The sequence below is a fragment of the Furipterus horrens genome, unplaced genomic scaffold (genome assembly GCF_987537825.1).
Source record: "Furipterus horrens unplaced genomic scaffold, mFurHor1.1.pri manual_scaffold_2, whole genome shotgun sequence".
Lineage (NCBI taxonomy): Eukaryota > Metazoa > Chordata > Mammalia > Chiroptera > Furipteridae > Furipterus > Furipterus horrens.
In genome coordinates this window covers 157,775,668-157,847,756 of record NW_028327172.1, presented here as the reverse complement: position 1 = coordinate 157,847,756, position 72,089 = coordinate 157,775,668, and the positions used below count along the sequence as shown (strand labels likewise).

Below are 72,089 nucleotides of genomic sequence, written 5' to 3'. Positions count from 1 at the left end.
TAGTAAAATGGGATTTCTTTTTCTAGTTTCTACCTCTGATATTTTATTGTTGGTGTACAGAAATGCCTTCAATTTCTGTATATTGACTTTGTACCCTGTGATTTTGCCAAATTCCCTTATTATGTTGAGTGGTTTTTTTAGTGGAGTCTGTAGGGTTTTCTATGTACACTATCATGTCATCTGCAAATAATGACTGCTTTACTTCCTCTTTTCCAATTTGGATGCCTTTTATTTCTTTGTCTTGTCTGATTGCTGTGGCTAGAACTTCCAACACACTGTTGAATAGGAGTGGAGAGAGTGGACATCCTTGTCTTGTTCCTGATCTCATGGGGAATGCTTTCAGTTTTTGTCCATTGAGTATGATGTTGGCTTCAGGTTTCTCATATGTAGCCTTAATTATGTTGAGGTATGCTCCCTCTATTCCCATTTTGCTGAGTGTTTTTATCACAAATAAGTGTTGTACTTCATCAAATGCTTTTTCTGCATCTATAGATATGATCATGTGATTTTTGTCTTTCATTTTGTTTAGGTGATGTATTATATTTGTCGATTTGAGAATATTAAACCATCCTTACATCCCTGGGATGAATTCCACTTGATCGTGGTGTATGATCATTTTAATGTGTTCCTGAATCCTGTTTGCCAATATTTTGTTGAGGATTTTAACATCTACATTCATCAGCGATATTGGCCTGCAGTTTTCTTTCTTTGTTCTGTCTTGACCTGGTTTTGGAATTATGGTAATACTGGCTTCAGAGAAAGAGTTTGGGAGTTTTCCCTCTTCTTGGATTTTTTGAAATAGTTTGAGAAGGTTAGGCGTTAGTTCTTCCCTAAATGTTTTGTAAAATTCACCTGTGGAGCCATCCAGTCCAGGGCTTTTGTGTACTGGAAGTTTTTTGGTTACTGTTTCAATTTCACTCTTTGTTTTTGGTCTGTTCAGGCTTTCTACTTCTCCTTGATTCAGTTTCGAGTGATTATATGTTTCTAGAAATTTGTCCATTTCATCTAGGTTGTCAAATTTCTTGCCATATAGTTGTTTGTAGTATTTTCTTACAATATTTTGTATTTCTGTATATCGGTCATGATTTCTCCTCTTTCGTTTCTGATTTTGTTTATTTGGGTCCTCTCTCTTTTTTTCTTGATGGGCCTGGCTAAAGGCTTGTCGATTTTGTTTATTTTTTCAAAGAACCAGCTCCTACCTTTGTTGATCTTTTGAATTGTGTGTTTAGTCTCTATGTCATTTAATTCTGCTCTGATCTTGATGATTTCCTTCTTTCTACTCACTCTGGGTTTTGTTTGTTGTTGTTGTTCTAGTTCTTGTAGCTGTAGGGTTAGATTTTTTGTTTGAGATTCTTCTATCCTTTCCAGGTAGGCCTGTATTGCTGTGAACTTTCCTCTTAGGACTGCTTTTGCTGTGTCCCATAGGTTTTGGGCAGTCGTGTGTTCATTATCACTTGTCTCCAGAAACTTTTTGATTTCTTCCTTGATGTTATTGTTAATCCATTTATTATTTAATATCATGTTATTCATTCTCCATGAATTTTGATGTCTTTGATTTTTTTCCTTGAGGTTGATTTCTAGTTTCCAGCCATTGTGGTCTGTGAAGAAGCTTGACATAATTTCAATTTTCTTCACTTTGTTGAGGCTTGTTTTGTGTCCTATCATGTGGTCTAGCTTTGGAAATGTCCCATGTGCATTTGAAAAGAATGTATATTTTGCTTCTTTGGGTTGAAAAGTTCTATATATATAAACTAAGTCCATTTGATCTAGTGTGTTGTTCGATGCCTCAGTATCCTTGGTGTTTCTTTGCTTTGAAGATCTGTCTATTGTTGATAATGGGGTGTTAAAGTCTCCTACTATGAGTGCGTTGCTGTTGATATCCTTCTAGTAGTCTTCTAGTATTTTCCTTATATATTTGGGTGATCCTATTTTGGGTGCATATATGTTTACCAGGGTTATATCTTCCTGTTGGATTATTCCCTTAAATATTATGAAATGCCCTTCTTTGTCTCTTTTTATGGCCTTTGCTATGAAATCCATTTTGTTTGATATAAGTATTGCTACCCCAGGTTTTTTTTTTTATGTCCATTTTCTTGGAATACTTTTTCCCATCCCTTCACTTTCAGTCTGTGTAAATCTTTGTTTTGAGGTGTGTCTCTTGTAGACAGCACATATGTAGGTCATATTTTCATATCCACTCCGCTATCCTATGTCTTTTCATTGGAGCATTTAATCTATTTACTTTTAAGGTTATTATTGACAGGTACGTATTCATTTCCCTTTGTACCTGTGTTCCTCTCCCTCTCTTTTTTTCTTCTTTTTCTTAAAGCATTCCCTTTAGCATCTCTTGCAATGCTGGCTTTGTGGAGATGTATTCTTTTAGTCTTCCTTTGTCTGGGAAACTCCTTATTTCAACTTCCATTTTGAAAGAGAGCCTTGCTGGATGGAGTATTCTTGGTTGTAGGCCTTTGTTTTTCATTGCTTGAAATATTTTTTGCCATTTCCCTCTGGCTTGTAGTGTTTCTCTTGAGAAATAAGTTGATAGCCATATCTGAGCTCCCTTGTATGTTATTTGCTGTTTTGCTGCTTTTAGGATTTTTCTCTTGTCTTTGAATGTTGCCATTTTAATTATGATGTGCCTTGGAGTGGGCCTTTTTGGGTTCATCTTCATTGGGACCCTCTGTGCTTCCTGGACTTGCATGACTTTTTCTCTTATCAAGTTAGGAAAATTTTCTGTCATTACTTTTTCAATCAGGTTTTCTGTCCCATGCTCCTCTTCACCTTCTTGTATTCCTATGATTCAAATATCTTTTCATTTCATGTTGTCCAGCAGTTCTCTTACACCTTCTTCATTCTTTTTCAGTCTTTTCATTTTGTTGTATTGTCTGGGAATTTTTTTCTACATTGTCCTCTAACTCACTGATCTGATCCTCTGCTTCATGTAGCTTGCTTTCAATTTAGTCTACTGTGTTCTTCAGTTCAGAAATTGTATTCTTCATTTCTTCCTGGTTCTTATTGATAGTTCCTATGTCTTTTTTTATGCTGGTGTAGTTCTTCGTAAGTTCCTTATAGCTTCCCTGGAGTTCTTTATAGTTTCCCTGGTGTTCTTTGTAATTCCCCTGGAGTTTATTATAGTTTTGTTTGAGTTTGTCAAGTTCATTGAACTTTCTTACAACCGTTCTTTTGAATTCCATGTCTGATAGTTGGTTTATGTCTGTTTCATCTATCTTTCTTTCTGGGGATTCTTCTTTTCCTTTCATTGGGAGGTTGTTTCTGTGTCTCCCCATGTTGGATGCTTCTTGTTTGTTTTTGTTTCTTAGATTTGTCTGCTTTGATTTCCCGCCTTCATGGTATGAGATTCTGTATAGGAGACCTGGGAGATTCAGTGGTGCCCGTCTCTTTGATCTCCTGAGCCTGATGCTCTTGGAATGCCATTTATGCTGTTTGTTTAAGCTGTTTGGTTGTATTTCAGTTACTCTTTGGTGGATTCTTTCCTCTGGCTAGTTGACTGACAGTCACTCTGCCCACCTTGTCTTGAGTTCTTTTGTGGAGATGCTGTTAAAACTGAAACACACAACCCAGGCAAGAAACCCACACCCTACAAAATATCCCCCACCCACAATCCCACTATCAGCAGCAAATGAGCCAGTATTAATATAAATGTAAAGAGGTTAAGACTATTATATTATAGGAGAAAGAGATAAGAGTTGTTTTAAATGAAAGAAAGATGATTTAGTAGCAAGTAGGGTCAAGGCTATGCGAGACAGTAAGTAATATTTACATTGTTTGTTGAAAAAGAGAGGGAAGAAGGCAGAATGAAGTGAGAAAGTAGAAGTTATAGTATTAAGTTTATATGGTAGTTATATGCTGTATGTTTAGTGTGAGAGGGAGGATAAACAAAACAGACAAAAAAGAAGGAGAAGAAGAAGAAGGAGGAAGAAGAAGAAGAAGAAGAAGAAGAAGAAGAAGAAGAAGAAGAAGAAGAAGAAGAAGAAGAAGAAGAAGAAGAAGGAAGAAGAAGAAGAAGAAGAAGAAGAAGAAGAAGAAGAAGAAGAAGAAGAAGAAGAAGAAGAAGAAGAAGAAGAAGAAGAAGAAGAAGAAGAAGAAGAAGAAGAAGAAGAAGAAGAAGAAGAAGAAGAAGAAGAAGAAGAAGAAGAAGAAGAAGAAGAAGAAGAAGAAGAAGAAGAAGAAGAGCTGCACTTAGTTGAGCCCTCTCCCCCCTGGTCCTGCGGCGCCCTCAGCCCTCCTCAGGCTTGTCTACTCAGGCTTGTCTAGCAATGCTATTCTGCTGGTGGACCAGTGTACATATGCCAGTAGTCCCTGCCCAGCCTCAGTTCCTGTCTCTGTTCCTCAAAAAAGTCTGTGTGTTGCCTCCAAGCTGCAGCACTGGCCTGTGTCCCTGCCTGTACGCCTGCATGTGCCACTTTCCTGCCTAGGGTCCCTACCAAGTCCGCAGTTCCACCACCGCTTTCCCGTATGGGCCCCTCTCCCGGCTCAGTTCTGCTTTTTTGTTTGGTGGAGCCTTGGTGCCAGGACCCAGTGCGCAGAGTTGTCAGCCCAGGGTTGCCAGCCAAGGGAGTCCCCACCTAGACTCAGTTCATACAGTTTCTCACAGTCTAGGCTGTTCACTGTCTCCCCACACCTCCAGCTGTTTCAACCAAACCTTCTTGCTGACTCCCTCTGGGACTTTGCTGGTTGGTGGACCTATGGCAGGGGAAGCTTCCAAGCAGATCCCAGCTAATGAGCCGGTCAGCAGCTGCCCCTTTCGGGTGCGGTGTGGCAGAGGTGCCAGGCTGGGGGGCCCAGCAACTTTGCTTGGAGAGCACAGGCCAAGCTTTCTGCCCTCTTTCATGCTGCTCCCACACTTCCTTCCCTGTTCGAGCTATCTGAAATCCACAGTCACTCACTCCACTCTGTGTTTGTACTCCAAGTCCTTCTGTGATGGGAGCAAGCAGACAACACTGCTACCTACTCTGCTGCCATCTTTTCTCCTCTGTTTGTAGTATTTTATTATAATATTTTGTGTTTCTGTGGTGTCAGTTGCCACTTCTCTTTCATTTATGATTTTATTTGGGTCTTTTCTCTTTTTCTTGAGTCTGATTAAAGGTTTATCTATCTAGTTTATCTTTTCAAAGATATTGTTGTTGTTGTTGTTTTTTAAGATCTATTTTGTTTATTTCCTCTCTGATCTTTATTATAATTTCCTTCCTTCTACCCACTTTGGGCTCCATTTGTTGTCCCTTTTCTAGTTCCTTTAGGAGAAAATTTAGATTTTTTATTTGAGATTGTCTTGTTTGTTAAGGTAAATCTTTTTGCTTTGAATTTTCCTCTTAGGACTGCTTTTACTGTGTCCTTTAGATTTAGGGTTGTTGTGTTTTTATTTTCATTAGCCTGCACTTTCCATCAGTCACAAAACCCTACTAATATTATCTTTTAAATAGTCCTCTAGCCCTATCCCTTCTCTCTAATGCTGATACTTACCACTGTCTTAGACAACCCAGATTCCCCAAAAATCAGAGCCTGAGGCAAAATTTGTGTGCTTTTCTTTTTTACCAGAAAATATAAAGCTAGGGAAGCAGGAGTGAGAAGAGGGGGAGTGGGGCAGGAAATGAAGCAGAACCAATACCCGGGTATTTGCTGAGCTGGCCATCACTTGGTATCAAACATAACTTAGTGCTTAATTTTATAGGAAAGTTCTCAGAAAGGAGTGTGAATGACTGCATCTCAGTACAGTATGTCCGGGCGAGAAAGGAGGAGAAGTTCAACCACTGGTTCCTATAGGCTGAAACTCACCCCATTAGGCATTAACTTACCTGCAATTCCAGTTGTTTGCATGCGTACTAAGCATGACATCTCATGCTTCAACATTAAAGGGTAAGTCTCAGCAATATACTCAGTAGGCATGGGACATGGACACAAGGGGAGTCACCATCAAGTGGCAAATGCATGAAGTCAAGGTATATTTATGAGCTGATATTACAACAGCAGCTGGTTCCAAACAAGAGGCTAAACCATGGAGACAGGTAAGGCTGAAAGATCTCAAGTGGCACATAAGAGATCTATGATACAACAAACATCCAGCAATCTCTGCCACACTACTCTAAATTTGAACTAACTTTTCACTGACAAAGCCAGTGAACCCCTGGGTACTCTGTCCAATACTGAGATGCTTACATAACTGAATTAGTAGCAACAACAACTATAGAATGTAGCAACCACCTGCTCTAGGCCAGGCAATTTGCTAAGAGCTTGGTAGGTACTATTTCATTGAATCTTCACAACAGACTCAGATGAAAGACACTGTTTTTGTTTGGTTGTTTATTTTTGTTTTTAATTTTATATATAAGGAAACAAAGAGTGATGTTAACATAGCTGGTGATCAGTAAGGCCAGGATTTATACTCAGGAAATCACTCAAAGCTTGCATGCTGCTCTGCTACAGAGCACTAATAATGAGAAAATTGCAGAATATGTTATATAATATTAACTTTTCCAGGTACTTTGCATTTTCATTTGAATTTTAGAATCAATTTATAAATTACTACAAATAAAAAGAATGCTAAGATTTTGATTTGGATATCATTGGATCTATAGGTCAATTTTGAAAGAACTAGCATTTTAATAATGCCAAGTTTTCTCATTCATGAACACAGCAAAATTAAGTCTTCTCTAGTTTTTCTCAGCAATGTTTTGTAGTTTTCATGTTTAGATCAAACATGTTGGCTCAAATTTATCACTAAATATTTTGTATTTTTGATGCTGTTGTAAATGGTATTGCTTTTTTAAATTTCAAGTCGACATTGTACTTCAATAGTATGTAAAAATATAATTGCTCTTGTATCCTGTAACATTAATAAACTTCAATTATTAGTTTTAGTAGCTTTTTTTGTAGCTTTTTCCCATAGGATTTTCTATAGGTGATGATATTGCCTGCAAATAAAGGCAGCTTTACTTTTTTTAAAATATGTATGCCTTTTATTTCTTTTTCTTGCTTTATTTCACAGCCTAAGACCTCCAATACAATCTTAAATAGAAGTAGATACCCTTGATTCATTCCTAATTTTAAGGGGAAAGCATTCAGTCTTTACCATTAAGTATCATGTTAGCTGTAGTTTTTCATAGTTCTCTTTATAAAATTTCATAAGAGTGAGTTTCTTTTTATTCATATTTTGAGTGGATTTTTAATTCTTTAACATTTTAAATTTTAGTTGATGTTTGAGCAATGATTTTAATGTGATTTAAAGTATTTCATCAAAAAAAATAAAATATTTCATCAAATACATACAAGAGTAAGTCATGTTTTAATTTTACTTGTAGACTTTTCATAGGTTTACAGTATGTAAAATTACTAAAAATGAATAATTTTCTCATTAATATTAAAAAACAGATATTTGACTTTTCATGGAAACTTCAATATTAAATATAACCTTAAATGACTTAAGGTTGAAGAATATTTCCTCTTCACAACCAACAACTTAAAAGTTTAGTTTTGATATCATGTGACAACTAGAAAATTATTGCAATATGCTAATAAATACAGATATTGGACTTCAAAGACATGTGTGTGACCCTTGAGTTACACGTTATAGAGGATGTTTAAGTAACGGTGCTGTCTCTACTTTGCTCTCCGTCTAGAATGAGTGAAGTCCAGGCTGCCATATTGGCAATGTGACTCTCCTTATTTATTGTAATGGGGCATGACAAAGTACATATTTTAAGGAAATTCAGCTAAATTAAAGTCATCCTTGAAGTAGACTAACAAAGTCAAAAAAGAACCATTGAAAATAAAATTCCCTAAACACCAAGAATTAAAAAGCTGATACCAAAGACCTATTGTTTCTTATTATAGGTGCATAATGTACTGTTTTATGAAAGTATACAAAGATATTATCACAACTTCTAGACAGATTGTCAGGAAATCCTCTTTTTAAAAAAAGAAAAAAAGAACCACACCTAATTTACTATTTGGAAAAATCCATTGGTTTGTGTGATAAACACTAAAATAGACTGATTATGTAACTGGCTAGGTGCCAAGCCATTTTTCTGTGGACTCTTAAGATAATGGACCTTCATTGTTCTATTTGTTATCATTGCCAATTCCTGTCAGATTGGTCCTCAGCAGTTTCGTGGGCTACTGCCATTTATCAAAAGTGTAATGCTTAGAAGTCTCTGCTTGTCTAAAATAACAATTCATTTCTTTAATAAACATACATTTGATAAATTTGCAAGGTTTACATGAGATTAGTATACTTTCACTACTTGTAAATAGAGGAAAATTGTAAAACCATATTGCCTTAGGAACTATTATAAAATCAGCTACATTTACCTTTGGTAAGACACATTTTCTCTATTCTTTGATTTGACAATAAATATTTTAAACTTCACCAATATAAGAAATTTATGTGTTTTAAAAGAAATTGTATTTTGTAAAAAAGATAACAAGTTCCAGCACATGGAATTAGTAGTAGTGTTACAAAACGATATAGTCTTAAAACAAAAAGGGGCCTGATTTCATTTAGGAACAAATTCTCATAGAATTCCTATGCTATTTTTCATCTTCTATAAATAAAGATTTTATGGTGTCCCCTAGTCTTTTTACCATTTTATTTCTATACTGCCAGAGTTGTGCAATTCTTTTGCTGAAATTCATTTTTACATTTTAATCACAAAACCCTCTAGTTCTGCCCTTTTAAGCAATAGGAATATTTTATTAATTAGACTCTGAACCTGTATTTTTACAAATCTCTAAATGCTGGTTTATAAAAAAATGATAACATCAGCTCAGAAACTATCATGCATAAACTTATAATTGTGTTTTCTTTTTGTTTGGGTGCATAAGTATATGATAGACTAGACTGCAAAGAACAATGAAAATATGAAGACAAAGACATTAATTTAATAAATGCACTTTGGGAAGATTTTGAAAAGTAAGCTTCAAAACAGAAAGAAAAGAAGAAAAAGACAAAGTGTAAATTATTTACATATTAGTCACAAAATATAATAAGTTTTTGTTAATATCATACTTTGTAGTATTTAGAAGAGATTAAGAAAAGACAATGTATAAAATCTTAACACAAAGGAGAAGTATATATATATATTTAAAGACTTTATTGATTTATTTTTAGAGAGAGGAGAAAGGAGGTAGAAAGAGAGGAACAGGAACATTGATGTGCGAGAGAAACATTGACCGCTTGCCTCTCACACACCCCCAATTGGGGACCTGGCCTGCAATCCAGGCATGTGCTCTGACTAGTGACCTTTTGGTTTGTGGAAACAACACCCAACCCACTGAGCCAAACCAGTCAGGGTGGAATATATAAATATTGTAAAAAACTAAAAAAAGACTTTAAAAGTCCATCAACATCTGGGCCATTTAAGAGTTGTGAAAGCAGCTGTGTGCACCACAACATGCAAGTGTTTTCTGTCAGCAGGACAAGGTAAGCTGGAAGGCAAGTTGAGTTACACAACATTTTATGGCTACCTTGGAGCTCTTAACCACACTAGAAGTTCAAAGTAATATTTGTCAATGAGTTCCATTTCCCATCTTTGGGGTCAAGCCCTGACACACTACTCAAAGGCCATAGCCTCCAAAATCCCTGCTCCCAGGGAAGGGAGGATGGGGCAAGGACAGGGCAGGAACCATGGTTGGGATCAAGTAAAAGGGTTTAATTTCATGGTTATGTTAACAACCTGAGCAGCAGCAGAGGTTGCTTTTGAACTTAGCCACTGTCCCTGGATGGGTACCCACAGATAGGTCACCTCACCTTTCTGTGCTTATGTTATATGTCAATTATATCTCCATAAAGCTGGGGAAAAAAATGAAGGCACTGAAGACGACTTATTTTATGGGCTGGTGCAAGGTAAGATGACAGTATTTCCTTGTAAGAGAAGACAAATGCTTTTCTTTAGGATTTCCAAAATTCCACAAAGACAATCCTTTATTAGTCCTTCTGCCCTGACAATGGGAAATGATGAGGCCTCTTTCACCTCCTGCCCAAGGCCACTGTGCAAGCACAAGCTTTCAGAAAGACTGCAAAGAAAAGGTAAAAATCCCTAGGTAGGAAGGTATTGGTGCACCCTACTGTTCAGAACTCTTCTCCATTCTACTCAGTCACTTTCTGATTCACTGGCTCCACCACCATGGCTTCTGGAGCATTTCCATTATTTATCTCTATTTAGGTGTGGGAAATCAGCTTTGCTCTTAGTTCAGCTGGGACTTGGTTGGAATTTTTAAAAAAACAAAAACAAACAACAAAAAAAGAAAACCTGAAGGAAAAGAAAGCAAATATGAGAGCAGACAAATGGATACATTTACAAAACCCAAGATTTTTTATCCTAATCTCACTGCAGTCCAGCTGTAGTCTGGTTGGATTGGCACAGTCTGTGGAGTTTACCCAGCTCCGGTTCTTTTTCCTGGCCTCCACGCTGTCTGGCCCGATAGGGTGGAGGCTAGACTGAGCTCCTCGGATTTCTGGCCCAATGTTACCTTGAAACAAACCATCGCTGGTGGAATCTCAGAAAGGATTTTTTGTTCCCTTTGGAACTCTCTCTGGGTCTGTTCTCTGGGATCAGCCCTTTGATTGTCAGTTCCAGCTTAGGCCTCCATTGATTTTTCTTTATACAGTCCCTGATATTGATTCAGCTTTGTATCTCTGTTCTTCTAAGTAGAAAAAGCATTTCTCTCCCTGATTTGTAATGATTGTCTTCTGATCTTCAGGCATTCATATTTAGTCCAGTTAGTCTTTATGGCTATGGCCCATGGAAATTCTAATTTTGCTCTAATCCCTTCCTTCTTGCTTTCTTGGTTTGTCTCAAGAAGGTTATTAGGGCTGGGTTCATGTTCATGTCTTCTGTATATATAGAAGATATATGTGTGTGTGTGTGTGTGTGTGTGTGTGTGTGTATCTCTTCGCTAATTTTCTGTCTAGTTGTCCTATCAATTACCATAAGAAGAGTACTGAAGGCTACAGCTATAATTGTTAAATTGTCTATTCCTCCTTTAAGTCTGCCAGTTTTAGCTTCCAGTATTTGGGGACTATTTTTAGGTGTTATCCATTTACAGTTGTTAAATCTTCCTAACGTATAGACCCTCTATTATCATGAAATGTTCCCCTTGGTCTCAAGAGATATATTTTTAAAGTTTATTTGGATTGATAAATCTAGTCTCACTACCACCATTTCTGTTTGCATTATGTTATGTATCTTTCCCTATCCTTTTCTTTCAACCTATTTGAATCTTTGAATTTAAAGTCTATCACAGAGATATCTTCACTTAAACAAAGACAAAGACATTTGTATATATTCTCTTCCTCCTTTTAAGATCTATCTTTGTCTAGGTGTGGTTATCTTTATGATTATCCTACTTAAGATTTTTCAAGGTTTTTTTTTGATTAGTAGATTTGTGTTTTTCATCAAATTTGAGAAGTCTGAGGCCATTATTTCTTTGAATGTGGTTTTCTGCCCTATTCTTTCTCTCCTCCTCTCCTGAGATTTCTATTATACATTTGATGTTGTGTTGTCTCACAGGTGTTTGGGGCTCTGTTTATTTTTCCTCAGTCTTTTCTTTTTCACTGTTTTTAAGATTGAATAATTTCTATTGCTCTATTTTGAGTTCATCAATTGCCTCCTTCTGTCATCTCTAATTTGTTGTTGAGCCTATCTAGTGACATGGTATTTTTCAACTCTAAATCTTTGTGTGTGTATGTAGGTATGTGTGTGTGGTTTCCATTTTTCCATCAATATCCTTGAGTTATTAAATTATCTCACTATTTCTTTTAATTACTTGAACTTATTTATAATAGTTGCTTTGAAGTCTTTTCCTGATAAAAACCAACATCTGAGCTCACTAAAAGTCAGTTTCTACTAATTGCTTATTTCTTCCAAGTATGTGTCACAGTTTTTTTTTTTCATATTTCATAATCTTTAGAAAACTGGACATCATTGCTAATATGTTGTAACAACTACAAATTTTGAGGGTGGTTTTTTGAGGGAAATTGCAGCTCTTCTGCACTTGAACTGCAGGGATTTGCCTTCCCCACAGTTTGAGGCTGCTTATGTGTCTGCTGAGAATTTAATTGTAATTTTTGTTTCTTTCAGCCTAACTTCCTAGGGTTTACTTTTGTATCTGCATAGCTTAGTAGTCAGCCAGTTATTTGGACAGAGATTGTTTTCAAGCACCCCAAACCTGTAAGGCTTCCATACTCTGCTGCTTTATTTGTGCAGTGGCTGGCTAGTACACGTGAAACTCCGCTGATTGTCAAGTGGCTCTTGGCTTTTACTTTCTACTGAGTTCTCTGTGCATATGTGCCAATTTCCAGTCATCCAAAGATGTGTGAAGAGCTGGAGAAATTACCTGTCAAATACAACTGAAAAGAGGACCACCATGAGGCCACTTAATTAATTGTTAGCAGGATGGTTTATGTGTATACCTCTTAAAATGTTAGGGTCATCTTATATTATGACCTGGTGGTCCTATACAAAAAGTTTTATTTTTAAATATGGCATAGAATGCCCCTTATGACTTGTCTCAATATCTTCTTATCAGCCTCACTTTTCACTTCCTACCTATTTTTATATTTTCATGCAGTTCCCACACATTATTTCCTATGCCTCAATAACTTTTCTCAAAGCATTTCTACTTGCCTGATCATTTAAGATGCAGAGAAAATTATAAATTTTGTGATACCATTTCTGATTTCTGAAAGCAATGTACATTCTACTTCTTTATGTGTTACAAATAAGAGGATATTCAATGAATGATGGATCTTTGGCTAGCTCCAATACAGAGTGAGATTCAATTTATGTTTTCATCGCCCTACACACACCAAAATAAATATTTGATAGACTGAAGGTGAAATTTTAAAGAGTGAGATACAGTAAAGAAAATAACAGGGATTTTGGTTAAATATGATAGACTGAACAACAACAAAAAAAGATTTCTTCCTTTTCTCCTTAAAACTCACTAAGTTAAACTAAGTGCCTATAGAGCAGCAGTTCTCAATCTGTGGGTCATGATCCCTTTGGGGGTTGAACGACCCTTTCACAGGGGTCGCCTAAGACCATCAGAAAACACATATATAATTACATATTGTTTTTGTGATTAATCACTATGCCTTAATTATGTTCAATTTGTAACAATGAAAATACATCCTGCATATCAGATGTTTACATTATGATTCATAACAGTAGCAAAATTACGGTTATGAAGTAGCAACAAAAATAATTTTATGGTTGGGAGTCACCACAACATGAGAAACTGTATTAAAGGGTCATGGCGACTTCCGGCCAAGATGGAGGCTTAGACGGACGCGCTAGGTCTCCCTCTACAACTAGAGAGGAATACAACTACTTCAAAACAAAGGATAACTAGAAATTCCAGAAAATAAAACTACACAGAAGCCCAACATATGAAGTTATAAACCAGCGGCGCCCTTTGGGCAGGTAAGAGCGAAAGGGGGCGGCACTGTTTGCGGTCGCACCTGGGACAGCAGCGGGGAGAACAATCCCGGCTGCAGTCGAACCCCCGGCAGCTCGCGACCCCAACGCTGGGGAAAGCAGCCACCACATCACCTTGAACAGAGAGGCCCAGAGGGCGGGAGGACGGATCCCGGTCTCCTAGCGGAATAACTGTGTGAATCCATCTTGGACCCCCGCCCCCAAAGAAAGCGCCACAGGGCTGCGAAATAGGTCGCGGACAGGCGCCGGTCGCTGGATTGTGACGACAAAGCACCACGGCACAGCAAGAAAGGTTGCCGAACGGCGCCGGTCGCTGGGTCATTACAAGTACACAGGCACTGCCCCCTACAGCCGGCCCAAGAAAACAAAACGCATCTGTCAAAATGAGGCAGACAACTATAGAAATCCCGGTGGCACAGCTCACCAGGCAACAGATGGAGAACCTGACAGATGAACAGATAAGAAACCTGTCAGATGCTCAGTTCTGGGCCATTGTTATCAGGTGGCTTACAGAATTCACAAAAGATCTGGAAAAAGATGAGAAAGAAGCGAAAAACACTCATAACGAAAGGAACAAAACCACATACGAGACAGATGGTGAGGAAAAAAAAATCCAGAGTTCATTTCAACAAACTAGAATATGGAGAAGGAACAAGCAGTCAACCAATGCAGCGAGAGGAAAAGGGAAGCAACGATGAGAGGATCAGAAACCTCTGGGACAGCTATAAAAGGCCCAACATAAGAATCATTGGTTTGCCAGAGAGCGAGGAAGATGAACTAGAACTTGAAAAATTGAGTGAAAATATAATAAAGGAGAACTTCCCAGACTTGGGGAAGGAAATAGACTTACAGGTCCAGGAAGCACAGAGAGTTCCAAAAAAACTGGACCCAGGGAGAACCACTCCAAGACACATTATCATCAAAATGTCAAAAATTAAAGATAAAGAGAGAATCTTAAAAGCAGCAAGAGAGAAGAAAAGAATTATGTACAAAGGGGTCCCAATTAGACTATCAGCTGACTTCTCAAGGGAGACCCTGCAGGCAAGAAGGGACTGGCAAGAAATATTCAAAGTAATGAAAATCCAAAACCTACAACCACGAATACTCTATCCAGCGAAATTGTCATTCAGAATAGAAGGACAGAGAAAGTGTTTCCAGGACAAAATAAAACTGAAAGAGTTCATTAGATCCAAACCACTGTTATATGAGATGTTAAAGGGACTGGTTTAGAAAAAGGAGGATCAAGACAATGAAATCTGAAATGAAAACTGCATCACAAGAAACAACAGAAGCTAGGGAATTGAAACAAAGGCAAAACTAAACAGGCAACGAGAGTGGAAAAAGAACTATAGGTACGGGGAACATATTGGGGGGAGGTCAACAGGGAGGGGGAATGGGGAGAGGGAGGGAGATGATATAGGAATTAAGGATCATGGTAGGAGGGAATGGAATAGACAGAGAGAGGTTGAGAAGAACTGTATGCACAACTAATGGACATGATCTAAAAGGGGGGGACAACTGGAGGGAGGGGGGCCACCGGGTGGAGGGGAGCAGAGGGAAGGGAAATTGGCACAAATGTAATATTATAATCAATAAAACACATTAAAAAAAATAAAAAAACAAATAAAGGGTCGTGGCATTAGGAAGGTTGAGAACCACTTGCTGTAAGGAAAAGTAACAAGGAGTGAAATAGTTTCTTCCCTTGAGTGTCAGAAAGATTCAAGCATGTAGTCTTCAGCAACCTTTGAAGGTTGAAAACAGGAGGTTTAGTTGAAAGAAGCAATTAGTACAACCAGATCTGCTCCTCTACCATAGGACTCTTTCCTCACCTCTACAGAAAACTGGAGCATAGTTCACTTTGGAGAAACTGAACCAGCAAAGTTTTGAACTCTGGAACATTAGGCATAGCTGAAAGTGAGAGAGAGCAGGTTAGGGGGAGGGGTGCCAAAGTAAAGTCATAATAACAATTAGTGGGATCTCCCAGAGTTCTGAGAAGCAAACTTATATTTTACTCTTTAGGCTAGAAATTTTAAGATTGTTTTTCTTGTGAAACTGGCCAGTCCCAGACAAAAAACTTTAACAATTCTTTAAGTTATTTGATTTTGAGAGAGAGAGAGAGAAAGAGAGAGAGAGAGAGATTTGTTCTTCCACTTATTTATGCATTCATTGGTTGATTCTTATATGTGTTATGTGCCCTGAACAGAGATCGAACCTGTAACATTGGCGTATGGGGACAACACTCTCTCTAATCAACTGAGCTACCCAACCTGGCTAGGATTTTTAAAATATATACTGATATACAGAAGAGACTGCTCAGAGAAACAGCTACTCAAGTTATTAATTTTGAGGTCCATCTATTGACATGTTTTGCCTTTACATCAAGATTTTAAGGTGTTTGGGGTTTTTTTTTTAGAACTTTTATAAGAGTTTATTTGAGCTGAACTGACAACATATGCTGGGAACAAGATCTCAAATGCTCTGAAGATTTTTCAATTAGCTATTTCTTTTCTTTTTCATTCTTTTTTAAACTGAGTTTCAGAAATTATTCTTCTAAGATTAAGATTCTTCTAAGATTATGTCTTTAAAATTTAAGGCAAAAGATTATTTCTGTTAGTGGTGACTAAAGCCTGGGCAGTCGGGAGTTGCTTGGCCTCTCTCACCCCTTGAAAGAGTTTAGTGAATAAACCCCGTTTACCGAGACTGAGTCGCTGGCAGCCCAGTGTTGGCAGATCCATGCTTCCACCTTCACACAGGCTGCTTCAAATTTTGTTAGAGTCAACTCTTCAGAAGGATCTAATAGAGAGCTTGACTTTTCAGTACATATTATTTTTATCAGAATTATTATTCCAAGCAGCCTTGTTTGTGATCTAAGAGTTTTCAGTATATAATTTACTGTTATTAAATAATCTATTCCCTATGTAGAAATGTAATCATCCCATGCAAGAAAAATTCTCAAATTTGAACAGGCTAACCTTCCTCTTGGAAAAGGGACATGGAGGTCATTATACTCTTCTATTATCCAGGGAAAGAACAAACCATAGACTGTGAAGACTGTGGAGATGTCCGTGCATAACTGACAACAGGCCAACAGGGGACAGGGGCTGTGGCTCCTACTGGGGAGATGGTGATGGAGAAGATGGTGGCTGAGGAAATGACAGCTGGGGAGATGGTAGCAGATATGGTCACAACAGACTCAATGGTTGCTGAGGCAGGAGAGGTAAAGAGAGTTGCAGCCTAGGTGATGGGTTATGATATGTTATCTCCTTGTGGCCAATCCAATGGCAACAACAGCCAAGGTGGCTGCAGCCCAAGGACAGCAGGCTTTATTGGTGATGGGAAAAGCAGCAGCTGTCAGGAGGAGATGACAAAGTTGCTGTGACCACAGGAACTGGAGATAGGAGACAAATTTTTTGCAATAAACAACGAGATTTTTTTCTCTTCTGTCCCAGGTCCCCATAGTTTCAAGTGGAAAACAAGTCAACTCAGTCATAGCTGTTTTCCATGGTTGTGAGTTGTTGCTTAGGCTCTTCACACACTTCAAGATAAATAGCCTAGTCATCTCTAAGGTGTTTATATGTTAATAGCCTCTTCTGTGGCCCAGGAAAACTAGAAAATGAGCAGGAACTAGAAACCAGGTACTGTAAACAAGAACCACATACCTATAGCTCACTTCCACATCAGAACTCCAGCCTTTAGAATCCCTGTTCTGGCCTTTCTGGAAGGCAGTACTCCATTCTGAACTCTCTGGGGTGTAATCGGAATTGCTGTCCAGCTGAGCCTAGGCAAGAAGAAATAACTAGAAATACTGTTGATGGGGGTGAAGACTCTATGAGCAGGAACTACAGGCTCAGAAGAGGTTGGCTTCTTCCATGTATTATAATACTTTAACATACTTTTCTTTGTGTCACTGACCAATTCCTTAGTAAATCAAATGAACCAGGTATAGACAGATACTTTCTTGTTGGTTCATCATCCAAGGCTCCAACTCTTAAAAATATATTCTCTGGCTCCTGCCATACACTGTGTCCATCACTCACACATGTGTGGTGCAACCACCATATTCTGGCTCCAGATGAACTGGTTAACTCCAATCCTGTGTGTGTGTGTGTGTGTGTGTGTGTGTGTGTGTGTGTGTGTGTGTTAACTTTTAGGTGGGTTTTCAAAACAGGCTTACCTAGTTCTGCTCTTGAAAATAAAAATTTTGAAGCTGGCAATACAAAGCAAATTTGTATATTAAAGATGTCTATATACAAATTTATTTAAAATGACCAGTATAGTCAGGAGATAGTGATGAACACTCACATCCAAGTAGCTAAGGGTCAATATGGCTTGTGCCATGTGTTTTCAGCCTAGGATAAAATCAGGAGAGTTAAAAAACTTCTCAGAAAATAACAGAGCCACAGTAAGCCAGTCTGGGGGGCCCTGGGGTGGTGACATTCTGTATCTTGAGCAAGAAAAGAGCCAGTGTTCAGGCATTTGATAATGCTGAGCCATTATTTTAGAGCCAGACAACCCTATAGACAAACCCTGATACTTCTCTCTCTCAGAAACAGATACCACTTTCTTCCCTTCTTCTCTGTTTTCCTCCAGAAACTGTCATTCCTCTCCTACTGCACATTAACAACCTCAGTCCCAGAATTAATGATCAGGGCTTAAGGCTGAGATGTAATAAGCCTCAAATGCCACATGCCATCTTGGAGCGAGGGAGGAAATAGAAAGGACTGAGCATTTACCTCACATCCTCATTGCCACAGTGGTGAGCATGCCCTACATTTGAGAACATTCTGAAATAAGAAATGAAAACTTATGTAAAACAAGTCTCTTTCTAATCACACACAAAAAGCATTTTGCCTAAATAGCCATGAAAATGAAAAGTAGTTCAATTTAGAATGGAATGACTCTCGCTCTTACTATATATGTAAATGTTTAAACTACACACAACAAAACATCACAAAATAATACCATGAACAATTTAAAACAGGGCAGAAACTGGAGCTGTAGGAGTGTGCTGGTTACATTGTGTTTCATACTTTGGGTAATAGGTTGATTATGTGATCAATTCTCATACAGTAAGCTGACTCATGTAGAGTAAAATGTACTCATGGCACCACAGTATTTACTCGTATTTGTTTTCTATTGCTGTATACCAAATTACCCAACAAGTTAGTGGCTTAAAATGACAATAAATATTTATTATCGTTACAGTTTCTATGGGTCAGGAATTCAGGTGGTTCAGGCTCAGAATCTGTCATGAGGTTGCAGTCAAGATGAAATCAGGGGCTGCAGCCATCTGAAGGCTTGATAGGGACTGGAGGACCCACTCCCAAGGCAACTCACCCTCATTGTTAGCAAATGGGTGTTGGCTGTTGTCTGGAAACCTCAGCTCTTCTCATGTGGCCCTCTCCACTGACAGATGTCCTGCCAACAGTCACTCCCACAGAGGGAGAGAGCCAGAGAGCACAGTGGAAGTGGCAATGCCTTCTGTAACATTGCAAGAAGTCATACATTAGCACTTCCATCATATTCTAGTTTAAAAAAGATCAATTCCAACCTATGTTGGAAGAAGGAAACTAGGCTCCACCTTTTGAAAGGAGGAATGTCAAATAAATGGAGGACAGCAAAACAGTACTGATTATAAATACTGTTTCCCCATGCGTATTTTGGATATAAAATCTTTTTTCTCTTTAAGGAGGACAGACCTGCTCTCTAGGCCTCAGTACTCATAACTTCTTAGTTTTCTTAAGGGAAAGCACAACAAGGACTGTAATATGGAATTGTTTTGTTGTTTGTACTGGTCAATCTGAATTTCTGAATTTCGGACAATGTGATATCAAAAGATGACAAAATCGAAACAAGATGGCGGAGGAGTAAGTGGAAGCTACACTAACTTCCTCCCAGAACTAGTCTGGATTTACAACGTAATTTTGGAGAAATCACCTGGAATAACCAACTGAACACCAGCTGGAGAGAAGTCTTATAACCACGGAGAGACAGAAAAGGCTGCTACATCACAACGTGACCGGTAGGGAGTGCGGAGACGCGGAAAGGCTGGCTGGGCTCACACGGGTGGCAGCTGAAAGGACTGAGAAACAGCTCAGCAGCCGGGGATTCCCCCTGAGAAGGGCAGGGTCCATACCCCCAGCTGGGCTCCCCAGCATACAGCAACAGAGTGGAAAGTAAAATAGTATCAGCTGTGAAAAGCGAAAAGCCACAGGGTTTCTTGCTAGCCAGAGAGAAACAGCTGGAGAAAAAGAGCTCTTAAGCGAATCACATACAAAAATATTTTGGCCCCCACTTACCCTGGGCACAAGCAGAGGAAAGACAGAGAGGACTGGAAATGCTTGGGGAGAGTTTGGTGCGGTGGCTTTGAGGGGAGAGCTGGGGAAGCGGCCGGCCGGGTCCCAGTGCTGACTCATCCCCAGTGCTGCAGGCAGACCATTCCCGGCCAAGAGGCATCAGCCTGAGGGGAAACAAAGGCCCTGCCTAAAGGAATTAAGCTGCCACACCCACGGTCCTTAAGCCTGACGGTTAATCACAGATTGAATAGATTAACAACTAAAGGAGTCAGACAAAGGCAGTAGATCCCTGAAAGTCTCCAACAGGCTGCCTAGACCCAGACTGGTACAGGATCTGACGCCACCAGGGGCAGATCCAGGAAGTGCAGATCATTCTAAGAAGCACCAACAAACAATAGGAGTCACAAAAATGGGGAGAGAGAGAAACAACCCCCCATCGAAAGGAAAGGTAGAGTCCCCAGAAAGAATGCTAAATGAAATAGAGGGGAGCCAACTATCAAATATGGAATTGAAAGCATGTATTATGTATTTTTGAGCTCAGCCCTGGCTGGTTTGGCTCAGTGGATTGAGCGTCGGCCTGCGAGCTAAGTGTCGCTGGTTCGATCTTCCAGTCAGGGCACATCAGAGAAGGAAAACTCTGACTCCAAAAAACCTCCGCTGCCCTGCGGCATACCTCTTCAAGGGAAAGGCTAAGGGAGTAAACCCCGACAGAAAATCCGGAGCCGGAGTCCCTAAGGCGGTTTGACGTTGTAGTCAACACCGGCAACTCCTGCGGCGCACCTGAAGCCAAGCTGTATTGACTCTGTCTTTCCCTTGGACCCTTCAGCTGCGAAGAGAGGGGGGGTCTGCTGCATGGGCAACAGCAGACCCTCCATATTACCCTGCCCAGGCTCTGTAGCTTCAGCTCCACTGGAGAGGACACTCCAGCGTCATCGCAAGATGTCGATTCAACACGGGAGGAGACAGATACCGTGTCACTCCCGAGTCGGACTGCACAGCCATTCTCGGTGGTGCAGATAGACTCTTAAGAAGCTACACCATGGTCTCTTGAGACAGACGGCTGCCGATATGATTATGGAGAAGCTCAATGAGCTCAGCGGAAACTACAAAGAACTCCAGAAAAACTACAGTGAACTCCAGAAGAACTATAAGGAACTTACTGAGAATTATACCAGCATCAAAAAGGACATGGAAGCTATCAATAAAAGCCAGGAGGAAATGAAGAATACGACCTCTGAATTGAAGAACACAGTAGAAGGAATTAAAAACAGGCTAGAGGAAGCAGAAAATCAGATCAGCGAGCTGGAGGACAATGTAGACAAACACTCACAGACAGTGCAACAAAATGAAAAAAGGCTGAACAAGACTGAAGAGGCTCTAAGACAGCTGCAGGACAACATGAAACGTAATAATATCCGTATCATAGGAATTCCAGAAGGAGAAGAAGAAGAGCAAGGAATAGAAAACCTCTTTGAAAAACTAATGACAGAAAACTTCCCTAACATGAAGAGAGAAAGAATCATGCAAGTCCAGGAAGCACAGAGGGTCCCAATGAAGATGAACCCCAACAGGCCCACTTCAAGACACATCATAATTAAAATGCCAACATTCAAAGACAAAGAGAGAATCCTAAAAGCAGCAAGAGAGAAACAACTAATAACATACAAGGGAGCTCCAATAAAGCTATCATCAGATTTCTCAGCAGAAACACTACAAGCCAGAAGGGAATGGCAAAATATATTCCAAGTAATGAAAAACAAAGGCCTACAATCAAGAATACTCTACCCAGCAAGGCTCTCATTCAAAATGGAAGGTGAAATAAAGAGTTTCCAAGACAAAGGAAGGTTAAAAGAATACATCTCCACCAAACCAGTATTGCAAAAGATGCTAAAGGTTCTGCTTTAAGAAGATGAAGAAACAGAGAGAGACAGAGAGGAACACGAGTACAAAGGGGGAAAATGACAATGAATAAGTACTGAAAGAAAGAAGGAACTTCTACCATTTGCAACATGATTGGAACTAGAGAGAAGTATGCTTAGCGAAATAAGCCAGGCAACAAAAGAAAATTACCTTATGCTATCACCTGTTAAAGGAAACTAATGAACAACACAAACAAATGAGCAAAATTGAACCAGAGGTATGTAAACGAGGAATAAACTAACAGTAACAAAGGGGGAGATGGGAGGGAGAGAAATGGTAAGAAGGGGAAGGGTCTAGTCAAAGAACATGTATAAATGACCCATGGACATGGACAACTGGGTGGGGACTGAATGTGGGAGAAGGGAGGGACAGGGTGCAGAGAAGTAAGAGGGGGGAAAAAGTGAGACAACTGTAATGGAAAAACAAACAAACAGAAAAATTTTTAGTGGGGGAAAAATAAAAATATAAAGAATAGAAATGCAAGTTCAGTGAATATTAGAAGGACAAGGATTTTCCTTCACACTGTATATATTTTCTCCCTATCTGATCCCTCCAGAATTTGGCATTCTAAAGAAGTAAGTAATGACCTAAGTTTCTTTGCATAAAACTAATAAGACCAGTTGTTAATAACGATTTTTTTTTGACTAAGACTTTGACTGGAATGTCATGCCTAAAGGAGACATGCTTGGGCTTTGGTTGTTACCAAAAAGCCCTGAGCAACTGGGACTGACCTTCAAAGGTAATAAAAGTCCACGAGATAAAAGGCCTGGTACCTTGGATGGATGAGCGGTCCATAGCAATCTTTCCAGGGAAGGAACGAAGGTTGTTTTCCTGAAAGATGGCTAGAAGGGACCTTAAGGCACAATGGAAAACCAGGAGGACCTGGAAAAGACAGGTGTTTACAGGCAAGGCTGAATGCCAGGTATGTGGCTCAGCTTCTGTGCCCTGAAGGGCAGACTGAAGGTCACCCTAAATGTTCCTTGCGTAAGTTCCAGCAAAGCAGAACTAAAGATCATAAGTGACCATTTGCTGCTCTTGTTGTGTTTATGCAAATGAATAGGATAAATTAAAAATGAACTTAATGCAGTTCCTTTAATGACAAGGAGGGTAATCTTAGGGAGAAAAATCAAGATTCAAGGAAGATCACAATGCCCAGTGGTAGACTATAAAATAGTGCAGCTAATCGTCTTTAAAGTTTCTTTTCATTTAAAATTTGTTTTCATTTGAAAGTTAAACTATGTCTGTGGCATTATCAAAGATGTTTAATTTACAGGCAAGAAGAATGTCAAATGTCTTGCAACTGGATGTCTTTCCGATAAGACAGTCCTACAGATTTAGAGACATATATGTGGGTTATGTTACATAAATTAACATGTGTTTTCTGTTTTCAAAGGGCATAAGCCTACGATCTCATTACCTGAGTGATTGTCTGTACGTATAGGCCTCACTTAATCCTGTCTGCATTGCTGCCTCCTGAGACTCAATGGTTTGGCTGAACTAAGTGGCTGGGTTGGTGAAGAACGGGGTGGTCTGTGGGCTTCACTTTAAAACTGGTTTCTCTTTTCTATCCTAATGGCTTGGACAGAAAGAGCCCAGAGGCATGAGTGGGGGTATACCTAAAATATTTCCCTCAGTCCAAACTAAGTATAATGGGCAGAAGGGTTTTGGACAGGTGAGATGTACCTGGCATACCTTCCTCCAAAGAAGCCCTTCTTTTCCCTAATGTGGGACATTGAAAAATTAATACCCGTCTTTTGTCATCTAGAGGTTACGGATTGAATGATGTCCTTTAACCCTGTTGCCCCCAGAATACAACAAGGATGCCAGCCTGTTAAACCAAGCATGTCGTTGTCCAGAGACAGCCAACCAACCTGGAGTCTGCACGATCCTTCCCCTTGTGGGAAGACCACCCTCCCCTCCACACCCCCACTCTTATTAGGGATTTCTTGACCCAAGGGTAGGTAGGACGACGACCACGTCCAGCTTGAAGCAGCTAGAGGAGCTCGAGACCTTCGTCCATTGTCCTTTATAAGATTGTAAAGGGTCTCAAGTCTGAGAGGGAGGGATTGTTATTTTTTATTGTTAAAATATTTAACTAATTAATTAATTATTAAAAAAAAAAAGAAGAATATATGAAAGGGTGAGCCATGGGCATGGACTTGGGGAGGGGATTGTCGGGGAAGGGGGGTGCTGGGCTGAGGGGAGCAAAGGGGAAAAAATTGGAACTATTGTAACAATATAATCAATAAAATATACTTAAAAAAAAAGATGACAAAATCATTACAGCCTATTTTGTAGCAAACCATGAAAAAGGAATAAATATATGAATATATTTATCTTTAAAAGTGCCAGTTATCAATTTAATGTCCCTCAGCTCCAAATCCACCCTTCTTTGCCCTGTTTCTATAGATCAGTTTTTCTCCACCCACCCATTCTGGTAATTATGAGCCACTTCTCAGACCAGCTTTAGTGCAGCTCTCCTGGCAAGCTTATTCACTGTGGGTAGGCACGTATTTCTGTAGTAGCTAGGCCCTCTTTGGAGAGATCTGACCTACTCTGCTAAATCCCTTGTTCCTACATTGCTCATTTTTTCTTAGTCTATAGTTAGTAGCTTCTTTTTTGTACTTGTTAATTATGTATGTTTTGGAGTCCTCATTTATCCTTTTTAGTAGTTAACTACCTTTTATTTTCTTAAATAATTTATTTATTTGTTTGTTTATTTTATTTTTAGAGAGAGGGGAAAGAAGAAAGAGAGGGAGAGAAACATCACTGTGTGGTTGCCTCTCACTTGCGCCCCGAACTGGGGACCTGATGTGCAACCTAGTCATGTACCCTGACTGGGAATCAAACCAGTGACACTTGGTTCTCAGGCTGATGCTCAATCCACTGAGCCACACCAGCCAGGGTGTTTTGTTTTTTAATAATTCTTTATTTACAATTTTTCCTATTCTAGCTACTGGTGTGATTTCTGTCTCCTGACTAGACTCTGACCACAATAAAATTCATATCTGGAGTGGTCCCAGGAGACAGACCTGGAAAGGTAGATTTTGAGAACTGGATGAAGTATTGAGCCTCTTGCCAATGGAAAATGAGATCTTAGTAACCGGGACTAAAGCTACAGACCCAGGGGAAAGGAGATGCTAGTAACCCAGGAAAGGAAGCATTACAATTAAGTTATCACCTAAAGTTAATTAAATGCCAATTAAATATGTGTTGTGGGAAAATATGCAGCTGCTGTACTTGACCATTACAGACTCTTCTGAGTGCATTGGAGATTACACAGAAAAACAATGAGAATCTCAGGTCCTATAACTCAGTTAAAATGATGATCTTGGAACCACCAACTATGACACCCTTAAAATAATCTCATTTCTGGTAGCTTCAGAGTTAATGTTGCTGAAAGCCAAACACAAAGCTTAATTCAGTGGGTTGCAGGTTTACAACATCAGCTGAATTCATAGCATCACTAAGTATCTCATGTGAAAATTAGGGCACTGATTGGGACATTATGGCACCCTGAAACTTGAAATGAGAACATCTAGTTGAACTCAGATGAAACTGAAAATCTGAGACACTCCAAGTCTCCCTTCCTGCAGAAGTAGCTGTCTGTCTTATGCCCGAGGTTACTGGCCTTCCTGTGATCATTTCACTTCAGGCATATGCCTTGCAAGAGAATGTCCTTTTTTGTCAGACCACCTCACTCACCCTCTGCTTTCCCTAGACTCATAACTATGGTAAAATCTCACCATGCTTGAGAAGGCCAAAACAACTATGGAAGGTAACAGGTGACACACTGAAAGAATTGCAAGGTTTTGTGACTATATATCATCAAAAACTGGGGGATATATATGAAAATGGATTGTAAACATATTAGGCTAAGGAGGGCAGAATATAAAAGGGGGCCAAATGAATTGATACAGGTGGACTTACTAGAGATTCCAGATTTAATGTGTTAGCTCATGCAGATGTACGTGCCTCTAGTAGCTAACTTGATGGATTTACTGAAAGTTGGACTGACTAGTGGCCAATGACAATGAGATTGAGACTCCAGAGCTTTTTGGCATGATTTGGAGGAAACTGATGGGTTTAGGAAGATGAAAAGGTTGGAGTGGATTTATTATGTGTGACCTGCACACCTACTCTTCAACTACAGTCCTTTCTAAGTCCTGGTACACTCTCAGGGGTACCTGTACCCCAGTTTGAAAGCCACTGGTATAGAGATTATTTCAAGAGACTTAGCACTAAAGGGAAGAAATAAGACAATAACTCAAAAGGGATGCAAAGTCGAGAGAATTTTGTTGTTTTTTAAAGATTTTATTTATTTATTTTTAGTGAGAGAGGGAAGGGAGCGAGAAAGAGAGTTCGGCTGCTTCTCACATGTCCCCAACTAGGGACCTAGACCACACCCCAGACATGTGCTCTGACCAGGAATCGAACCAACAACATTTCAGTTCACAGGCCAACACTCAACCTATTGAGCCATACCAGCCAAGGCTGTTGTTGTGTTTTAAACTAACAGACTTAAGTGTGATGAGAGGCAAGTAAAGGAAGCAACAGAGAGGGAAGAGGGAAGATAAACATCTAGGCATGAGGGTTATATATGTATGTGATATATATAGTCACAGTGCATGTCTAAAAATATCCTGAGGATTGTACTTCAGGAATTAATCTGTTGCTCTCTGAGTTATTCTCCCCTTCTCTTCCATTCTGTTGCTGGTACTAGGAGGACCCCATTCTCTTCTTCAAAGCTCAATAACAGCCATGAGTTAGTTACACACTTTGTGAGCAGAAACAAAAGCTCAAAGAAGGAAGTTGTGTAAACTTTATCTCCTGGGGCCTACATAAGACTTTGACTATGGAAGGCAGGGGAAAGAGTGTAGAAACTAAGTTTGAAAAGATGAGAAAAGAGGACACTTTCAGGGTCTGAACCCAGACTGAATGCAGATCTACTTGGCCCTAACCATCCATTGCTCCAACATCTTCCCCAGTCCTCCTCCTGCCTGCTCCTTGCCTGTGGTCACCTGCCCTGTACCATTCTCACACGCTAGTGAACCTCCTAACTTGGATGTCTCATGGTACAAGTGATATATCCTGTTCCCAAGGTGGGATGAAAAGAACCAACTGGAAATTCCCCTATGCACTGGGTTAGAGTGGACATGTAGCCCACCTGTTTACGTAGGCATAGCTGTTCTTTGGACAGTGTTACGGCACTGATAATCTTTATTACACAGAAACAACTTACTTGCCTTTTGAGCTCCCACTTGTAGGTTTTCAGTTATTTTGCTGTTGTTGCTATGGATTGAATGTTGTGTCCCGCCACAATTCATACATTGAAACCCAACCCCTGAGATGATGGTATTAAGAAGTGGAGGCTTTGAGGCCTGGTACCTTGGATGGATGAACAGTCCATAACAATCTTTCCAGGGAAGGAATGAAGGTTGTTTTCCTGAAAGATGGCTAGAAGGGACCTTAAGGCACAATGGAAAACCAGGAGGACCTGGAAAAGACAGGTGTTTACAGGCAAGGCTGAATGCCAGGTATGTGGCTCAGCTTCTGTGCTCTGAAGGGCAGACTGAAGGTCACCCTAAATGTTCCTTGCGTAAGTTCCAGCAAAGCAGAACTAAAGATCATAAGTGATCATTTGCTGCTCTTGTTGTGTTTATGCAAATGAATAGGATAAATTAAAAATGAACTTAATGCAGTCCCTTTAATGACAAGGAGCGTAATCTTAGGGAGAAAAATCATGATTCAAGGAAGATCACAATGCCCAGTGGTAGACTATAAAGTAGTGCAGCTAACCGTCTTTAAAGTTTCTTTTCATTTAAAATTTGTTTTCATTTGAAAGTTAAACTATGTCTGTGGTATTATCAAAGATGTTCAATTTACAGGCAAGAAGAATGTCAAATGCCTTGCAACTGGATGTCTTTCCGATAAGACAGTCCTACAGATTTAGAGACTTGTATGTGGGTTATGTTACATAAATTAACAGGTGTTTTCTGTTTTCAAAGGGCATAAGTCTATGATCTCATTACCTGAGTGATTGTCTGTACATATAGGCCTCACTTAATCCTGTCTGCATTGCTGCCTCCTGAGACTCAATGGTTTGGTTGAACTATGTGGCTGGGTTGGTGAAGAACGGGGTGGTCTGTGGGCTTCACTTTAAAACTGGTTTCTCTTTTCTATCCTAATGGCTTGGACAGAAAAAGCCCAGAGGCCTGAGAGGGGGGAAACCTAAAATATTTCCCTCAGTCCAAACTAAGTATAATGGGCAAAAGGGTTTTGGACAGGTGAGATGTACCTGGCATACCTTCCTCCAAAGAAGCCCTTCTTTTCCCTAATGTGTTACATTGAAAAATTAATACCTGTCTTTTGTCATCTAGAGGTTACGGATTGAATGATGTCCTTTAACCCTGTTGCCCCTAGAATACAACAAGGATGCCAGCCTGTTAAACCAAGCATGTCGTTGTCCAGAGACAGCCAACCAACCTGGAGTCTGCACGATCCTTCCCCTTGTGGGAAGGCCACCCTCCCCTCCACACCCCCACTCTTATTAGGGATTTCTTGACCCAAGGGTAGGTAGGACGACGACCATGTCCAGCTTGAAGCAGCTAGAGGAGCTCGAGACCTTTGTCCATTGTCCTTTATAAGATTGTAAAGGGTCTTAAGTCTGAGAGGGAGGGATTGTTATTTTTTATTGTTAAAATATTTAACTAATTAATTAATTATTTTAAAAAAAGAAGAAGAATATATGAAAGGGTGAGGCAGGAGAGCTTGTATATATGACCCATGGGCATGGACTTGGGGAGGGGATTGTTGGGGAAGGGGGGTGCTGGGCAGAGGGGAGCAAAGGGGAAAAAATTGGAACTATTGTAACAATATAATCAATAAAATATACTTAAAAAAAAAAAAAAGAAGTGGGGCCTTTGAGAGGTGATTAGAATTAGATAAGGTCACAAGGGCTGAGTCTTCCTGATTGGGATTAGTGCCCTTACAAGAGTAATTGAGAGCTTGCTTTCTCTCACTGCTTCCTCCCATGTGAGGACACAACAAGAAGGCAACCCAGAAGAGTGCTCTTTCCAGACCTCAACCAAGCTGGCAGCCTGATCTTAGACTTCCAGCCTCCGGAACTGTGAGAAATAAATTTCTATTGTTTGTAAGTCTCCCAAGCAATGGTACTTTGTTATAACAGCCTGAATTAAGGCATTTTTATAAGTAAGGTTGACTGAAACTGGTGGCTAGACTCAGAAGTGCTACTTGGAACATGGACTTATGAGACCTATATGTACGACTTTGACCTCACTGACACACATCCCCCAAATGGAAATAACAACAACAAAAAGAAATTCACTTCAATTGTGGCAGTTTATCAGGCCATTAATTCAGGACATGGATATTTAAAAATATATAAATAACTTCTTTGATACAAATTACCTTTGAAGTAAAACTGATGAACTATATGGAGACATATAAAAGCAACAGAAAAGCAAATAAATAATGCCAAAGAATGTGAATTATATATTTGCAAATACTATAACATTGTAAGTAATGCCTGTAAGAAACTATTTACTTTCTATTTCAAATATATTCCACAGAGATGAACCTGTCATCTGCCACAGAACTGAGGAACACGGAGGCTGATTATGATATACCTTGAGTTTCCTTTAGAAGTACCATTGCATTTTCTTCATATTATACACTTTGGTACTTGTTCAAAAAACAGTGCAATAAATTTTGCAATAATACTGAAATATTTCAGTTGTTAAATGTCTAACAGTAGATCCCAGGCTCCCAGGACTCTTAACATTTTTCTGCCCTGTTTAACTGACTTAGTTTAATACATGGGCTATTTTTACAGAATTTAGTGTGAACATATAAATAACCCACAAATTAAGATCTAATCAATACAGTCAAAATATGAGTTCTGAATCATTTTTATATTCAGTTTGTGTTAGTAATGATGACATACAGTGCAAAAGAGTCCTAAAGTTTGAACTGTATATACATGTATTTGAATATAAATTACAAGATTATATATACAAGTGTGAAAATACATAAAAAACTTCTCACAAAGAGTAAAAAGTGGTCAACTATGCATTAAACCATTTAATTAAGTCACATTGAAAAAAGAATCTTCAACATCAACTCATCTTCCACAGACCTTGACAACCCATCTCTTGGATGATGTAATGACTTTCCTTCTACAATATTAGAATAATATTTTCATTAAATTTAGAAGGGAAGATACTGTATTGAATATGTAAAAAAAATTAAGAGCTCTGGTATAAATGAAGATAAATATAAAATTGTTTTTGTCCTCATTTTTAACTCTATAAAAGGTAACTGATTATCTAAAATAAAAATCAGTTGCATCAATATATTTTATTTTTAAAGCATATGTAAAAGTATGTTGTATGATAACTGCAGTACAAAGCATAGAAGGGTAGAGTTGGAAATATTCTGTTGCAAGGTCCTTAGCAATATATTAAACACTATATTGTTATTTGAAGGTGGACTGTGATGAATTAAAGATGTATATTTTAAACCCTAAGGTAAGCACTAATATTTTAAAAAATGAGATATAAATAGTAAGCCAAAAGTGGAGATAAAATGGGGTAAAAAATACTCAATTCAAAAGAAGGCAGAAGGAGATGAAACAAATAAAACCACTACAAGATGGTAAATTTTATTTTATTTTATTTTGTTCTTTCAGCCATTTCTTTTTATTTACAGTTTGTGTTCAACATAAATCAATTTTATACCATGAGAAGTTACTATGAATCAAAGCTTAAGTACACAAATACAATATACAATCAAAATAGAGGGCCAACATTCCTATATGAAATAAGAGTATGGTTTTCCTGGGTAGGTTTCTAAAGATGGGAGAGAGTGACTTTGGTTATCAAGACTACTGTGGCCTTATTAAATACTGGAACATCTAAGTATCAGTGGGTGACCATGAAAACAAAAGATTTTAGGGACTATTTTTAAAAAGGTTTCAGTATATAAGGCAGTTGTGAAAAGATTCATTTTCCAGAATCAAGCCCACATTAGGCTTCAGATCAGGTTCTAACTATCTAAAAATGTTGACCATGACAGAAAGTGTTCAAAATGTGGCTATTCTGAATTGTAGTGTTTTTTTTTTTTTTTTTTTTTAATATGTACAGAAAGTATATAAGTTTTTCTGAATTTAATGTAAGCTTTCAGTCTTTACCTTCCAAATACATAATTTACAGTTTGGGAGCCTTCATGTATTTGCCTTTTCAATTTTAACATCTGTCAGTTTTACCATCTAAACCAATCATTTTTAATTTTATTTTATTTTTAAGATATTTTATTGATTATGCTGTTATAGTTGTCTCAATTTCTTTTCCCTTTTCTCCTCTCTGCCCAGTAATCCCCTTCTCTCTAGCAATTCCATTTCCCTTTGTTCATGTCCACGGGTAATGGATACACATTCTTTGGCTTCATCCACCCTTTCCTATATTATTCTTAACTTCCCCCTGTTTATTTTGTACCTACCAATTATGCTTTCTTAGTCCTTGCATCATTTTCCCATTTCTTCCCCTTCCCCCTCCCAGTTGATAGCCCTCCAAATGATCCCCATACCTATGATTCTGTTCCTACTCTGGTTGTTTGCTTTGTTTGTTTTTATTTTTTTAGGTTCTATTGTTGATAGTTGTGAGTTGGTTGTCATTTTAATGTTATATTTTTGATCCTCTTTTCTTAAATAAGTCCCTTTAACATTTCATATAATAAGGGCTTGGTGATAATGAACTCCTTTAGCTTTACCTTGTCTGGGAAGCACTTTATCTGCCCTTCCATTCTAAATGATAGCTTTGCTGGCTAGAGTAATCTAGGTTGTAGGTCCTTGCTTTTCATCACTTTGAATACTTCTTGCCAGTCCCTTCTTGCCTGCAAACTTTCTTTTGAGAAATCAGCTGGTGGTCTCATAGAAACCCCTTTGTAGGTAACTTTCTTCTTCTCTCTTACTGCTTTTAAGATTTGGTCTACCTTGTTTGGGACTCACTGTACTTCCTGGACTTGTATATCTTTTTATTTTGCCAAATTAGGGAAGTTTTCCTTCATTATTTTTCACACAAGTTTTCAACTTCTTGCTCTTCCTCTTTTCCTTATGGTACTCCTATGATACAGATGTTCACACATTTAGTTTTCCCAGAGGTTCCTAAGTCTTTCCTCATTTTTTTCAATTCTCATTTCTTCATTCTCTACTAGTTGACTATTTCTTCCATATGGTCCAAATCACTAATTTGAACCCCAGTTTCCTTCCCTTCATCATTGGTTTCATGTGGGTTTTCCTTCGTTTCGCTTAGCACAGCCTTCACTTCTTCCCTTCTGTGTTTGCTATATTCAGGCATATCTGTCAAGTCTGTGAGCATCTTTATCACCAGTGTTTTGAGCTCTGCATCTGTTAGGTTGACTATCTCCTCATCTGTTAGGTTGGCTATCTCTTCGTCGCTTAGTTCTCCCAATGGAGCCTTGATCTGTTCCCTGTTTGGGGCCATACTCCTCTGTATCCTCAACTTGACAGGCTCCTGTGTTTGCCTCTCTGTATTAGGTAGAGCTGTCACACCTGTCTGGATGAGTATTTCTTCTTTATATCTTTGTTGGACTTCCACACAGCTCGATTTTCTGGAACTTCTGGTTTTCTCCATATCTGAGGTAGTTGTATTCTTTTTTAGTTGTGGAGGGAAATGCAGCGTGTCTACCTATACCTCTATCTTGGAAAGAAGTTGACCCAATCATTTTTTTAATTGTAAAAAGTAATATTCTTGACTTCCAGTCAAGATGCAGGAGTAGGTAAACATGGCTTGCCTCCTTGCACAACCATAGTAAAATTACAGCTAAACTACTATCATTCAGAACCATCAGAAATTGAGCTGTATACAAGTCTGACAACTAAGGAATTAAAGAAACTACATTAACCCAGACGAATAGGAGGGGCAGGGGGCCAGAGATATAGTGACATGGAATGGGCTGGTACCAAACCCAGATGTGGTGGATATAAAATGGAGGGATATCTCAGAAGCAGGGGGTCCCAGCCCCACATCAGACCACCCAGCCCAGGATTCTAGTGCCAGGAAGATAAGTCCCCATAACTTTTGGCTGTAAAAACCAGTAGGGGATGGGTTGATAGGAGAAACTGTGGGATTCTCAGGCATCTCCTCTTGGAGGGCCCGCACATTGACCTACTCAGACTCACTCGCTCTTGGCCCTAGCACTGGATCAACACCTTGAAGGGAACCAGTGTCATACAGAGAGGAACTGCTGTGTCTGGCATCAGGGCGAGAGCCAGGAGTTTCCTCCAGGATAGAACTGCAGACAGCAGCCATTGTTCCTTTTCTAAGCCCTCCCCGACTCAGAGCCCCAATGCAGCAGCTCCATATCTGCGTCTCCATTAACTTGCCTCACAGTGTTAGTCCTGCCTTGATAATTATCAAAAGCTCTGCACTATCCAACTTACAGACCTACCTAGCTGGTAACAGTGGCTTCTCCATATCAAGGGCAGTGTTAGGCACAGGTATCAGACCTTCCTAAATCCACTCAAACAAGCAACAGGCGATCCAGCCCCTGTACCTCTCGCTGAGTGGCCCCAGGCCCAGCACTAGCAGCAGCCATCTGCAGATTGCTTTACAGCTTACACCAAGGGGTGCTAAACAGAAACAGGTGGTGGCTGACCTTGGCCTGCACCACCCAGAAAACTCCTGAGCCTATGCACCCAGTGGACAGTTAGAGACCTCCACCACTCAACTACCTCCACAAGTCACAGAGGGAGGTGGATGCAGGCCAGTGGTCACAGCCAGTCCTACCAACTGTCTGGCCTGGGTAAATCCCTCTCATTGACGGGCTGACAGCAATCAAGACTCAACTACAAGAAGAGGGAATACTCAGCCCACACAGAGGGCAGACCTCAAGTAGCCAGTTTGGGGGATAGAGTAGACTGTGCCACTGGACCCTATAGGACACCTACTACATAAGGCCATGCTACCAAGACACGGAGTAAAAACAGCTTCTGCCTAATACATAGAAACAAATACAAGGAGGCTGCCAAAATTAGCAGACAAAGAAATACGGCCCAAATGAAAGAATAGAACAAAACTCCAGAAAAATAACTTAAAAAAATGGAAACAAGCAATCTATCAGATGCAGAGTTCAAAATACTGGTTATAAGGATGCTCAAGGAACTTAGTGAGGACTTCAACAGCATAAAATAATCCAATCAGAAATTAAGGAGACACTGATTGAAATAAAAAACAATTTACAAAGAATCAATAGTAGAGTGGCTGAAGCTAAGAATAAAATCACCTCTCAGCCCAAACTAAGTATAGTGGGCAAAAGGGTTTTGGGCAAGTGTGACATGCCTTGCACACCTTCCTCCAAAGAAGCCCCTTTTTTCCCCACTGTGGGACACCGAAAAATTAATACCTGCCTTTTGCCATCTAGTGGTTATGGATTGAATGATGCCTTTTAACCCTATTGCCAAATGTGTTGCCCCCAGAATACAACAAGGATGCCAGCCTGTTAAACCAAGCACACCATTGTCCTGGGATAGCCAACTGACCTGGAGTCTGCAAGATTCTTTCCCATGTGGGAAGGCCACCCTCCCCCCCACACCCCCACTCTTATTAAGGATTTGTGGACCCAAGGGTGGGTAGGATGATGACCATGTCCAGCTTGAAGAAGCTAGAGGAGCACGAGACCTTTGCCCATTGTCCTTTATAAGATTATAAAGGGTCTTAAGTCTGAAAGGGGGGAATTGTTAGTTTTAATGTTATAAAAAATTAATTAATTAATTATTTTTACAAAAGACTAATATAGGAAAGGGCGAAGCCCGGGAACTTACATGCACGACCCATGGACATGAACTAAAGGGGGTGAGATTGCTGGAGGAGGGATAGTGCTGGACAGAGGGAAACAAAGGGGAAAATATTGGAACTATTGTAACAATATAATCAATAAAATATACTTTAAAAAAATGACAACAACAACAACAAAAAGAATCAAATCAATGATTTGGAACATAAGGAAGAAAAAAGCATCTAATCAGTACAGCAAAAAATAAAAATAAAAGAAGAATCCAAAAAATTAAGGATAGTGTAAGCAGCCTCTGGAACAACTACAAGTGTTCCAGTATTCACATCATAAGGGGGCCAATAGGGGAATAGAAAGAGTAAGAAACTGGAAACCTCTTTGAAAAAAATAATAAAGGAAAACTTCCTTAATTTGGTGAAGGAAATAGACATACAAGTCCAGGAAGCACAGAGAGTCCTAAACAAGATGGGCACAAAGAAGATTATACCAAGACACATCACAATTAAAATGTCAAAGATTAAAGATAAAGGGAAAATCTTTAAAGCAACAAGAGAAAAGAAGAGAGTTACCTACAAAGGAGTTCCCATAAGACTGTCAGCTGACTTCTCAAAAGAAACATTGCAGGCTAGAAAGGATTGGCAAGAATTTTCGAAGTGATGAAAATCAAGGACCTACAATCTAGATTACTCTGTCTGGCAAATCTACCATTTAGAATGGAAGGGCAGACAAAGTGCTTCCCAGACAAGGTAAAGCTAAAGGAGTTCATTATCACCAAGCCATTATTATATGAGATGTTAAAGGGATTCACTTAAGATAAAGAAGATCAAAACTATGAACACTAAAATGGCGATAGAAACATAACTATCAACGACTGAGTCTAAAAACAAACAAGTAGAACAGAAACAGAATCATAGATATGGAGAACATTGGGATGGTGACCAGCTGGGAGGATAGTCTGGGGAAATGGGAAATAGTCTGGGGTAAAGGTGCAGGGATTAAGAAGTACAAATTAGTGGTTACGGAATAGGCAGGGGGATGTTAAAAGCAAGGATAGAAAATGGTATTACCAAAGAACTTATATGCATGATCCACGGACATGAACAAAAGAAGGGGTATCACTGGAGGGAGTGGGGGGGGGGCACTGGATGGAGGGAGACAAAGGAAAAAGAAATTGGGACAACTGTAATAGTATAATCAATAAAATAAAAAAATAAAAAAGTATTCAACATATGCGGAAATAAAAGGCATTTGAATTTAGTTGAGGTCAGTGTATTTCTACTCTTTGGAATTAGTTTGATTAAAATGAATCTGGTGATCTTGTTGAATATAAGCAAAATGTACTCATTATGCTTTGATTAGGGGTAGATTCCAATCCATCATTGCCCTGGCACATATCAATTACTACACAAAAAGTCAAATGCTATGTCAAATCCAAAGCCTCAGAGGAAAGATTTCAATTCCCAAGAGACCAGTGATAAGTTAACAATGTAAAACTTTATCTAGAGATACGTCAGTATAAATTAGTACTGTGTAACAATACATTGAGGATATAGATGAACACCTGGAAGTTCCTTCTAATGTATATATAAATAAAACCATAGCTTTTTGCATTACCTGTTTTATGGCCTTATAACTTCAATGAACCAAATGAAAACTGACTTTGTTCCAAATTCCATCCTTTATCTCTAGATAAGATAAAATTTATTCATTTTCAAGGCAGAATTTTTTGTGTTCATACTTCTTAAGCTACATTTAAGAAAATAATTTCTAAACTAATTTTGAATGTGTCTTTCTTCATCTTGTACATGAAAGTCTAGCAGATTTAATATTGACATTCATTATATAGTCAAACCCTACACATGTAGTTCAAACCAATCAAATTTGAGATCCTCAACATTTTCTGTGTCAATAAAATTCAGTGTGGATTTAACAGATTCAATGAAGACCTATTTTTCTCCTTGTTACAGTGGATATGTAGACGCCATTTGGATTTTGTTGTTGTTGTTGTTGTTTTAACCAAAATTACTTTATTTGAGGGAAGGGCACAAATAAAAGTCATAAGTGGATGATTTGGTACAAGTCATAGAAAAGGTAAAGGTAGGTCCAACATGCATGCACTGCTTTGGTGATCAAGGAAGTTACCCCCATGGCTGTGGGAAGGCAGCCTAAGGCTTAGTTCTCTGTACTGTCTCCTAGAGTGTGTTTGCCAAAGAGATACTCTGCCATGTCAGATTCAAGGGGCTCCAACCTGTGCAACTTGGTTATATGGTCACTCAATCCCATGATGAATTTCATTTGCTCATCCAGGTCGTGAGTCTCAATAAAGTCACACAAATGAGGGTCATTTTTTTCAGTGGCCTGTTTGTCCAAGCTCAGTAGTGACTGATTCACACTTTTTTCCAAATGTAATGCACACTCCCTTGCATTCAGCTCATTCTCCCAATCATCACAGTCTGGTTTCTTGATATCATGAAAGAAGATTCAGCCACCTTGTTGATTCTGCAGCTTCATCAACTTCTCAGCATGTTTCCTCTCCTCATGAAATTGATAAAGAAAACATTTGTCAAAGTTCTTCAAAGCCACATCATTGCAGTCCAAGTAGTAAGACATGGACAGGTAGAGGTAGGAAGTGTAGAGTTTGATCTGGCCGTTAATTGTGTCCTCCGAGTCCTGGTGGTAGTTCTGCCACACCTGCGAGGTAGACACAGTCATCATGATGGGTGGCTGAGGACAGGTGGCTCCCTGGTGCTAGAGTGGTGACAGGGATTTTGGGGCAGCCCAGGGTGTTGTGAGGAGGTGGCAGAAGGATAGATCTGGCTGGGATGGTGCTCAACACTGGTTCTGTTCAAGCACTGTTGAAGCAGGAAACCACAGCAACTCTCCGTGAAGACTGTCTGGATTGGGTTTAGAAGATGGAGAAGCATAGATGACTCTTGGTCTAAGTGTTTTAATAGAGATGTGAAGAGAGAATGAGACCATGAAGAGACTGCTCGTTGAATGCAGAGTACCACCACTTGCCCTTGTGGTGGCATTCATTGGACTTGGGGTAGTCAGGTTATTGTAAGAGTGGTTGCTTTCAGGTATGTTACAGCAATTTGATTTGAATAAATCTGCATGGGTAGGAACAGTCCCAAAAGCAGCAATCCCAGTCTGAGCCCAGCTACCATGGCTCTGCCCACATCTACTCTGTTGGTGCCAGGAGAGTCTCAGTGGATGCTGGTGCATGGAGAACTGCTAGCTCTAGGCGGGTGCAGGCAGAATGGGAAGATGGTAGATTTTAATCCAATCATGATAATAATTACATTAAATGTAAATGGTCTAAACACATCAACTGATTGACAAAATTGTTATTTCAATAAAACAAAAAGATTGGATAAAAAACAATACCCAAGAATATACTGTCTACAAGAAATGCACTTTAAAAATATGATGACATAGGTTAAAAAATCAAATTTAGTTTAATCCACAATTTACTAGGGTTGACAAAAAGTCCAATGTCAGGCATTATTGCCATCTCTTCTCTTCACACAATTAGATTGCACAAAACTATTAGAGCCTTTGGGTAAACAGGAGGCCTGGTCTTTAGTCTACATAGAGCTGCACTTGTTCCTTGTACTACTCTATGAGGCCATTTTCAATTGCTCCTTACTTGCCTCTGGGCATTGTTGCATTGGGCAGGAAGAGCAATACCCTTTACAATAATCTTCTCTACTGACCACAGACTCAGCTACAAAGGATCATACCTCTGCTTTCAATACTACACATTTAGTGACACAAGAAATATCTATCTGAGGTACTACCCCTATAAGGCACTGCGTAGGAGCCACCTAAGTCCCTATTAGTTGTAGAATCTAAGTTTCACATCCTTCTTGGTCTCTCTTTCCCCAGATTAGATCCTTTACTTCTCTTGAATAATTCATCTCCATTCTCCATTTGCCTACTTTAAAAAATAAAAACATCTTAGCTCTTTCTTGGTGACCAATAAGTCCTAGACTTCAGCTTACAAAGCTCTGGCTTCTCTCTTTAAATGGCGCTATGGTGCGGTGGTAAGAAAATACCTATGTATCAGTTAGACTTATATTCACCTGTAAAAATAAACCTATGGTTGCTCTAACAAATGCAGATTTATTTTTCTCACTTCATAGGAAGTTAAGTGCTGATCTTTGTTCTCCAAGTCAATTGCATCAGTGTTGACATATCTGTGGTTCTCCTGAACTTTTTCCTCATCGTTATGAGATGGCACAGAAGAGCCAGTCATTGATTCTTCATTCAATAGAGAAAGAGGGCAGTAGAAGGGAAGAGGGAACACTAGTCTCATCTATTTTCTTTTTTTCAGGAAAACAAAATCTTTCTCAGAACTCCTTCTCTTGACCAGCAGGCTCCAATTATGTCCCATTGGCTGGAACTGGTTCCCAGGGCCACCTCTAGATGCAGGGAAAGATGGAAAAGCAGGCATTCTGCTTTTCAGTCTGTATAGTGGGAGGCATAAATGCAAAAGAGGTTTGGGAATAGCTTTTTAGCAGCCACTATCATCCATAACCCCTCATTTTTTCCTGATGAGTAGGAAACAAGGCAGAATTAATTTCTCTAAAACAATATCCTGGCACCTTGTGTCACAGCAGATTGTTATGTAAACATGATGTTAAGACTACAGAGATGAACCACTATACTTCAGTAGCAAAAGAAAGACCAGAGCACACTGTGCATCAGAAATGGGGGAGGGGGGAGTGCCAGAGGACAAGCGTTAGAAGAGTTGAGAGTGAAGTGGGGAAGAATTACAGAGATAATGACACAGAGAGACATACAGAAGTTAACAGTCTGAGGGCCCAGAACCCACAATGTCCATGTTAGGATCAAAAAGGGAAGAAATGTCAGGTGCTGTGCTGTAGCCATGGCATCACATTTGTGAGCACATAGAAGAGCACTCTGTGTGGACTGCCTACCCCTAGTTCAACAGGATTAAGAAGTTCTAAGGGCCAAGTCAAATAGATTATGTTTGTTACTACTTTGATTTTACTACATGCTTGGACTGGAGTGGGAAAATATCAATTACATATTTAAATCTGATATATTGATAAAGTTGTACTTGACAGATATAGTTTCTTCATAATTTTGAAGAAAAGATACTTTGACATAAACAAAAACTACCTGGTGGTTGAGAGGTCATTGAGAGTGAAAACACAGAGACCAAAGAAATGGAAATAAAAACCTCCATTCAATGCCATATTCCATTTCATAAATTATAATTATTTTTATGTTATCAATTAAACTCCTTTTCTTCACACAGACTTAAATCATTAAGAATTATATTTGTATGTGTACATGTGAATATGCATACACAACAAAACCTTCTCTCTTGTCCCCTTTTCTCTTACCAATTAATTTAGCTATTAAACAAATATTTATAGAGCACCTACTCTTTCCTCCTACCCTTTCCTATTTCCTACACTGCAGACCTTAGGTAGTCATGATGAGAATTATAAGTTTGAGTTGAGAAAAATATAAGAGAAAACATATTGACTCTGAATAGATATGTAAAAACTTCTGTTTTTTCCTCCTATCTTGGGCCCAGGAAGCAGAGATCAGTAGTAAGTTAAGAGGATCAATTACATGTCTAGCTCTCCCACTATCATGCTGGGAATGTCACAAGACTTCTCCCTGTTTCATTGCCTTTTCACTAAGACAAAACTGGTATTATTCCTTTCTTTTTTCTTCTCCTTTCATCTCTCTTGTCCAACTACCTAACAGATTTATTACACAGATAAATGAGATATTGCTGGTCACATTTCTCTGGGAAAAAAATAAAGCCAAACTATACATGAAAAACATTTTTTTCAATAGAGCTTTTATGCCTACCAGCATGGGTCAGCTCAACAAGAGGGATGTGCAAACAGTCTCGAGAGTGTTAGAGAACTGTTGTCCACACTTGTGTGGCTGCCTTTGCTATTTCTAGGTGTTAACCAGAACATATATTTGCTTCCTTCACTGTCTTCACTGATACCCCACTCTAAGTTATGTCCATGTATGATATCTTATCATTCCCTATAATTTTCCTTTTTACTATCATCACATACATTTATGCAATCTGTATTTGAATATCTACAACATGTCAGCCACTTGTTGTTCTAGGCATTGGAGATGTGAAAGAGAGTGAAACAAAAGTTTCCATACTCCAGAACCTTACATCCTAATAGAAGAGACGCACAATAAACAAACACACAAGAAATGTCAGGGGTTGATAGGAATAATAAGGAAAACAAAGAAGGCCAAGAAGAAAGTGAGTAAGAATTGGAAAGGAAGTGCTGTTCCAGTAGTTTAGTCTAAGGAGTTGACACTTGAACAGAGACATGTATGAATAGAAGAAAGTCATCATAATATCTAGGGGAACAATATTCTAAGCAGAAGGATACAAATGTCAAGGCCCCCAAGTAGGAATATGCAGACCAACCTTAAGAACTAGGAAGAAGAGTTAAGAGGGAAGGTGAGCAGAGAGGCAGGCAGAGCCCAGATCATGTAGAACCTCATATGTCACAGTAAGCATTTTCCTCTAAGTGTGTTGGGAAGCCACTGAAAGGATATACAAAGGGAAATCACATAATGAGACATGTATTTTAAAAATCTCCCTGCTGTATAGAGAATAGAAAAAAGAACGTGATTAAAGAGACCAGTTGGGAATCTACTGGAATGATAGAGATGGTAGAAAATGGTGGGTTGAATGGTGATGAAAGTGGTGGGAAATGGTAAAACTGTGAAATAGGTTGAAAGTTAATCCAATAGGATTTTCTGGTAAATTGAGTCAGTAGTATGAAAGAAAAGTGGTGAACAGTTTCAAGACTTTTGGCCCAATCAACTGAATGAATAGGTGTTCCATTTAATTAAATTTTTTAAAAAAGTAATGAAACCCTGACCAGGGTGCCTCACTTGGTTGGGTGTTACTTTGCAAAGCAAAAGTTGCCAGTTTTGTTTCCTGGTCAGGGCACATACCAGGGTTGCAGGCTTGGTCCCTGGTTGTGTAACAGAACCCCTGGGCTGCTCTGATTGAAACAGAACCCACGGGGTGTTTCGTTAGGGGCCCGATTGCCCGCCGCCAGAATTATAACCCTCAATACCAGAGTTTAGTGAAAAGAAAAAGAATTGTTTATTTGCACATAGTTCTGCCTCCCCCTCCCAGACCTGGCCAGTCTTAGGAAAGTCAGAAACACTCTTTCCCTACTTCCTAGGCACAGTTCAGCTTTACCAGTAGCTGCCAATCACTCAATTCTGATTGGGGAGGTCCTTTCTGTGCTGTGGTGCCCTCCAGCTCTCAATGCAGAACCGTCTGGATTCTCAGCCTCCTTGTAAACTGCCTTCTTCCTGTAAACCGTGTGGATCTCCTCTCCTTCTCAAAACCGCATGGCGAGAGCCTCTTCTTAAAACAGCCTGGAGGCCCCCTCCTCCAAGCCACATGGAGGGAGCACACCCGCTAAAATGTCCGCAGCTGCTTATATATCCCTGATTGCATCCTCTGGTGCAGTGGGTGTTGCAAGCAGTACTGACCATTCACAGAACCCTATGCAGGCTCTGTAGGCTCCTTCTGTACCAGCCCACAGTCCAAGACCCCTCCCATCTTCCTGAGCCTTGGAAGTTTCAAAGCGGATCTTGGTGCAACAAAGTTTCCAGCCACTAGCCCCAGGCATGCAAAGGCATCCTGAAAGCTGCTTCCTTTTCCCTATCTCCCAGCTGCAAATTCTGGGGTTTGTTTCTGGACTCCCCTGTTTCTGTAACAGTTGGGGCGCATATGAGAGGCAACTGATCGATGTTTCTCTGTCACACTGATATTTCTCTCCCTCTCTTTCTCTCTCCCTTCTCCTTTCTCTAAAAATGAGTAAATAAACCCTTTGTTTTTAAGTGAACACTAGTGAGGAAGTAGATATATGAAAAGTGGAGAAGGAATTCAGAGTTCAGTTTGGGACAGTTTAGTTTGAGGTGCTACGAGATATGTGAGAGGCAACATTGAGTAGGCAGAAAGATATAGAAGTATCAAATTCAGGAAAATAGCTAGGGCTTAAAATATAAATTTAGGAGTCATAAATATAGGAGTTGGACTATAAAACTGGAAATCAATTGAAGAAATTTTTAGAAAAAGAGTGTGTGATCAATTGTATCAAATGCTCTTGAAAGGATCAAATTGACTGAAAAATGACTGTTAAATTTAGACACATGAAGGTCAGTAGTGAACTTACCATAGTGAATTCAGTATTTTATTGGGACAAAAATCCTCAGAGTTTTAATTAGACATTTATTACAGAAGACTTGTTATAACTAGCAATCTCCCCAGCCAGACAGTATATTTCCTGAAAGTAAGGATTGTCTCTTTTAGTCACTAATTTATTTTCATTGTTTTGCCTTGTACCTGGCACATAGTAAATGCTCCATAAATATCTGTGGAATATTCTGTTCTGTTCAGTTATTTTAAAGAAATTAACTGTCGGGAATTTCCTTGAGATTGTTTGGGGATTTAGCAGTGATAACAATGGAATGGTAATGGGTCACTTATAAAATCATTAAAGGACTACTCTTTCATTTTGATAAATATTGACTGTCTCAGTTTAAAATGTGTATGTGTTTCAAGACAACAATGTAAACATATACATGCTATGCCTAATATTTGGTAACTTAGGATTTAAAAAACATGCATGTTTTAACTATTAGTTGATGTATAAAGTAAAGAATTAACTTTGAGGGAGAAAGAGATGGAGGAAGAAGCAGAATTTCTCTTGAGGTTATTTTCCTGAGAGAGAAGAATAAAGCACTTCAGTGTTCAAAGAGCCAGGCCTGTGCCTGAGCACTTTTTCTGTACATGTTCACTGAGACCACACTATTGATTTTTTTTGTATGTTTTATTGATTATGCTGTTACACTTGTCCCAACTTCTTTTCCCTTTGTTCCCCTCTGCCCAGCACCCCACCTCCCTCCAGCAGTTCCACCCCCATTAGTTCATGCCCATGGGTTGTGCATATATGGTCCTTGACTTTACCCTTTCCTACACTATTCTTAATATCCCCCTGTCTATTCTGCACCCTTCTACTATGCTTCTTAATTCTTACACCATTTCCATTACACCATTCTCCCCCCTTCCCCCTTCCCAGCTGACATCCCTCTCCCTCATATGCTCCCCATACCTATGATTCTGTTCCCACTCTGGTCGTTTGTTTAGTTTGTTTTTATTTTTATTTTTTAGATCCTGTCGTTGATAGTTATGATTTTGTTGTCATTTTAATGTTCATAGTTTTGATCTCCTTTTTCTTAAATAAGTCCCTTTAACATTTCACATAATAATGGCTTAGTGATGATGTACTTCTTTACTTTACCTTGTCTGGGAAGCACTTTGTCTACCCTTCTGTTCTAAATGATAGCTTTGCTAGATAGAGTAATCTTGGTTGTAGGTCCTTGCCTCTCAACACTTTGAATATTTCCTGCCAGTCCCTTCTAGCCTGCAAAGTTTCTTTTGAGAAATCAGCTGATAGCCTTATAGGTACCCCTTTGTAGGTAACTCTCTGCTTTTCTCTTGCTGCTTTTAAGATTATCTCTTTATTCTTAACCTTTAGCACTTTAATTATGATGTGTCTTGGTGTGGTCCTCCCTGAGTCTAACTTTTTTGGGACTCTCTGTGCTTCCTGGACCTGTGTGTCTATCTCTTTCCCCAAACTAGAGAAGTTTTCCTTCATTATTTTTTCACATAGTTTTTCAATTTCTTGCTCTTCCTCTTCTCTGACACCCCTATGATTCAGATGTTGGCACGTTTAAAACTATCCCAGAGGTTTCTAAGCCTCTCCTCATTTTTTTTTTTTTCAATTCTTGTTTCCTCCTTCTGTACTGGTTGACCATTTATTTCTTCCTTATGTTCCAATTTGTTGATTTGAACCCTGGTTTGCTTTCCTTCACCACTAGTTTCATGTGTGTTTTCCTTCATTTCACTTAGTATAGCCTAATTTCTTCCCTTTCATGCTTAATCTTTTCTGTCAAGTCTGTGAGCACCAGTAAATTTAACCTGTGCATCTGCTAGGTTGAATATCTCCTTGTCTATTAGGTTGGCTATCTCCTTGTCTCTCAGTTCTCCCACTGGAATCTTGATCTGCCTCTCTTTTTGGGATCTACTTCTCTGTCTCCTCATCTTGACAGCTCTCTGTGTTTGCCCCTGTGACTTAGGTAGAGCTGTCGCACCTGCTATGTTGTAAGGGGAGGAGCCTTAGGTATTCATTAGTGCTGGTGACCTGTTTCACCATGTTATGGCACTGTATGTGGGGGAAGGGTCTGAGAGAATACAGTGCCACTTGCCCCACACTTGCCCCTTTTCCAGGCACTTCTCCCACTTCCTGTACTAAATAAACAAGCTGCCTCTGTTGAGAGACTGGCAGTTTCTTCCTTTGCCCCAACCCCAACTGGTTTTCACAGTCAGAAGCAATGTGGCTCTATTTTGCCTGGTGCTGGAACCATGAGCTATGCAGACTGGTCTGGGGCTGGGATTGAACTGGTTTGGCTCTAGGATTGCTTCCCAGGTTTAAAATGTATGATTGCACTTTTTGCTGCTGCTGCCAGCCACCACTGCCTCTAACCATGCCACGAGCTGCTGATGCAAAGCGCCACCCCTGAAGCCACTGCCAAAGTGCTGCACCTTGTTCTCTTTATCCCGCTCTGCCTCTCCTACCTTTCTGACTGAATATTTCTTCTTTCTTTATTTGTTTGTTGAACTTTATGTAGTTTTATTTCCTGGATCTTCTGGGTTGTTTTTAATTTTGAAGTAGTTGAAAATTCTTTCTTAGTTGTGAGGGAGATGCAGCGTGTCTGTCTATGTCTCCATCTTGGCTGGAAGTTCACACTATTGATTTTAGAATAGGTAAGATCTAACACTTGTCATTTGCTCATTGTGGCTTAGAGTCTCCCTTTGCTTAACTCCCTAGAGCAAAATTAAATATCATGGAAAATTCAGCAATTTTTTTCTCAGATCACTAAGGAATATTTGGTAAGTTACTGCTTTAGTGCATGAAATAGCCTCTACTATCCCAAAATCTTTAATGTAGCATCCCCAATGCCACCTACTTTGCTCCAAGTTTGTGTATTTAAAACCCGATGGGATGAGTATCTACACAGAGCATAAATCTGGATGTGATCAACCCCAGACCAAGTGGAATCATGATTAATATTAGATACAAAGATGATTGAAATAAACTCAGAAGGAAATAGGGATCATTTGGAGAGATCACATGACTCCTGGCTTGTTAAATATACTTCTGACAACAATTGTGGATAAAAATAGCCTCTTGAAAAAGGTGTCTTTGAGTAAAAAAGAAGGGAAATGGAAATGTCCCAGAATTTCACTTGCTATTAATATAAAATGTGTTTACCAAGCAAATTATTATACTGAGAGAAGATGTCAGGGAAAGGAAGAAGAACTCAGTCACTGAGTGACTAGTTTGTTACAAAAAAAAAAAAAAATGGAAATTGTGCCAATACAACTGAACTCCTAGCCTTAATTATCGCTGGAGCTGCCGATCCTGGAAAATGCACTAAAGAATGCTGTGCTATGTTTGGGGAACTTTCTCTTGCCCTTTAAACAGAAAAGGGAGAGGGGAGTTACAGGACCACGGCCAAGGTTGTTGGTTGTTATCATGGCCTTTTGAGATCCACAAGCCTGGAAACTGACTTAACTTTTCCCCCTTAAATATTGTGTCTGAAAGAATTAATTTTGGCTCTTTCTAAGTACTTGTGGATATAAGCTTTAGTTATTTAGGGTAGAGTAAACCTACAAGAATATCTGTTTCATTTAAATCTATGGCTGAAAGTCTATTCGTTCTCAATCTGCCTCTAATGCTGGTAATTCATCAGTTTAGTCTAGGTGCTTTTTATTGAGTACCTGTTGTGTTCTATTCTTAGTGTTAAGCACTGGGGTTTTAAAGGTAAATCTTGCAAGCGGAGACAACCATGTAAACCTATACTGCCAATAAAGTATTATAGGTATATAGAAGTAAGGAAGAAAAGGTCAGTTCTGTTGGGCATGTACTCAAGAGGCTTCAGAAAGGACTGTTAGGCTGAATCTTAAATGGCAGTAGGTGAGCAGTCATGGAAGCAGAGGGAGGAAGAGCACCAGGTGTGAGTGATGAAAGTGGGAACCGAGGGACAGCAAATAGCGAAGTATTATAGCCCAGAAAGAGAGACATTAGCAGAGAGTCCCAAGGGCCAAGAGGTTGGGGATAAGGGAAGTTGAAGAGAGAGAAGATAAAGAAATAGCAGATGGTATTAACTTCTACAGAACTATTGGTAAGTAAGAAGATGTATCTTTCTCTCTGAACCTTGAGTAGGCTTTGTGCTTAAAATGGGAATATAATGACATGTTAAAGTTAGTCTGTTCCTTGAGGTTCATAAGCCAAAATACATTTATACTATCTTTTTTAAAGGTTTTATTTATTTATTTTTAGAGAAAAGGTAAGAGAGGGAAAGAAACATCAATGTACAAGAGGAACATCAATTGGTTGCCTTTCATACATGCCCCAACCAGGGACCAAATCCACAGCCCAAGCATGTGCCCTGACTGGGAATAGAACCAGGGACCTTTTTCTTTGTGGCTAATGCCCAACCGATTGAGCCACACAGGTCAGAGCCATTTATACTACCTTGAAATTACAAAATTTATTCTTTGCCTCCACTCATTCTTTAGCTGTTGAGGTTCTTGTTGAAGTGACCCAAAATTTCATTTCCAAGGGATCTGAGCCCTTAGTGGCCCTGCTTGTGTGGTGTTAATAGTGTCCTCTACTGATTTTTAACATTGGCCATAGAGTGTGAGAAGATATATCTGGGGGGGTTACCTCTCTGCCCAATCATTATGCTACAATGATTCTCTTTCCCTTTAGAGTCAGAATTAATCACCCAGCCTACACTTGAACTTTTCTGTCTTACAAAAACTAGCAAAGTAAGAGTTTCATTTTCCAATTTAGTGGAATCTTTAATGTGTCTCTTGCCTGAAGCCTGAAAAGAGAAAATTCCTTTCCAATAGGCTTTCAAGACCACTTTTAAGTGGGTAGAACTTGCAATAGTAGTTCTTATTGTGCTAGTGACTGTATATCAGGGAAGAGCCAGCTGAAAACCAGTCTTGAAAATTTTCTTCTTTAGCCATCAAGTCACAGGGTATTCCCCACAGGCCATATGTGTAGGCTGGGGGAAGACTCATCTCCTCCAGCCCCTAAGTCAGTGGTAGTATACTCTGTTAAACCAAGACCACTCACAGGCTCACAGTGGGGAATATCTCCCTTGGTGGGGTTGGGGGTAGGTCTGATGCCTGGACAGACAAGTGTCTAGCTTCAAGCCTTTCTTCACTTATATTCATCTAAAAGTCTTTAATATTTTATAATTTTTTAAAAATTTAAATCTTTCACCTGGAAGTTCAAGGTAGGGATCCAACTTTATTCCTTTTCCAAATGACTAGTCAGTAGTCTGAATAACACATTTCTTTTCACGACTTTATTATACAATCAAATCCTATTCATATTATGATCTACTTCTGTACTCAATATTTTGTCTTATTCATCATCTGTCTATTCCTGTAGCTATAGATTAGCAGTAAATACTGCAGTTTAAATAACTGACGACATTCTCTCTAACATTCTTCTGTACTAAGATCTTTCTGGCTATTCTTTGCATGTTTTTATTCTTCCAGATTTTAAAATTATTTTGCCAGGTTCTAAAAGAATTCTATTAGAATTTCACTGAGCTGTAATAACTTTATATGTTGGCTTTAGGAAAAACTTACATCTTACAATATGTGTCTTTCAAGTCAAACCTCTATATTTATGTAAGTATTCTTTCTCACTGGACATTGATGAGTAGGGATACAAACTAGTGTTTTGTCAAGAGACCAACATATTTTGTTACCAATCCTGCAGTGAGAACCAAGTTCAACAAAATGTAATAATTTGATGTCAGGTCACCAAGTAGGCTTGACAGTTAGCATAAATACTTGGATATATTGTTGAAAAATGTGTTATGATGATTAATTATTCAAGATTCCAGGTTGGGATTTTTTTGAACTGAATACAGAGGGGTGGTCAGTTGAAAAAAACAAACTGGCTGGACCACCAATATATATTTTTGTTACTTGCTATAAAGGATGTCTTTTAATGGAAAATTTTGTCATTAGCAGGAATGGAGGCTATAATATTATCTTGGCCACATATTTGTGGCACATCTGAGAATTGTTTGCATAAAGGTACTGGCTAGAAGCCACATCTACTGGTTCAAGAGCTATTCTAATATTGACAACACAGTAATGAAGAATGGTTCATGCCAAATTATTTAACAAAGCTTGCCAAAGAAGTCACCATGCATGTTTCATTTTCCATTGTGTACCCAGGGGCCAGCGCAATGCCTGGTTTATAGTTGGTACCTAACAATTTACTGAAGGAATGAATGGAATCTTCAGCAAGCATTTATAGGTATGTTTTTTTAAGGTAAACATTTGAAGAGTATAACTTACTGTCAGCATGGCTAATCCCCTCTCCCAACCTTCATGGGAAAATCAACAACTTCTGAACTGGTAGCCAAGACTGTTGAGACCTTCTGTCCTTACCTCACTTACAAACCTTCTTCAGGGCCTGCTTTTGAAGCTCAGTCAGTCCACTTTCCATTCCAGTGGTGGGTGTTCCCAGCTGGCTTCTGTTTCCCTTCCACCAGCCTGTTGCTGCTAAAGATCCTTTGCACCTCATACCCAGCCAAGTCATAAAACCTTGAGCAACTACACTGGCATTTTGTTTTTGGAACTGGAATTAGAGAACAACACATTGCAATTTGAGTTTTGTAATGACACTGTAATGGCAGACTTTGCCTATTTCATTTTCCTGTTGAGTAAGCTGGTGGGCTAGAATGAGTCAATTGTTGCCAGAATAGGGCAATGACAATACTTTTTACCCACAGTTGCAGATATGAGTTTGTAAATAAGCATGATGTTAGGCCAAAGGGAATGCAGAGTGAAAGAGAAGCATGCCCACTCAGGTAATCAAAGCCAGGACACTCTGTGACTGGTATTAAGAGCTAGAATAGAGAGCCAAGGGACTGGACACCAGAGGATATTGAAGGACATATCCAAGATAGCTGCAGCCAAAAGCTGAACTTTTACCTACTCTCTGAGATAATGGAATGGACACTCTATTGATTTAAATGTCTTAGAATGGAGCAAACATAATGAAGAATGATTGTTAAACAGGTAGATGTGTTAGGGGGCTATGGTATCTAAGCAAGAACTTTTAAAAGACTAGGAGAGCTCTGGCTGGTGTAGCTCAGTTGGTTGAGCATCATCCTGCAAAGTGAAAGATTGGGGGTTTGATTCCAAGTCAAGGCACATATCTGGGTTGTGGGCCGGGTCCCCAGGTCGGGGCATGTGTGAGAGGCAACCAATCGATGTTTCTCTCACACATCCATGTTTCTCTCCCTCTCTCTCCCTCTATTCCCCTCTCTCTAAAAATAAATAAATAAAATCCTTTTAAAAAAATGAACAGTGGGAATTCTAGAGGGGCCAGAAACAGATTTTAAAGCCATTTCAGGAACAGAATTGTTTCTGTGGGGAAAAAGAAAGGCTATCTATTCAGAAGTCATGAATTCAAGTGGTGTTAGTCGAGGCAGGGAAGAAAGTACAAATAGAAAAATTCAAATGATTAAGAGACATTGTGAAAATTCAGATAGTGCAATAATCACTTTCATGGGGTCTTTTAAAATAGACTACTTAAAATGCATTATTATTGTCCATGGCAGTTCAGTAAGAGTTATACCCTTAAAAATTACTTTCATTTTAATGGGTCCGAGACTGTGACTTGCCCAGGATTACATAGCAGCTTAGAGGCATACCTGTAAAAAGAACTTAGGGCTTTGAATCTCCTTGACTTGCTATTGAATTCCATTTCTATTTACAATTTAACTCTCACGATCCCAGTCTAACACAGACACACACACTCATGCACTCGCATGCACACAGCATCTCCTAAATTATAAATGTGATTTCTGATACTAAAATTAAAATGACTTTTCTATTATCAATACTTTCAGATATAGATGGGTAGATAAATAGATAAATAAATGTATAAGTATTGTTAAATGCTTTGGAAATGAAGGAGGAGACTTTATTGTTATACCCACTTCCGGAACTCTATAGTGACAAGACAATTAGTTCCTCTGTTTCTCTCTCTTTCTCTCTCCTTTCATTCCTTTCTTCCTTCCTTCTCCCTTCCAACTTCTTTTCCAGCTAACATTAATGAAGTGCTAATGATATACCAGCTCATGCTGGTCTCTGAGATATATACAAAAATAAAAAGACAAGTTCCCCTAACCTCTAGGATAGGAGGAGTCAAATTTGTACAAGGCACCTCAGAAAAAAATCAACGGGCCTTGAGGGGAATTTTAGTGCTGAAGGGTCCGCACTCAAGTACCAGGATGAAAAAGAATAAAGGCTTCCCCAGTTTAAGCAGGAGAGGCCTGAGATGATGGAAGGGAATGAAGGAGATGTGCCTCCTCATGGGACATAAGGTCAAGGGCAGAAAAGAGGGATAAGAGTACAATAAAGGGTTGTGTGACACAAACAGGTGGCCTCCCCCACTCCACCACTTCCCCAGCACATGGGGGCCCTGAACTTGAAAGAGTCAAGTGACTCCCTTTGGCAGACCAGAAGTATTGCAACCTCTTGTGTTAGTTATATTGCTTATATTTTTACTTTTCCTAAAGTTATATTTAAAACTATTCTTTATAACTTTAACTAATAAGTCCAAACTTCTATTTCTGGATTAATTTATTTAGATGGAATCTTTTGACTCCATTATATGAGAGGGCTCACCTCTTAATTTTTGTTATATATGTACATGGTAATGGTTTACTATATTTACATTCTGCTGTAGGAGTTCAGAATGAGTCATCCCCAAGATGTGCCTCTGTGGTACATGGATTATTTTGAGCTGAAGGCAACCAACACCCTGTGGGCCGAAGAGAAATGACTGCTGCCCATTGACTCTGCTTCATTACCTAGAAGAATTTGAATTAGGGGCCTTGCTCCTTATAAGAGATTATTGAAGATAATATTTTTCTTTTTACCTATCTTTAGGGTAAGGCAAACTGCTAATTACTGAACTTGCAAAGGCCTTCTGAATGCCTTAGGTACCTTCCTCATTCTTAGCTCAAAATCTCATATACACCTTATTTTCCCTTTCTGTCTCTGAACCTCTATATACTTGGGGTTCCCAAACATACAAATTTAATTAACTTTGGTTATTTTCTTTTGTTACTCTGTCTCATGTAGATTTAATTATTAGACCAGTAGAAAAAACTTGAAGGGGAGAGGGAAGTTTCTTTCTCTCCCATAGAGCTCTGTAATTATAACAAAGTCTTCTGAGGATTAAAAAAGGTAATCTATATAAAACACTTAGCACAAAGCCAGGCGCTAAAATTGTCTATGACTACCAGCCGTTATTAACTGAGTTGAATAGACAAATCCCCACTGAGAATGAAATGTAATCTTATTTAATTGGAATTTTGTTGCTTAAATGAGATTCTTCTCAGTTTCAAGGTCTAATGGAGCATTCCTTCCTTCCTTTCCTCTTCTTGCTTCCTTCACTTCCTCTGGTTCATACTCAGATGGCATCACTTCTTGTTTTCTTTCTTAGATTACAATTTGTTGGATTACTTCTTTGAGGTTTTATTTTGTGTAGAAAGTGAGCTCACTGAATTTCTTTTTTAATCCTCACCCAATGATATGTTTATCTATTTGAGAGAGAGTGACAGAGGCAGAGACAGAGACCGAGAGACAGAGAGGCATCAATATGAGAGAAAAACATCAGTTGGTTGCCTCCTGTACAAGCCTTGACCAGGGATCAAACCCACAACCTAGGTATGTGCCCTGACTGGGAATTGAACCCACAAACTTTTGGTGTGAAGGGACAATGCTCAAACTAACTAAGCCACCCAGCCAGGGAACTCACTGAAATTTTGCGTGTCTAAAAATATCTTCTAGCCCTTACATTTGATTGCTAATTTGGCCAGGTGTAGACAGTTAAGACACATGTTTTCTTTTCATAACTTTAAAGACACTCTTCTTATAGAATGTCAGATGCACCAGGGCAGGATTTTGGTCTGTTTGGTTCATTGATATAACCCAGGGACCTAGAAGAGTGTTTAGCACATAGTGTATATTTAATATGTATTAGTTTTATTAATGATTATTATTTTGTTTTATTTTCCCTTCCTTTGGAAGCTTTTAGAATTTTTTGTTGTTGTTGTTCTTAGAGTTCTAAAATTTCACTAGTGCATCTAGATGTGCTTTTGTTTATTTATTTCCTATACTTGCTCTGTAATTGGTGAAATTTACTAATCTAAAAACTTTTTTTTAACGTTATTAATTTTAGAGAGAGAGAGAGAGAGAGAGAGAAAGGGGGGTGGAGATAGACGGACACAGAGAGAAAGAGAAAGAGAAAAACATCAATGTGTTGTTCCACTTATTCATGTATTCATTCGTTGATGCTTGTATGGACCCTGACCGGAGATCCAACCCACAACCTTGGTGTATTAGGATGATGCTCTAACCAACTAAGCTATCCAGCCAGGGCAGAAATTTATTTTATTATTTTCTCAATGGCTTCTTTTTCTCCATAGGACCTTCTAGAATCACATTTAAAGATTAGATTTTTTAGTGCTAACTCCCATGTATCTTAATTTTTTCTCATATTTTTTGTCATTTTACTTCCTTTATCCTCCAGTTAACTAGCTTAATCTTTTATTGTCTCTATATTATTATTTAGCAACTCCATTAAAATTTTACTTTTAGTTTCCAAGAACTCTTTAATGTTCGGTGAGTGTTACTCACAAATTGTAATTACCTTAAGAATGAGGTAGTTATAGTCCTGGCTGGGTGGCTCAGTTGGTTGGAACATCATCCCATACACCAAAAGGCTGCAGGTTCTCAGGTCAGGGCACATACCTGGGTTGTGGGTTAGGGGTGCAAGTGGGAGGCAACCAATTAATGTTTCTCTCTCACGTCAATGTTTCTCTCTCTCTCCCATCTCTCTCTTTCTTCCTGTCCCTTCCTCTCTCTCTAAAATCAATAAATATATCCTTGGATGAGGATTAAAATAAAAAGAATGAGGTAGTTATAAATTCCTCTGATGATACTAATTAACATTTTTATTGCTTTTACTAAAATTGTTTTAAATATTAATTTTCTTAATTGGCTAATGTAGATGTTAGGAATGTGATTGATTTGTGCATGTGTTGATTAGGTTTTTTTTTTTTTTAATTCTCTTTAACTGTTTGAATTATCTTTTTCCTTCAGCCTCAGTTATTCAATTTATTTTTCTAAGGCTTTCCCTTTCATATTTTTTTTCTCATAAGTTTGATGTTTCCTGTTGTTTATTTATATGAATTAAGAACTCAACCTTTTAATTTAGTATAGGTAGCTTGTGAGGGGGTTTCTCTTCAATTGTTTAGGTCTGTTTCTCCAAGCTTCTCCCTTGAATGAAATGACTCAGTTTTTGTAGAAGTAGGTGCGGCTTGTAGACGGGAAGGCTTCCCAGTGGGCAAAGAGCAAGCAAGGGGGCGGGGGAACCCAGAGGTTTCCAGGGGAAGTGGGTGGAGATACATTTTAAGTAATTATTTCCCCTGTGAGTTTATTGTAGATATTCAAAATTTCTTCAAAATATCCTCTTAGGCCCTGAAATTATCACCAGGAGCTCTCTCTGAGCTGATGGCTTGCTTTCTCGAGGGCAGTGTTCTGGCTATAGCCTGAGGACAAAAGACTCAGCTGCCAAGCTCTGTTTACACAGGTCAAAGGAAAAGGGGCCCAGCTGTCCCCAGGCACTGAATCCGGTTCTCTAATGAAGCCACTGAAGATTGCCCCACAGTCCATTCTTATATTACTGACTGAGTGTGAACTCCCTTCTCTGGACCTCTTGGGAAAACACATGCTCATTTTTGTGTGTGTGTGTGTGCCTGCAGTTTCAACACACTTTCTTATCAGTCCATCCATCTGCTTTCTATTGTTCAGAAATTTCTCAAAATTTCTGGTCTGTTGATGATACTCTTTGGTGTTTCCTATTGCTATTATTATTTCATTCTCTTTAAAGAATTTTTCTGTCACTTGAGAATATGGGAGGTAATAGCAATAAATGCATGTGCTTAATCTACCAGTGAGGTGTGTGTGTGTGTGTGTGTGTGTGTGTGTGAATACACACATTTGAAAAGCAAATACAGTACCTCATCCAGTTAATCCTTTAGGGAAAGATGGAATCCTATCAATTAACAGAGTATAATCCCTGAATTCCTTAGTTGGTTTCAATATTTTATCCAGTTTATGCTTACTTTAAAAAATTAATGTTGAATAATACGTCTGGAATTACAGTTATAAAGTCTGGAAATAAAATCATTCTAAAGTGACATTTCAAAAATATTTTACATAATTATTTGTACCTTTTAAAATGGAAGAATTAATCATTTTTGCTTTTTAGTCCCTTTACCTCTGAATTTATACTTGAGTACCCCAAATCGATAGTAAATACAAGCATTTTGTCAAAGCATTGTTCAACTCATATCTTCTGGGCACATCTATGTCATTCGGATTCTCTTGGTTCAGATTCCTTTATTTAGAAATTCCTTAAATGAGTGTTTAACTTAAGACAAAGACAATCAAAAAGATTGTTACTATAAAAACAGAACCCAAACTTTGAAATTAGCAATTTGCTCAGCGTTAGTAAATCTAAGATCAAATGCGGATGCTACTGCAACACAGGGGTCCCAAAGGTCCCCACAGCCCATGATTTTGGTGATGGGGGAAGAAGATAGTACAGCTTTTAAGGCACTTTGCGTATCTATGGCAGGCTGGTAGCTAGATAATAGCTATACTACTACCCAGGTAAAGGGTAAAAGGCAGGTAAAAGAGTGGATGATACAGTTTAAGATACTTTGCCTATCAATAACGAGGAGATAGCTGAGCCTCTCCTGAAGGGAAGCTGTGCTGCCGCCTGAGTAAAAAGGCAGATGATACAGCTTAAGATACTTTTCATGACAATGAGGTATGGGGCTCTAGGTCAGCATTTAAAGCAGTGGTTCTCAACCTTCCTAATGCCGCGACCCTTTAATACAGTTCCTCATGTTGTGGTGACCCCCAACCATAAAATTATTTTTGTTGCTACTTCATAACTGTAATTTTGCTACTGTTATGAATCATAATATAAATATCTGATATGCAGGATGTATTTTCATTGTTACAAATTGAACATAATTAAAGCATAGTGATTAATTACAAAAACAATATATAATTATATATGTGTTTTCCGACGGTCTTAGGCAACCCCTGTGAAAGGGTCATTGGACCCCCAAAGGGGTTGCAACCCACAGGTTGAGAACCGCTAATTTAAAGTAAGGCGGAGTAATAAGGAAGGGGGCCATGCTGTTTGAAATAATGTAAAAGGGCTCTGTCTGCCATAAGAAGCACAATGGAAGCAGCATGATGGAGCAGCAGGTTGTAGCAGCCATGTGAGAAGTAGCAATGCAGTTTGTAGTTAGCATCCAGCCATGCAGCCTGGGCTAGGAGGAAAGCACGCATGCTGTTGCTTTGATTGTGCCCTCTTTAGCCAACTCCAAAGCCACCATGGACTCTGCCTTACAGACCCGGACTCTATATGGACTATTGGAACTAGACACATGTGGAGAGGACACTCTTTTAGAACTTGTGCCTTTCCTGGACTTCCCTGTGATCCAGTGGAACACAGCACATACTTTTCTGGACTATTATATGGAGGCTGATGACAACACATCCCAGATCCTGAAGGAGAGAGCTGATAGATAAGGAATGGAGAACTATTGGGCTTGGTTTTGGCTTATAGCCTTTTGGAGAGCAAGTATTACTGAGCAAAAGGGGATTCTTTCGCGTAGCGCCTTGGCGTAAAATCCAACAATTAGTGTTGAGGAAAACAAGTCTTTATTTACAGTATTCTAACTGGGGCAGGGGGGAAGGGTGCTATGAGCATTCCTGTACAGAGCCCTGTTTTCCTATGGGACCGAGCACTTCCCTTGCTCCGCAAAAGGCTATAAGCCAAAAACATGTCCAGAAGTTCCCCACTTCTTGTCAGCTCTCTCCTTCAGGTTCTGGGGTATGATGTCATTAGCCTCCTTATAATAGTCCAGGAAAACATGTCATATGTTGCACTGGATCATGCTTAAGTCCCTTAGAGGCACAAGTCCGAAGAGAGCCCTCTCCACAAGTCTTGAGTTTCAAAAGTTCAAAAGTCCAGGCTTTGGAGTCCACTGAAGTTGGCATGATTAAGGTAGCAGCAGGCTGGCTTTCTTACTAGCTCAGGCCACATGACCTCCGTTTCCTTCTCTCAGACGGCATGGCTCCATACCCTTTCCCTTTCAAAACCACATGGTTCTCTCTTGCCTAATGACTGCCACCTTATTTTTAAATCTCTGACCATGACCTGTGACAAAGTGGGTGTGGCAACTCCCCTTGGCACCTTGAAAGAACCAAAGCCATTTGCATAAATAAGACACTAGATACCAGCCATAGATATGCAAATGAATCTCTCAGGAAAAACAGCTGTGCTTCACTGAGTCCCATCCCCCACTCCCCAAACTGTGGGCTCTAGGGAATTTTGGGGACCTCTCTCTGTAACACAAGGGAAGTGCAGGGTCTTGTGGGAGAACAGGGCTGCAAGCAGGAGTGCTCCCAGCCCCCCCCCTCCCCCAACGTTGGAATATTGTAAACAAAGACCTGTTTTTCTCAACACTAGTTGTTGGGTCTTACACCAAGGTGCCACTTTGCTCAGTAACACTACCACTCACACTAATGCTGCACCCTGGGCAAATAATTTTCACTTTCTAAGCCTCACTTTTCTGAACTTGCAAATGACCATAAAAATAGTGCCTACCTCTTATGATGAGAACAAGATAATGTACATGTTAAATTCATGCAAGGAAGTGTCAGAGCTGCCTTGCTCTGAGGAATCATTCAGAGACTACTGTGGGATCAGGCAATGGGTTTATTGAGGAAAAAAGGGGAAGGGGGTGGAGGGGAGAGGCAACTCCCAGACCAACTCAAGGGCCAATATGAACAAGAAAATGACGAATGAGGAATGGGGACTCCTGGTCCTCACCCGCACTTCTATAGGCACCTTTTTTATACTTGTCAACCACACATTTTGGTGAGTGTGAGTTTGCTTATCAACAGATTCAGTAGGTCACTTACATCTCACTGCCCCCCCCCCCACCAGGTTAGTTAACATATCAGGCTAGGATCATTACCATTTCCCCTGGGAACGGTTTAAGTCAATCAGCATATCCTTTGGGAATGGCTAAGTCCAGGGCCAGGTTGATTAGCATATACCAAAAGTTCAGGTGTGCATTCTAGCTGCCTCCATGTTCTGACAGGAAGAAGGGAAGAGATGTGTAAACTAGTTCAAAGCCTTTATTGGGGAGGTCCAAGCAGGCAGGCTGAGTCTGAAGTGACTGTAGCCCAAAGCAGAAACAGCAGGGTTTTTAAAGAGCAGTGTTACAGAACCCCTGGGCTGCTCCAATTGAAAACAAACCCACGAGCTCTTTAGTTAGGGGCCCGATTGCCTGCCGCCAGAATTATAACTCTCAATACCAGAGATTAGTGAAAAGAAAAAGAATTGTTTATTTACCAGTTATATAGATTTAGTTATTTGCGGATTTCTGTTGTTAAGTCTTATGTTCTTTAAAACACCCTTAAACACATATCCTTGCCTCCCCCCTACCAAAGCAGGCTAGTTTTAGAAAAGTCAGAGAAACCGTTTCCCTATGTTACGGCTACATAGGCGAGATTGAACACTCTGAAGCGGTGTATAAAGTTAAGCAAAGGATTTTTAATAATGGCCAGGAGTTGGGCAGACCCTGAGCAGGTCTCTAACATGCTCCAACCTACAATGGAGTCTAAACGCTGGGTTTTTATACTGGTGCAGTCTCTTTGTTTCTTCTTTGGCGGGAAACAGCCTTAGGAAGAGGGGGCTGGGCAGGACTGCAGGAGTGTCTTGGCAGTAACAGAAACAGAAATTCGCAAGGCTATAAGGTTATCTCTGGTGGTGGCATAACTCTTCAGCCAGGGACGAACTCCCTGTGAAGCAATTTATTTTCAAAGGGCTAGACATTCTGCAAAGCACAACCTTCACAAATGTTATAAACCAGACACAAGCAAGCAAATGGGAGGTGATAGAGGCTGAAGTACTTTTAGCTTGTAAATCACTAATTGCTATAACACTCCTTCTTACATTCCTTTTTCCAAGGCCTTTTAGCAAGTCCTTGCTACTTCTTACAAAGAACATTTAAAGCCCTTACGTACTTACATATTGAAACTTTTTACAGGGACTATTTGGTGCCCCTACACCTACTTTCCAAACACAGTTCAGCTTTACCAGCAGCTGCCAATCACTCTTCACTGATCGGGGAGGTCCTTTCTGTGCTGTGGTGCCCTCCAGCTCTCAATGCAGGACCGCCTGGATTCTCAGCCTCCTTGCAAACTGCATGGATCTCCTCTCCTCAAAACCGCATAGCGAGAGCCTCTTAAAGCAGCCTGGAGACCCCTTCTCCAAGCCACATGGAGGGGGCGAGGGGGCGAGGGGGCAAGGGGGTGAGGGGGTGAGGGGGCGAGAGGGCGAGAGGGCGAGAGAGAGGGGAGCGAGAGCGAGAGAGAGGGCGAGATCGAGAGAGCGAGAGAGCGAGAGAGAGAGAGAGAGAGCGCTAAAATGTCCGCAGCTGCTTATATATCCCTGACTGCGTCCTCTGACGCAGTGGGCATTGCAAACAGTTCTGACCATTCAAAGAACCTTACGAAGGCTCTGTGTGCTTTTTCCATACCATCCCCTGGTTCAAGACTCCTCCCATCTATCTGAGACTTTGAACGCATTAAAGCCATTTTGCATAAGAAAGACACCAGCCACCAGCCTCAGGCATGTGGAGGCATTCTGAAAGCTGCTTCCTCCTCCCCATCCCCCATCCGGAAACTCTGGGGATTTTTGGACTCCCCTGTCTCTGTAACAGTAGGGGAGTTGGTGTGACTTTCAAAAGTCCAGTTGGAGCTAGTGACAGGGAAGTAGGCTCCGAGAACAGTACAGTTACTAAAATCTTGATAGCAGAAAAAGATATCTTTGTTACATAGGATAACTGCAGGGCATAGACAGTTACTGGCATCAGCAGTTACTGGGGGCAGCAGATTTACTGGCTTGCCGAAGTTAGACCTGAATTCCTGGAACCCAGGTCTTATGCCTAAGAGTACATAAATGCCTTACCACAGTTCCTGACACATAGTAAAGGCTTCATTAGATGTTAGTGTTACAGAAACAGGGGAGTCCAAAAATCCCCAGAGTTTGCATATGGGGGATGGGGAGAAGGAAGCATCTTTTCAGAATGCCTCCACATGCCTGAGGCTGGTAGCTGGTGTCTTTCTTATGCAAATGGCTTTAATGTGTCCAAAGCCTCAGGTAGATGGGAAGAGTCTTGAACCAGGGGACGGTATGGAAAAAGCACACAGAGCCTACGTAAGGTTCTTTGAATGGTCAGAACTGTTTGCAATGCCCACTGCGTCAGAGGACGCAGTCAGGGATATATAAGCAGCTGCGGACATTTTCTCTCTCTCCCCCTCCCTCTCCCTCTCCCTCTCTCTTTCTCTCTCTCTTGCCCTCTCGCCCTCTCTCCCTCTTGCCCCCTAGCCCTCTCGCCCTCTCGCCCCCTCGCCCCCTCGCCCCCTCGCCCCCTCGCCCCCTCACCCCCTCACCCCCTCCATGCGGCTTGGTGAAGGGGCCCTCTCCATGCGGAATAAAGAAGCTAAGTTCTCCATGTGGCTTGGAGAAGGGGTCTCCAGGCTGCTTTAAGAGGCTCTCGCCATGCGGTTTTGAGGAGAGGAGATCCATGCGGTTTGCAGGAAGAAGGCAGTTTGCAAGGAGGCTGAGAATCCAGACGGTTCTGCATTGAGAGCTCAGCACAGAAGGGACCTCCCCAATCAGAACTGAGTGATTGGCAGCTGCTGGTAAAGCTGAACTGTGCCTAGGAAGTAGGGAAACGGTGTTTCTGACTTTCCTAAGACTGGCCAGGTCTGGGAGGGGGAGGCAGGACTATGTGTAAATAAACAATTCTTTTTCCTTTTCACCAAACTCTGGTATTAAGAGTTATAATTTTGGCAGCAGGCAATCGGGCCCCTAACTAAAGAGTCCGTGGGTTTGTTTTCAATTGGAGCAGCCCGGGGGTTCTGTAACATTATCGAGCAAAGCGGGGCTCATTCACGTGGTGCTTTGGTGTATGACCCAACAATTAGTGTTGAGAAAAACAGGTCTTTATTTACAATATTCCAAATTGGGGACAGGCTGGGAGCACTTCAGCTCGGAGCCCTGTTCTCCCATGAGACCCAGCGCTTCCCTTGCTCCCCAAAATGTTATAAACCAAAACCAAGCTCAAGAGTTCCCCATTCCTTATCTGTCAGCTCTCTCCTTCAGGATCTAGGATATGTTGTCATCAGCCTCCATACAATAGTCCAGAAAAGTATGTGCTGTGTTCCACTGGATCATGGTGAAGTCCAGGAAAGGCCCAAATCCTAAGAGAGTGTCTTCTCCATATGTCTTGAGTTACAAGAGTCCATATAGAGTCGGGGTCTGCAAGGCAGAGTCCTTGGTGGCTTTGGAGTCAGCTGGAGCAGGCACGATCAAAGTAGCAGCATGCTTGCTTTCCTACTAGCCCAGGCCGCATGGCTAAATCTTGACTACAACCTGAATAACTGCTGTGTCCTTCTCACCATGGACCAGCTTCACTATAAACTGCACAGCTGCTACATCACTGCAGGCAGCAGGGCTGAATCCCCTTTCAGCTCACAGCTTCCTCCTCATGGCTAGCCCTCCTCTTCTCATCTACACTCTGCCTGCATGGCACTTTCCCATGGCAAATCAGCTCTCCTGAAAAGCTGCCTGCCTAGCTGCTACATTATGGCTCTCTTTCTGCACACCAGATCTTCTAGCCACCTCCTGTCTATACCCTTTTCACACCTCACGGCTTCTCTCCCCCTCCTTTTATGGCTGCCTGCCCTTACTTTAAATGCTGCCCCAGAGCACCATACATCACTGTCATGAAAAGTATCTTAAGTCTACCCTCTACCCTTTTACTTAGGGGCAGCATTAAAGTATCTTAAGCTTATCATCTGTCCATTTCCCTGGGCTACAGCACAGCTATTATCTAGTTACCAACTTGCCATAGACATGCAAAGTTCCTTAAAAGCTGTACTATCCCCTTTCCCCATCTCCAAAACCTTGAGCTATGTTGACTTTGGGGGAGGGGCCCTGCTGCTCTGTTACAAGACCATTCTATATGGTAACTTTAGGTCTCTGAGTTTGTAAGGCTGTTATGCAGATATCTCCTGAGCTTGTCAGGTTTAGTATGTGGCCCTTCCATCTTTTTATTTTTTGTCCACAACATCTATCTTACAGAACAGTTCTAAAATAAATATTCCATCTCTTCTCATTAAAATGTTGGTAAAATATAGGAAAGTATTTATTACTTTCTTGCTATATCTGGATATCTTTTGAATCCTTTTATTGTACTAAAATATGTATAACATAATGTTTACTATTTCAACCATTTTTAAATGTATAATTCAGTGGCTACCATCACCACTATCCATCTCTAGGACTCTTTTCATCTTGCATAACTAAAACTCTGTACCCATCAAACATAACTCCCCATTTCCACATCCCCCCAGACTCTGGCAACAACCATTCTACTTTATGTCTCTATAAATTTGATTACTGTAGATATGTAAGTGGAATCATGCAATATTTTCCCTCTTGTGTCTGGCTTATTTCATTTAGCATAATGTTTTTAAGGTTCACTTATGTTGTAGCATGGGACAGAATTTCATCCCTTTTTAAGACTGAATGATATTCCATTATATGTATATCCCACATTTTATTTGTTAATCTGTCAATAGACATTTGGGTTGCTTTTATTTTTCAGCTATTGTGAATAATGCTTCTATGAACATGGGTGTGCAAATATCCATTCAAGTCCCTCCTTTCATTTCTTTTGGGTATATATATAGAAGTGGCCCTGGCTGGTTTGGCTCAGTGGATTGAGCGTCGGCCTGCGAGCTAAGTGTTGCTGGTTCGATCTTCCAGTCAGGGCACATCAGAGAAGGAAAACTCTGACTCCAAAAAACCTCCGCTGCCTTGCGGCATACCTCTTCAGGGGAAAGGCTAAGGGAGTAAACCCCGACAGAAAATCCGGAGCCGGAGTCCCTAAGGCGGTTTGACATTGTAGTCAACACCGGCAACTCCTGCGGCGCACCTGAACCCAAGCTGTATCGACTCCGTCTTTCCCTTGGACCCTTCAGCTGCGAAGAGAGGGGGGGTCTGCTGCATGGGCAACAGCAGACCCTCCATATCACCCTGCCCAGGCTCTGTAGCTTCAGCTTCACTGGAGAGGACACTCCAGCGTCATCGTAAGATGTCGATTCAACACGGGAGGAGACAGATACCGTGTCACTCCCGAGTCGGACTGCACAGCCATTCTCGGCGGTGCAGATAGACTCTTAAGAAGCTACACCATCGTCTCTCGAGACGGACGGCTGACGACGACGACGATATATAGAAGTGGAAAGGCTGGGTCATATGGCACCGTTTTATTTTTTAGGTTCCTTTCAACACTTGTTTCTATTTGTTTAAGTATATTTTATTGATAATGTTTTACAATTGTCCCAATTTTTGTTCAATTTCCCCCCATTCTTCCCAGCACTCACCTTCCCTCCAGCAATCCCATTTGTTCATGTCCATGGGTCGTGCATATAAGTTCTTTGGTTTCTCCATTTCCTTTACTATTCTTAACACCCCCTCCCCTATTTTGTACCTACTAATTATGCTTCTTAATCCCTGTACCTTTTACCTCATTCTCCCCTTCCTTTTCCCCACTGATAACCCTCCATATGACTTTCATATCTATAATTTTGTTCCTGTTCTAGTTGTTTGCTTAGTTTGTTTTTAGATTCATTTGTTGATAGTTACAATTTTGTTGTCATTTTACTGTTCCTAGATTTTATCTTCTTATTCTTAAATATTCCCCTTAACATTTCATGTAATAAGGGCTTAGTGATGATGAACTCCTTTAGCTTTACCTTGTCTGGGAAGCTTTTTATCTGCCCTTCCATTTTAAATTATATCTTTGCTGGATAGAGTAATCGTGGTTGTAGGTCCTTGCTTTTCATCACTTTGAATATTTCTTGCCAGTCCCTTCTTGCCTGCAAAGTTTATTTTGAGAAATCAGCTGATAATCTTATGAAAACTCTTTTACAGGTAACTCTCTTCTTTTTGCTTGCTGCTTTTAAGACTCTCTCTTTATTTTTAGCCTTTGGTATTTTATAATAATTATGATGTGTCTTGGTGTGGTCCTCTTTGGGTCTAGCTTGTTTGGAATTCTCCGTGCTTCCTGGACTTGTATGTCTATTTCCTTCACCAAATTAGGGAAGTTTTCTTTCATTGTTTTTTCAAATATGTTTTCAATTTCTTGCTCTTCCTCTTCTCCTTCTGGCATCCGTATGATTCAGATGTTGGCAGAGTCTTTTTATTCTCTTCTCATTTTTTTGAATTCCTGTTTCTTCATTCTATACTGGTTGACTGTTTATTTTTTCCTTATGTTCCAATTCACTGATTTGAATCCTAGCTTCCTTCCCTTCACTATTGGTTCCCTGTGCATTTTTCTTTATTTCACTTAGTGTACCCTTCATTTCTTCCCTTATGCATTTGCCATACTCAACGAGTTCTCTGAGCATCCTGAGCACCAGTGTTTTAAACTGTGCATCTGAGACGTTAGCTCTCTGTTTTGCTTAGTTCTTTTTCTGGAGTTTTGATCTGTTCTTTCATTTGGACCATATTTATATGTCTCCTCAATTTGGCAACATCCCTGTGTTTGCTTTTGTGTATTAGGTAGAGTTGCTTTGACTCCCTGTGTGGACACTCCTGTTACATTGTAAGGGGTGGAGCCTTAGGTATTCATCAGTATGGGGCAACCCAGCGGCAACCCATTTCTCTGTGGGGGTGGGGTCAGAGAGGGAACAATGTCACCTGCTCACTCACCCCCTTTGCAGTCCCTTCACCCACTTCCTGTATGTGACTGGCGCCTCTCTAACTGCTGCCCTGGTGGTGGTTCCCAGAGTGGGTGAATGTGCATATGCTCTAGGACAGTGGGGGCCCTCTAAATGGATTCTCTTGAGAGATGGGCAGTTTCTTCCACTGTACCAACCACCACTGGTTTTCAGAGCCAGAAGCAATGAAGCTTTATTTTCCCAGCGCTGGAACCCTGGGTTGCATGGTCTGGCCTGTGGCTGGGATTGCTCCCCGGGTATCCCTCCAGGCCTTTATCCACCACGCATGAAAGTGGAGTCACCCATTCCACTGGCTGCTGCTGCTGCTGCCTTGCCTCCATCACACTGTGTCCTCTCTGCACCAACTCCTTGTTTCTGTTTGTACCCATCTGGATGAATATTTCTACTTTAAATCCTTGATTGTGGGACTTCTGTACAGTTCAATTTTCTGCCAGTTGTGGTTATTTTTGTTTTGAGATTAGTGTGATCCTTATGGTTGTGTGAAGAGTCAAAGCATGTATACATATGCCTCCATCTTGGCAGGATGTTGGCACCATTTTCTTTTATTCTCACTTTTCTCATTTAGACTCCCATGCCAGTTTGCATTTCTGTGTTTCACAGTAGATATGAAGATGCATTTTGTCAAAGAGGAGAGATCCAGTCCTTTTCCTCATCCTGGCACAGAGTCTGCCTGTATTGTACCACTGTGATGACCCTGTGGGATCCACTCACCAGTCCCAAGGGCTCCCCTGGGCATGAAGAGTTGTCTCTGTGGCCCTGTTCGAGATAGGAGTACTCTTTCTGTAACCCACAGAAATAGCTCTACAAGGACTACTTCTCACTTGCTCCATAAAGAAGGAAGTGGTTAAGAGGAGGGCTTGTACCTCTCCATAAAAATTTACTTTTACTCAACAATGTTTCAAATGATCTTTGCATTTCTGAAATGTACCAGACATGTGATAGGCAAGAGGGGTGGAAATGTTTGTGATACTTGGCCTCCCAGTTTAATGAGGAGCTTATAGGTATCCTCTTCCTGTCTCCTTCAAAGCAGAGATTAGAACTAGACTATCTTAAACAAGGATATTTTAAAAGATGTCACAAAGTATTTTGATGTGCTTTGACAATGGTGGATGTTGGTTTGCTAAGTTCTGTAACTGGACGGTTCATGGTCTTTGTAAGGAAAGGAGTACAAACTTATGAATTCAAATAAGCTATCTTTTTAAAGAGATCAAGTAAGGTGTGTGTGGTGTGTGTTTTGGGGCAGTGGGGTTAGGGGTGGGAACGGAAGCATAAGTTTTATTAACTTCACAATAAACCAGCTTCTGGATTTTACCCTCAAATCTCTCCCTCAGTAGTGCTATTACGTGACCAAAGTTTCTGTAATTTTCCCCCCTCACTTAAGAAATTAAAGTGCTTGGTGATATTGGAAATGTTTGGGTGCAGAAAGCAAAGCCCATACTATCTTCAACTATCAAGGGCCTGAGAAGGCTCCTCTGATGGTAAGGACCAGGACTGAAGGATAAACAAAGTTTTTAAAAATACTGTGCTTGTTGTAGAATATTTGGAAAAGCACAAAGAAAACACAAATTCACCTATTAATTGTTCTACTACCCAGAGACAATCACTGTCAACATTGTGGTGAACACCTTCCCAATCTGTTTTACGTACCCTCAGGTGTGTAACCTGTTCTTTTTTTCTTTTCTGCATAAGAATATTAAGGAACATATCTGAACCATGCATTTTGTAAATACATGCTTACACACTTTAAGAAGTTTTTTTCTATAAAAAGGAAATATAAGACATTGAAACATTATTGTTGAACAGATAGATCCTCAAGACCAGTGAGACTGGTATTACAAAGACCAAAAAGGCAGTTGCTGCCACCTAGAGGAAATATGCTAAAAACAATATTTTAAGATGTTTGATGTACTAAACTGAGATATTAAGGAGTCTAATATATTTTTTAAATCTCTTCCTTTTGCCAGGTTCTTTTTATGGGGAGTGTTGCACTTTAAAAATGACATTTTATTTATTTTTAAGTATATTTTATTGATTATGCTGTTAGAGTTTTCCCAATTTTTCCCCTATGCTCTTTTCCACCCCATATCCCCTACCCTCCAGCAGTACCACCCCTTTTAGTTCATGTCCATCAGTCATCATGTAAGTTCTTTGGCTTCACCCTTTTCTATACTACTCTTAACATCCCCATGTCTATTTTACAACTACCAATTATGCTTCTTAATCCCTGCACCATTTTCCCATTTCCCGTCTTTCCCCTCCCAGCTGATAGCCCTCCATATGATCCCCATATCTATGATTCTGTTCCTGTTCTGGTTGTTTCTTTTTTTAAAAAATTAATTAATTAATTAATTAATTAATTAATTAATTTTAAAATTTTTTTAAAAGCTCCTAAATGGGGACCTGGCCCACAACCCAGGCATGTACCCTGACTGGGAATCAAACCTGTGACCCTTTGGTTCACAGGCCTGTGCTCAACCCACTGAGCCACACCAGCCAGGGCAGTTTTTTGTTTGTTTGTTTGTTTGTTTTTAATTTTTAGATTCTATTCTTGATAGTTGTGAATTTATTGTCATTTTAATCTTTGTAGTTTTGATCTTTTTTTTTTTTAAATACGTCCCTTTAACATTTCATATAATAATGGCTTGGTGATGATGAACTTCTTTACCTTTACCTTGTCTGAGAAGCACTTTATCTGCCCTTCCATTCTAAATGATAGCTTTGCTGGATAGAGTAATCTTGGTTGTAGGCCCTTGCTTTTCATCACTTTGAATACTTCTTGCCAGTCCCTTCTTGCCTGTAAAATTTCTTTTGAGAAATCAGTTGATAGTCTTTTAGGAACCCCTTTGTAGATAACTCTCTTCTTTTCTCTTGCTGCTTTGAAGATTCTCTCTTTAGCCTTTGGCATTTTAATTATGATGTATCTTGGTGTGGTCCTCTTTGGGTCTACCTTGTTTGGGATTCTGTGCTTCCTGGGCATGCATGTCTATTTCTTTCACCAAATAGGGAAGTATTTTTTCATTTTTTTTTTTCACACAAGTTTTCAATTTCTTGCTCTTCCTCTTCTTCTGGCACCCCTATGATTCGGATGTTGGTACATTTAAAGTTGTTCCAGAGGTTCCTAAACCTCTCCTCATGTTTTTCGATTCTTATTTCTTGATTCTGTACTGGTTGACTATTTATTTCTTCCTTATGTTCCAAATCATAGGTTTGAACCCAGGCTTTCTTCCCTTCACACTGGTTTTGTATAGATTTTCATTTATTTCACTTAGTATAGTCTTCATTTATTCCTTTATGCATTTGCCATGTCTGTCAAGTCTGTGAGCATCATTATCACCAGTGTTTTGAACTGTTCATCTGTTAGGTTGGCTATCTCCTCTTTGCTCAGTTCTCCCACTGGAGCCTTGTTCTGCTCCCTCTTTTGGGCCATACTTCTCTGTCTCCTCAACATGAAAGTCTCCTGTGTTTGCCTCTGTGTCCTAGGTAGAACAGTCACATCTGTTACATTGTAAGGGGGGGCGGAGCCTTAAGTATTCATTAGTGTGGGGCTACTAGTTTCACCACCTTGTGGCACTATATGTGGGGAAGAGGTCAGAGAGGGAACAATGTTACTTGCTCAGCACTCACTCCTTTTCCAGGCATTTCTCTTGCTTCGCATATGGGACTGGTGCCACTCTAGCTATTGCCTTGGTTTTGGTTCCTAGAGTGGGTGGGTTTGTATACCTTCTAGGACTGTGGGGGCCCTCTAAACAAATGAGCTCTGCTGAGAGACCAGCAGGTTTTTCTGCTACCTAAATCCCTAACTGATTTTCACAGTCAGAAGCAATGAGGTTTTATTTTCCCTGGCATTGGAACCATGAGTTATGCAGTCTGGTCTGGTGCTGCGAGCACTCCTTAGGTGTCCCTCCCAACTTTTATAATGTGTCACTGTGCTTTCTGCTGGGTAGCCGCTGCCACCACACCACGTCCTCTCCACCCTGGCTCTGTCCCTCCTCACTGTCTGGGTATTAGTTCCTTATATCTTTGTTTGTTGGACTTCTATGCAATTTGATTTTCTGGTAGTTTTTGTTGTTTTTAGTTTTGAGGTAGTTGTATTTCTTCTTATGGTTGTGGAGGATGGTGAAACGTGTCTATCTATGCCTCAATCCTAGCCAGAATTTGCCAGGTTGTTTTTTTTAACCTCCATTTAAAAAATTATCCACTTGAATAGGTAATGCACTTACTAGCATGAAAATTTAAATAACAAAATGGCATATAGTGGAAAGCAGGTGTCCTACTTGTTCTGTTCTCCTGAAGCATTTCCCTCCATAAAATCAATCACTATTAGCAGTTTCTTGTATATCTTTCCATAGATTGTCTATACATACACAAGTATCAATATTTGTGCCTGTATTTATGTATTGATACATACATTTATTCCCTCCCCACAAGTGGTAGCATATTGGACCCATTATTTTCCACTGTGTTTTTGTTTGAGTGCTTTCTTTTGTTTTCACTATCTGGAAATAGTTCATATATCATCATGTACTGGGTTGGGTTTTTTTAATGTTTACATTGTATTCCATCTAACTATGATATTTTAAACTAGAATCTAACTGACATATTTTTATATTGTCACCGTTTTTGCTATTTCTCTTGTTCAATGATATAGTGACCTTCTTTGTACATAAATCTTTATACAAGTGTCAAAAATATATAGAGACTACAGTCATGGAAAGAAAGTTGTTGAGTTTTTTATTTCCTGTTCAACTCTAACCCTCTCCACTTTTCTCCCCCTCCTTTTTTCCAAAAGAATTATATCAAAATGTCTAGTTAAGTCAAAAGTCAGTGTTTCTGTGACTATCAAATATTCACCACTGAACCAAATAGTATATTATAACCATACCTTCTTCCTGTATAACCTTCTGGTTTTTTTGGAGTTAATAATTGCTGAGTCCCTTCATTCCTGATCAAATTGCTTAGTTTTCCACATAGTACCACTATATTTTTTCCTAATGATCCAACAAATTTGGAAAACTCTTAGTAATAATTGTCCCAAATTTTTTTCTTTCTTTTTTCCCCCCAAATTTTCAAACACATTAAACACTCTATCAGATCTACTTTTTTCCCTTCAGTGTTCCCCTTTCACACTTCCACAGACATCTATTTTTGGGATGGTTACTTGCCAGGTGTGATAGATGCCTGGCATCCCAGGACTTCCCTTTTGCCACTTTCCTGAGTGCATCTTCTGTTTGTCTCTGGATTCCATATTTTATGCTTATTGTTTACTCAACAGTGTGTTGAACTGTGCCTTTTGCGAGCTTCCTACTAAATGATTTGTGGTAAGCAATTTTTTTGAGACTTTATATGTCTAAAAATGTCTTTATTTTTCCCCTTACACTTATTGGGAGTTTATATGGATATAAACGTTTTAGTTACACAATATTTTATCTCAGAATCTTGGTAGCATTGCCCTATTGCCTTTGAGTATCCTCTATTGTTGTTGGAAAGTCTGATGCCAGTCAGATTAATGATCCTTAGTACATAATGTGATCTGGTTTTTCACTCTGGAAGTTCTTAGAGTATTCTCTTTATTCTCACTGTTCTGAAATTTTAAGATGTGCTTTAAAGAATGTGCCAGAGATTGCTACTGGGCTATCAAAAATCATCTCTTCCTTCTATGGTACAGGGTAGTTGTGGAGAAGCCTGTGTCCAGCCCTGTGAAGCATCACCCAGGCCCTCCACATAGAAGAATCTGTGACTAGTTCTCTCTAATGGAAGGAATGTGAGTAGAATTGATATGTCGGCTCATTTGGTGGTGGGATCAAGGGAACAGACTGAGGGTGGGGGTGATACAGCCAGTGCTTGGAGAACCAGTATCAGAGAAAATCTATGTTCCAATTTCGACCCCACCTCCAGTTTCAGCCCCACTCTTCCCTCCTGCCTCTGCTTGGTCCTTGGTGACCAAGTCTGACCTTTCTGGGAGAACTGACTCATGTCTTATTCACATCTCTTTCTCAAGGCTCTCAGATTGCTAGTCTCTCTACTCTGATAAACTGCCTCTCATTCAATCATTGTGCATATTCCAACAATTTATCAAAATCCTTTTCTGCTCTTATACTTATCTTTATAAATAATATCAGTTTCCCTTTGTTAGCTGTTATTTTGGTGAGGTTTGGGTGGATCTGGGAGTGTGTTAGTTTCCTAGGTGGGCTATGACAAATTACCACAAAATTGGTGGCCTAAAACAACAGAACTTTATTGTTTTACATTTCTGGAGGCCAGAAGTCTGAAATCAGTTTCACTGGGCTGAAATCAAGGTGTTGGCAGGGCCACATTCCCCATGTAGGCTTTAGGATAGAGTTTGTGCCTTACGTCTTTCAGCTTCTAGTGGCTGCCAGCATTCCTTGGCTTGTGGCCACATCACTCCAATCTCTCTTCTGTGATCACATGGCATTCTTTTCTGCCTGTGTCATATCTTCTTCTGTCTCTCTCTTTTATAAATATGCTATTGTTGCATTTAGGGCCCACTCAGAGAATTCAGGATAATCTCACTGTTTCATGGGCCTTAATCACATCTGCAAAGTTTTTGCCATATAAAATTTATAGGTTCTGGGGATTAGGACATGGGCATATCTTTGGGAGCTATTATTCAGCTTAACACAGAGAAACAAGATAAAAGGGTATGGTCAATCCACCATATTTAATAGCAGTCCTTTCTATATTTTCTTCTAGTTACCTTTAGATTTCCTGCCCTGGCCGAGTAGCTCAGTTGGTTAGAGCATTGTCCCTGTACACCAAGGTTGTAGGTTCAATCACCGGTAAGGGCAAACAATGCCCTGGCCAGTGTGGCTCGGTTGGCTAGAGCATTGTCCTGTACACCAAAAGGTTGTGGGTTTGATTCCTGATCAGGGCACATAACTAGGTTGCAGGTTTGATCCCTGGTTGGGGCATGTATGGGAGGCAGCCAATCAATCTTTCTCTCTCACACTGATATTTCTGTCTGTCTTTCTCTCTCTCCACCTTCCTCTCACTTTAAAGCAATGAAAAAAAAAGGTCTTGGTGAGGATAAAAAAGAAAAAGAAACAACTAAGAAGCAACCAATGAATGCATAAACGAGTAGAACAACAAATTGATGTTTCTCTCTTTCTCTCCCCATCTCTCTTTCTCTATCTCTTTCCTTTTCTCTCTCTCTCTCTAAAATCAATCAATAAAAAGATTTCCTTTTATACATTTAAATCTTTGATATATTTAGAATTTGTTTTGGAATAGATTGTCTCTTTTATCCCAAACACTAATTATAAAATATTTTTTCTTTTCCCCCATAGAGAAAAACAAGGGTTGACTCTTAAAAATAAATAAATCACTATTTTTTCTGTAATTAGTACAAAAACATTTTTTAAAAAGTTTTTAAAAACCATATATGATTTTAAAGAAAATGCCTTTGTTTACTTTGGATTTGGAGAG

The 72,089-nt window shown here is 39.8% G+C and overlaps 2 pseudogenes; both read right to left on the bottom strand.

Moving 5' to 3' along the window:
* Positions 1-36,673: 36,673 nt before the first annotated feature.
* Positions 36,674-37,216, bottom strand: LOC150019805 (ferritin heavy chain pseudogene; annotated as a pseudogene).
* Positions 37,217-37,330: 114 nt separating this feature from the next.
* LOC150019804 (signal transducer CD24 pseudogene) lies at positions 37,331-37,674 on the bottom strand (annotated as a pseudogene).
* Between the last annotated feature and the right edge of the window lie 34,415 nt (positions 37,675-72,089).